Source organism: Littorina saxatilis, linkage group LG14 (assembly GCF_037325665.1).
Source record: "Littorina saxatilis isolate snail1 linkage group LG14, US_GU_Lsax_2.0, whole genome shotgun sequence".
In the NCBI taxonomy this organism is placed as follows: domain Eukaryota; kingdom Metazoa; phylum Mollusca; class Gastropoda; order Littorinimorpha; family Littorinidae; genus Littorina; species Littorina saxatilis.
This window is the reverse complement of record NC_090258.1, coordinates 32,364,813-32,433,181: the sequence shown is the minus strand read 5'-3', so window position 1 is coordinate 32,433,181 and position 68,369 is coordinate 32,364,813. Positions and strand designations below refer to the sequence as shown.

The window sequence follows — 68,369 nt, the reverse complement described above, 5'->3', positions numbered from 1 at the left end:
ACCCCTGCACTTGCGCAGGGTTAGAATTCCAACCTGGACCCGGTCCATTCTAGAATGAAACCGGATTCTAAGTTCGCGCAGAACAAGACACTATAAAGTCAAACATTCATTCGATGCAGTCAAACAAGAAATCAGTTCAATTAATGGCAATGACTGACAGAGGAGCGAGACATGTACTTGACCATCACAACACAGGACATCACATTCTCAACAGCCTACCTCTGGCTCAGGAACACTTCAGCGCCCAAACATTCGTCACACTCAACGACATGTTACAATACAGCTGAAGGACAAGAAAATCTTAAAGAGCGCAGTCACACCAAGACTAAGTTTATTTCCAAGGAATCAACCAAGGGGACTGGGGAATGCGAGAGGAGTTTCACTCAAACAGCATAGCAAAGAAATAAGATCAGTCATAACGAAACAGACAAGGAATGACAGAGACTAACATAGAACACCAATTGCGTAGTAATGCCAATACAACATCATTATGAAATTATGACTGATAGTTAACATAGTAAAACATCATCAAAGAAAAGTAAAATTTGTCAAGAAAATAATGGTTATGCCCCTTGCCACGTCAGTAGACAACAATAATTCATGTAATTTGCCACCAGAATAACTAAATTGAAATATCAAAGTAAATAATATTGATTACATTGGTTACATTTAGCACATCTAGGTTAGAAGATTGAACATAATTGCCACCATCAAATAAAGTAATATTCAAGGCAATTTAAGACATTGACGGTCTGAATTGTGCCGTAAAATACAAAGGGGGAGGGGAACGCCAAAGTGAGATGGTAATCTTATGTTACTGAAACTAGAAACTGGGGTGATGGCGCTAACATTCCAACTGACAACAGTGAATGGGTCACTAGTTTGCCTTTAGAAAACAGCATAATTCTTAGATTATCCCTGACAACTTAATCCAACTGGTAGAGTATTCATGGAGAACAACATCTACAAATTAGCAACCAATAGTCCATGAATCCAAATCCTATCATGTCTATTATTGTACAAGAACATCCATCGAATGACAAAACCAACTAATCCAGCATTAGACGACCAAGCACAGGTACCTGTATCTACAATACATTACTCCACCAAGGCGTACATTCTGACGTACAATAATCTATTCACTGGTAGTGATGGACACTAAAACCACAGCAAAAGATTGCCAGAACTATCTTTCCCAAATAGTCATAGTACAGAACTATCTCAACTACATGGAAACATAACCTTCTCATAAATCTCTGGTCCCAACCCTGGAACATCCCATTATGACCACAACAACACTTCATGGGCCAACTGCAAGTCTCATTAATTAACCAAGTCATAGGCTTCTGAGGGGGATGGTAGGCACAATCCAGACAATCAAAATGGCATAAAATCATAATAAAAGCATAGTAAAACATGACAAAGTATGTTACACAACATGGGAAAATGCACAAACCTCCTGCGCTGCCGCTATCTGTGCATTACTGCACCCTCACATTCGGTCAGCTCAGACAATCATGGGTATGGAATCTGTGAAATCCCAAATATTCTCAATATAATTTCCCATTATACTAGAATACAATGTGCAACATTATAAAATAGAAGAGCAATATTACAATAACCCAATAGCTCTTCAATAAAAATCCTTACAAAACACAATCTGCAAGATATTTTCTAAGTCAGAATTGAACTGAAAACTGAGAGAAAATTATAGGAAATCCTTGATTATTTACAAAAAAGTAATGTAGGAAACTAGAATAAGTTGTTGCAGGGTCTTTTCTGATAAAATAATAAAGTTATAAAGTCCTAACAAACTTTGTCCAAAATGTGTGATTGCTGTTTCACTACTGTTTACAACGGAAGTTGGCTGGGGGAATCCTGGGGGAAATACTTCCGGTGCGCTAAAATAGCCTACCGCGTCAGGGAAACCTTATTAGCATATGACCTTGACGTCACAACCCACGCTACGTTTCCGCGCCAAAGCTGGCTGGGGAGGGAGGAGAATGGAGAGAGAGAGGGGAAAACACAGCAATCACGAAAACTAGTGAACCTGACTAGAGGCAAATAAATCCTAGAATGCATTTCTGGTTAGAGATTCTCTCAGTTCTCAGCAACTTTCCATAAAGCAATGAAACATAATTTGACAAGAACAATCCAACCAATGCTATGAACATGATGCTGACTGAAGCACAAGAAATAGAGTTTTACAAGCCACTCAGGCAAAGTTCTGACAATGTTCCAGAATTAATGACACAGCAATTTCTGTCACCAATTAGTTGTAGTGAGCAAAGTAATGATAAAACAGCTTCTGTCACAAAAAATGTCTGTACAGGGCAAAGGAATCTTCTTTCCTTTTCTCTGCCTCAAAATCCCGTCCCAACATGGCAGACAACAGTGAATTTTCTACAGGTCAACATCATTCTCATAAAATGGAAATAAAACAGAAAAATACAGAATAATAGTCTTCCAACGTACCTCCTTCCAACTTTACATTGTTCAGTCACAAATTCACAGTTGAACACAGTCACAGGTGAACTCAAAAAAGATAATTACTGTAGATTAATTTACAGGCACATGAGATCACGTCACTCTTGAAGAAGGTGGTTTTGGAAGTGGTTCTAGAACAGTCCCAGAATTCAAACTGGGACTTCGCGCTCAGAGAATAGTCCGCGGTGAGAAAATAGTCCCTTGGAGAACTAACCTTCTCCCAACAACAGTGACCATTTAGAATACAAATAAAAACATAACTAAAGAATAACAATGCACTAGAAATGTAGAAGTACAAAATAGATGGACAAACAAATAAAACATTTTGAGTAGCATATTCATACGCAGGAGGCTGATTCACACTGAGACTGCTTGACCGGTCCAGCTAAGTAGGTCAGTCAAACACAGGGCGCTAGCATAAGGCGGGTACAGCCGAGTAGGCCTACTTGTCTTGCCTGAAGCTGTTAATCAGCCCTACTGCATAGTCTGGAGCACACATTGGGCGGGGGGAAGATGGGTGAATGAAGAGCAAAGGGGAGGGGGAGTTGAAGAGAAGGAGAGTGGGGGGGGGGGGGGGGTACTGGTGACGCAATCGTGACAAAAGTGCACCTTGTCACATATAATAACACAAGAATTATTTTGCACGAGAATTATATTCATTTTAATTATAAATTTCGATTTTGATCACTTTGGAATAACGTCTTTGCTCAAACCTGTTTGAGCCCTAAAAAACGATTTCAGTTAACCGGTCATCAGAATCACTCAATAGCTGAGACGCTGTCTTTTCAAAACTCGCACATTGGTGACGATACTTCACAAATCTTGGCATTTTGAGTTGGTGCATGCAGCATGGTCACCATCTTTTTGGTTAGATAGACAGATTTCCTCCCCCAAACTTATCCCACTAAATAACTCACTTTGCCCAGTTAAATTGTCATCTCGGAAGCTGCAACCTTCTAATTTGTTGTAATTTATTGACCAGTAGCAAGTCTTTACATACGTACACAGGCCCATTTGACCAATTTTCAACTTTGCTCACCGCAGCGACACGCAGCAAAAATTTTACACGCGTGTCTGATAGGAGGATTTTCAGAAATTACTGCTACAGAGTTCTCCAAATTAATTCAGGCACAGATCGCTAGAAGATTGACCGCTGGTCACGCCAATATAAATATCAAGCCATTTTGCAGAAATGCCGGTGCACAATCTGTGTTTTCGTGCGGCGTGTGGTCAGTTCGTGACGACATTTCTCTGTTTCATGGAGAGGCGTGCAAAGTTCGCTGTGAAAATGCGTGTCAGTGTTGTGACAGTGAGAAACAAACTGGATGTGCTACTGTTTGTTTTTGTCGCTCATTACCTCTTGTGCTGTGGCGATGTGGAGAGTAACCCTGGGCCTCTCACAAGTGACACCTTGCAACAGGAGAAAAACGACGAACTTCATGGCAGTTCTACAGAAACAAACAACAGTGACAAAGACTGTAAGTACCCAAACACTTTCCCAAACTGTTGCGGATAGGCCTACCGACAGTGGCGTAACGCCAGAAATGTCAACTCAGATTCTGAACGCTATTAAACAGCAAGGGGACAGATTCCAGTCACTTGAAGCCAGTATAAACCTGATGAGGAGTGATCTTGGTTCCATCAAAAAAGACATAGGACTGGTCAAAGGCAGATGCGAGGAGATTGACAGACGGTGTGACAGGATAGAGAATAACAGCCAAAAGCTATCGTCTTCGGTGCAAGCCAACAAAGACGACATCAAGGACCTCTTTACGGCCGAGCACAGACAAAGTGACGAAAGGGCGAACGTATTATCAGAGGTTCAAAGTGTGAAGGAGGATATTGAAACACTTGACACAGAAATGGACAGATTAGAGGAGTTGTCCAGACGAGACAACTATCGAATGTATGGCATACCGCACAGGGGAGATCGAGAGTGGGAGAGTTATGACACATGTGCCAGTGCTGTGGTTGAAGTACTGAATAGCATTGAAGGACAACAGGGACGGAGAGAGGAGGACATTGCTCGAGCCCACAGAGTCGGACAAAGCAGGAATGGAGCACCCAAGCCAATGATCATTCAGTTTAATCGCTGGAGGGACAAGATGTCTATCATTACAGACCGCAGTTTTAGAGATGCTCTTGAGGGGAGAGGGGTGCGCGTCGCAAATGACCTGACGAAGAACCAGGCAAGGATTGTTGCCGAGGCAAAGATGGAGGGGAAGGCAGCGTTCTTCAAGAAGGGCAAGATGACAGTTGGACCGAGACGGCCTGACAGCAGGACTTACTCGGAGGTGGCCGCAGCAGACGACACAAGGGACGCAACTTCTCCTGATCGCACAGCTGACCATGCAAACAACGGGGTCAACGAGGGTCGAGGGAAACGAACGGAGTGGGGAGATAGACGGCAGGGGAATTCCCCTACTCGGCATGTCAACAACAACAAGGGCAGTCACAACTCTCAACGCACAGGCAACTCACAACACTCGGCACGTGCGGAGCGTGACAGTGGTGGCAGTGGCCCTAAACAGACGGGTATACGGGACTTTTGGAGCAAACCAGCGCAGCCACGGCAGTCTGATCGTCACCGACACACTGACACGGACACTGACAGTAATAGCAACTCCCAACCACGCAGGTCAGAAAGAATTCATAGATAGGATACGAACGACCACCCAGGTGAAACAACCTTTCTCGTTTACAATGTAGAAAACCTTTTTAAAAAACTGACTGACGTTTCTTTTATACAGTACGTCGAATCTTTCGACATTGCTTGTTCGACAGAAACTTTTATTGGTGAATCGTTTGACTTTAATGGAGTGTTCCCAGATTATTCCAAATTCATTGCTCCAACATACAAACTGTCGCGACAGGGTAGACATTCTGGTGGCGTACTGCTTCTGATTCGCAAAGCTCTGTCAAAATTTGTGAAAGAGGTAAAAAAAGGATTGACGTAATACTGTGTGTGTTAGGATTGATAAGTCTGTGTTTAATGTTGACAAAGATGTATGGCATTCTGTTAGGAAACGCTGTCGTTGCTGAACTTTGGTTCAGTTTTGTGTGTTGCATGTAGTTGACTTATTTGTACTTTGTGGGAAAGTACCGATATTATATTTTGTAAACACAATATTTATGTTTGGACGAGAATGCAGGTGAACTTTCTAGTCCTGTCAAAACAAGTTGTTTACCACGTTGTTTTGAGCCGTGGGTTCGTAGCGTTCGCTCGGATTAAGTGCGTCGGCGCTTTTGATGTACGTCACAGAGAACGTCACTGTTCTAGTCCATAGACGGCTGGTATAATGTAGTTGTATCATGTTCGGTCTGGAATATTCTCGAGATTGAGTATTTACTATATATGCCAGCGCGATTTGAATGTAAAAAAGCTTCTATTTGAGTTCTGCTACGATGTGCAGTTGTATGTATGGAATGCTAAATAAATCCTCGAACTCAATTTGACGAGTTGTTTTCTGCTGCTGCGAAGACGGGCGACGTAGAATAAAAGAACACAACTATACGACATTTGAGAACTTGTGGCAATCTCAAGTGTCGTGTAACAATTGGGGGCCAAGCCGGGATCTACGTTTAACGCCAAGGGTTTTCCAGCAACAAGGACCAGTGTCAAGACAGTCACAGGAGGTAGCCATCAATCGGGTGTATCCTGAGGGATCAGTATTGAGACTACGGAACCGTGGATTCGGTGTGACTGGTGAAGAGTTTGGTAATCGCCGCAGCTCGGTACGGTGAACGACGCCGGAGTGTATCGGGATTACAGAGGTTAGCTGCCGTTTGGACGAGACGGACTTCGTCGCGGAGCTAGTGCATTAATACTACGAAATACGACTGAGGTACGTCGTGTACGTATCGTGAGCGAGTGCGCCGTCACGTTAGACGAGGAGGGTGGCTGCCTGCGTCTACGAAGGTGAACAGCGACGAGAGAAGCATCGGAGGTGCAGTAGAGACTGTGTTCTTTTAGAAGACTACATTCGTCTACGTTCGGGGCTGTGAAAGAATACAGACGAACGCACCGGAAAAGACCAGAATGGCTGAGTTCTGGGCAAAAGGAATTGAACTGGGACTAAAAGGCAAGCAGTTGACGGAGTTCGTCGAGTCCCAGACACGACTGCTGGCGCAGCGTGAAGAAAGACAAGCGCAGCGTGAGCGAGAAGAAAAAGAAAGACAAGCGCAGCGTGAAGAAAGACAAGTGCAGCGTGAAGAAAGACAAGCGCAGCGTGAGCGTGAAGAACGACAAGCGCAGCGTGAGCGTGAAGAAAGAGAAAGAGAAGCACAGCGTGAAGAAAGGCAAATGGAGCTGAAACGCTTAGAGCTCCAGATAGAAATGGAGACGAAGCGCTTAGAGCTCCAGACAGAAATGGTGCGTATTCAAAATGAGCACGAGGCACCACACCAAAGAGATAACCAGCAGCAAATGCTACACAGGGCACCGAAACTTCCAGCATTCGCTGACGGGAAGGACCAGATCGACTGCTACCTTGCAAGATTCGAGAGGTTCGCTGAGAGTGCTAGATAGCAGCGCGACGACTGGGCGATTCAACTCAGCGCACATTTGACTGGGGCAGCACTTGAGGTCTACACTAGACTCTCAAATGATGACGCCAGAGACTATGATGTACTGAAGGAAGCTCTGTTGCGTTGCTACAACTTCACTGAAAGGGGCTACCGTCAACGCTTCCGCGAATGCCAGCCATTGTCTGGAGAGACACCGAGCCAGTTTGTGGAGCGCCTGTCGTCATACCTGCAGAAGTGGGTGGAGTTATCAGGTGAAGAGCAGTCATACGAGAGTCTGCGGGACTTGATCGTGAAGGAGCAATTCCTTAATGCCTGCCCGAAGGACCTGGCGACCCGCTTGGAAGAGCAAAAACTGCGGGGTTTGAAGGACATTACTGATGCTGCTGAGCGTTATCTCATTGCTCATGGAAGGACCCTGGGGACGTCAAAGTCAACGAAACCTTTCCAGAAGAGCGGAAACCAGGCAAACCAACCTGCCAAGGGACAAACTGAGTCCGCACCATCATCCAATGAAGGGCAGAACATAACGTGTTTCCATTGCAATGCCAAGGGCCACCGAGTCGCCAACTGTCCCCAAAAGAAAAATAACGGACATGTCCCCAATAAACATGCCAGAACTGGGCCACTGCTGGCTTTTTGCTGGCACGTTTGGTAAAGCTGGCCATAAAAAAACCAACACTGGGCCAATTATGGTTTGCCAACAAAGGCCCAGTTATGGCTTGCCATCACTGGCCCATCTCTGGCATTCCAGTAATATTGTCGGCCAGTAAAATGCCTTAATTGGCCCACTGTTGGCACGCCATTGATGGCCCAGTGCTTGTTTGCCAGCATTGGGCCATAGGTGGCGATTTGCTGGCAATTATAGGTGGGTTTTTGCTGGCACGCCAGCAGTGGGCCAATGCTGGATTATTGCTGGCAAGAAGATCTGCGACAGCACAGCGGTATGACTTTCTCACTTGGAGTGACGTAATGTACAAACAAATGTCGAAATATCTTGACGTCACTCGTGATGATGACGCATTGTCAACTAAATCCGGCCCGCGGTGGTTCTGCAGATGTCCGGTTATTTGTTTTGCATTCAACTTCAAGGAATTTCCAAAGCACCTTCTTCGATTTCAGTACGCGTCCGATCTCCTCCGGCTAGAAGCAAGCGTGGTGAGTTTCACAAACAGTTGTGTGAGCAGGTCGTCGCAACGGCGTTAGATCTAGTATCTTCTTGTTCTTTTCCTCCGTTGTCGGTCTTTTTTTCAACTTTCTTCTGCTAGACGTTTGAGTCAGTTCGCAAAATATAATAGACTTTAAGAAGTCGTCCTCTCTGTAAGAAAGAATCTGCGCGCGAGCGCGCGTGCGCGCGCGCGCGCGTGTGTGTGTGTGTGTGTGTGTGTGTGTGTGTGTGCCCGCGTGCGCGGTTGTGTGTGTGTGTGTGTGTGTGCGCCCGCGCGCGCGGTTGTGTGTGTGTGTGTGTGTGTGTGTGTGTGTGTGTGTGTGTGTGTGTGTGCCTTTTTCCTTTCTTTGTGTGATTGAGTTTGTTTTGTCTCTGTCATAAGAAAAGCACCATAGGCATTACCATAAGCTTACTTGTAACCAAACAAATTGCATCTTGTGAATGTTGACATTGAGTATGTGTCTATTCACTCCAGGACAAAGATTTGTGCAAGTGTCTGACTGCCCAACTGGATAAGATGCAGCTCGCCTGGGTCTCAGTTCCTGAGAGAAACGCAAGAGAGCTGTCCGAGACAACGTAAGCTTCGCAGGTTAGATCAAAATACATATTCCTGTTGACCCCTTACTTCTGCTTGGCATTTTAGTCAGTTCAGAAAATATGATAGATTACAAGAAGTCGTCCTCTCTGTGAGAATGCCTCTGTGTGTGTATGTGTGTGTGTGTGTGTGTGTTTGTGTGCGCGCGTGTGTGTGTGCGTGTGTGTGTGTGAGCGCGCGCGCGTGCGTGCGTGCGTGTGCTGTTTGCTTGCATGCCTGCGTGTATGCTTGCGTTTGTTTGGTTGTTTGGTTGTGTGTGTGTGTGTGTGTGTGTGTGTGTGTGTGTGTGTGTGTGTGTGTGTGTGTGTGTGTGTGTGTGTGTGTGTGTGTGTGTGTGTGTGTGTGTGTGATATGGAATAATGAATTAAAACCAACAAAACTCGTTTGCTTTCATGTTTCAAGAGGTGAACGGCAGGAGGACTTGAGAGTTTCAATGGCTTACCGTAGGCTACGACGTCAGGACAAAGAAAAGAAGCGTTATCTCAACGTTGCGGATGCGAACAGAGAAATGACAGAATCAAGACAATCCTACGGAGGTTTACTGGGAAGTGAACAAGAAACATTCCTGCCTTTGGTCATCATGTCTCGAGTGTGAAATTTAGAACGCTGTACAAATAAAATAAAACAGTGAGCAACTGAAAACAAAGCGTACGTTTCTGTAATGTTTCGGTAATGAGTCGTTGCTGTTTGGAAGCTTTACATTTGTTTTGTTTTTAATATATATTACTGTATTGTTGTTGTGCCCGCTATAACTGCGTTGATGACGATATTCTGTCAAAACCACTGCCTTTACTTGCCAGATAAGTTACACGACAAATGTGATTAGCATTTCAATTGCATTTTACTGATGAATTTGATAATTACGCATATGCATATTGCTAATGTACAGCTTGACAGCATTGCCCTTTGCTTTATTTGCGCACGTCTTGCCGCCAGCATGGGTTGAAAAGTCCATTGATGTGCTGTGTTTTGTTATTGTTATTACATTCACAGTAAAAAATGACAAAACAAAGCATATTTATAGACTTCTAACAACCATCTATGGGCTAACAAGACTGTGCAGATCGAGTACATGAATAGAGCCGTCATTCTATCCGAATCAGTGGTATTGGTATATTTCCTGCAACTTATTGGCATTTTGCTGGCAATGGTAAAGACAGAAATATGGCATTTTGCCGGGCCACAACTGGCCCGGTAATTTCAGCAGGTAAAGGGCCATTAACAGAAAATATATGGAAAAAAGTTTTTTTTATATGGAACTAAAAACCTGCAAAATGCTGGCAAAATGCTGGCGAAATGCTGGCAAAATGCTGGGTTTTTGATGGCAAGCCATCAATAAGCCATCAAATAAATGATGGGTTTTTGCTGGCAAAATTCTGGCAAAATGATGGCAAGCCATCAAAAAGCCATCAAATAAATGATGGGTTTTTGCTGGCAAAATGATGGCAAAATGATGGCAAAATGATGGCAAGCCATCAAAAAGCCATCAAATAAATGATGGGTTTTTGCTGGCAAATTGCTGGCAAATTGCTGGCAAAATGATGGCAAGCCATCAAAAAGCCAGCAAATAAATGATGGGTTTTTGCTGGCAAAGTGCTGGCTTGCCAGTGATGGCCCATCAATTTGCCAATGTGCATACGGGTAATATGCCAGCATTGGGCCATAAGTGGGCCTTTGATGGCAGTAGTTCTGGCAACTGGCATTGCCATCAAAACGCCAGCAATGGCCCAGTTCTGGCATGTTTATTGGGTCAATGACAAAGCGCAAGAACATCGACGGAGATATTACGACAACAAGAGGCAAATGAGTGGCTCGAACCAACAAGTATGTGCGAGCAGCGTCATACTTCCAAGGGCTGCCGAGCAAGTGGCTACACCATCGGACGTGGAAGAATGTCTATCTGATGGCCAGCTTCTGCTCGCCAATGGCAAGTCAATCTCTGTCGTCGCCAGCGCAGCTGTGTCAGTGTCGAACATGCCCGTGTCGAAGGGATTTGTTGAGAAGCAGGAAGTGACTGTTCTCAGAGATTCGGGCTGCAATGGAGTCATTGTCAAAGAGGATCTGGTGCCGACAGAGAAGTTCACTGGTGACTTCAAGTGGACGCTCATGGCTGACAGCAAATGCGTGAAGGCACCAGTGGTAAAAATCCAGATCGATACTCCATACTTCACCGGAGAAGTTGAGGCCGTCTGCCTGAAGAAGCCCTTATACGATCTATTAATTGGGAACATTGGGGGTGCGAGACGTCCTGATGACCCTGATTTTGAATGGAGAATGGGCTCAGCTCAGCCTGCTGCTGAGGAGGAAGACCCACTGCCATTCGCGAATGAAGATATCAGCGAACTGCTACGAGATGACAGAGCTACTGTGCATCGCCGCGACCAGCCGCAGGTTGTAAGCGCTGTGACGACCAGAGCCCAGGCGAAGAAGGACAAAACAACTACGCCAATCAGGGTCACCAACAGTTCTGCAACTGCTGTCGTGGACAGGGATCAGCTGATTCAGCTACAAGAAGCTGATTCGACCTTAACAAAGTACAGGAGTCGTCCTGTCAAGGAGATGACTAAGGGCGAAGGCACTGTGCAATTTGAAGTGAAGGCCAAGATTCTGTACAGAGTGTTCCAGCACGCGAGAGTCAACGGTGGGAAGCCATTACGTCAAGTTATGGTGCCTCAACCACTTAGGCGCCAGGTGATGGAGGTGGCCCACGACTCTATTATGGGAGGTCACCTGGGTGTCAAGAAGACATCGGACAGAATCCAGGCTGCGTTTTACTGGCCAGGACTGCATGCAGATGTGACTCGATTCTGCCGATCGTGCGATATTTGCCAGAAAACCATACCTCGAGGAAGGGTCCCGAAAGTGCCGTTGCAGAAGATGCCTTTGATCGACCAACCTTTCAAGAGGGTGGCCATTGACCTCATCGGCGAGATCAAACCGCCAAGTGAAGAGGGTCATCGTTGGGTACTGACCCTGGTAGACTATGCAACCAGGTACCCAGAAGCCGTGCCTCTGAAGAAAATTGACACCGAGACTGTTGCCGAGGCACTTGTGGACATTTTCAGCAGAATTTGGGTTCCTGAAGAGATCCTCACAGACCTGGGGACACAGTTTGTCTCTGAATGCATGGAAGAGGTCAACAGGCTGCTGAGCATTCGTCACTTGACTACGACAGCCTATCACCCGATGTGCAATGGGCTGGTAGAAAAATTCAATGCGACGCTGAAGTCCACGCTGAAGAAACTATGCAGTGAGCAGCCAAGGCAGTGGCATCGCTACATCAATGCCTTGCTATTTGCATACAGGGAGGTGCCACAAGAGTCCACTGGATTCTCCCCGTTCGAGCTGATGTACGGGCGGACCGTGAGAGGCCCGATGCAAATACTAAAGGAATTGTGGACGAAAGATGTGGACACACCTGAAGTGAAGAACAGTTACCAGTACGTGTTCGAGTTGCGAGAGAAACTGGAGGAGACTCTCGAGATTGCGAGAGAAAACTTGAGAAAGTCTCAGGATAGCGGAAAGCACTACTACGACCGCAAAGCCGTAAACAGGAAGTTTACACCAGGTAACAAAGTGCTGATACTGCTTCCCACTGATCACAACAAACTACTGATGCAGTGGAAAGGCCCATACAAGGTTGAGGCCGTGGTAGGGATCAACGACTACAAGGTGAATGTCGGCAAGAAGTCCAAGATCTACCACGCTAACCTCCTGAAACTGTATGTGGAGAGACCTCCGGAAGCAGTACAGGTCGCGGCAAGTGTGGAAGAACCAGCCGAACTAGACGAGTTTGACGGTGAGGAACTACTGGAGTTGGGAGACCTCCACAAGAAAGAGGGAGTGGATGACGTCAAGCTAGGACCTGACTTGACAGAAGATCAGCAGAAGGAGCTGCATGATTTTATGGGCGACTTCACCCATAGGTTCTGTGATGTTCCAGGCTCTACGTCCTTGGTCGAACATGAAGTCCACCTTACATCTGACGTTCCTGTTCGCTCAAAACAATACCCTATCCCGTTTCAGGCTCGGGAATCCTTGAAGAAGGACATCGACAACATGTTGAAGATGGGGGTCATCCGTGAGTCATCATCCCCTTACTCATCTCCCGTTGTTGTTGTCAAGAAGAAAGACGGCACAAACAGGGTATGCATTGACTTCAGGAAAGTCAATAAGATCACCGTGTTTGACCCTGAACCGATGCCGACGGCAACTGATCTATTCCGACAGTTAACTGGCAGTAAGATCTTCTCAAAGATCGATCTCAGCAAGGGATATTGGCAAATTCCTGTGCGCGAAGAGGACATACCAAAGACCGCCTTTGCAACTCCAGACGGAACGTATGAGTGCCTGCGGATGCCTTTTGGCATGGTGAACAGTGGTGCTACCCTTACGAGAGGAATGCGAAAAATGCTCAAAGGAATTAAGAATGTTGTGTACTACTGGGATGATCTGCTAGTCCACACGGAGACCTTTGCGGAGCATCTGGAGACTTTGAGGGAACTGTTTTCCCGCCTGACAAAAGCTAATCTGACCGTGAGACCCAGCAAGTGCATTTTGGGGACCGACAACGTTGACTTCATAGGTCATTCACTGAAGGAAGGTGAAAAGGGGCTTTTGTTGGAAAACGTCACCAAGATCCTCAATGCGCCACGTCTTGAAACCAAGAAGCAGGTGCGATCCTTCCTTGGATTGGCTGGGTACTACAGAGAGTTCATTCCAAACTTCGCCGCCATAACGGCGCCTTTGTTGGACATGACCCGAAAAGGATGCCCCAACCGAATACTCTGGGGACCAGCTCAGGAGAAGGCATACCAGACCGTGCGCGACCTGATGTCACGAGACCCGGTGCTACGCCTTCCTGATACTGCCAAAGAGTTCATCTTGCGTACAGACGCATCGGACGAAGGGATCGGCGCCATGCTGATGCAAGAGCATGGAGGTAAACCGTTTCCGGTCAGCTATGCCAGCAAGAAGCTGTCAGGAGCCGAGAAGAACTACTCGACCATGGAGAAAGAGTGTTTAGCCATCGTGTGGGGAATCAAGAAATTTGAACTCTACCTCCAAGGGGTGAAATTCGTGCTTCAGACTGATCACAAACCCCTCACCTACCTGAACTCTGCAAAGTTTGTAAATAATCGTATCATGAGGTGGGTGATGTACTTGCAGAACTTTGATATGCGAGTAGAATCGATTAAGGGTTCAGACAATGTTGGAGCGGATTTTCTCAGCCGAGTATGTGAGTAAATCTGTGTTCATTCTCCAACAGACTAATGTACAAACCTGGATTCTAATCTTTTATGTATACATAATATGTGTACAGGTAGCGTTTCAATGATTGAAAGAAATTGGGTAAATTTCTTCTTGTGTTGGGGGTAATGTTAGGAAACGCTGTCGTTGCTGAACTTTGGTTCAGTTTTGTGTGTTGCATGTAGTTGACTTATTTGTACTTTGTGGGAAAGTACCGATATTATATTTTGTAAACACAATATTTATGTTTGGACGAGAATGCAGGTGAACTTTCTAGTCCTGTCAAAACAAGTTGTTTACCACGTTGTTTTGAGCCGTGGGTTCGTAGCGTTCGCTCGGATTAAGTGCGTCGGCGCTTTTGATGTACGTCACAGAGAACGTCACTGTTTTAGTCCATAGACGGCTGGTATAATGTAGTTGTATCATGTTCGGTCTGGAATATTCTCGAGATTGAGTATTTACTATATATATGCCAGCGCGATTTGAATGTAAAAAAGCTTCTATTTGAGTTCTGGTACGATGTGCAGTTGTATGTATGGAATGCTAAATAAATCCTCGAACTCAATTTGACGAGTTGTTTTCTGCTGCTGCGAAGACGGGCGACGTAGAATAAAAGAACACAACTATACGACATTTGAGAACTTGTGGCAATCTCAAGTGTCGTGTAACACATTCCATTTGTCAAATAAATATTTGGATACTTTTTCATGTTTTTTCCACCAGTTTTAGCTAAATAATCATTATTTAGAAGCTCATGTGCTAAATAAGTAATTGTTTATAAACAATGTAAAACAATTCTAAATAATTTTTTGTTTACGTAAACCATTCATTATTTACCTAAACAATTCATTGTTTACGTAAATAATTCATTGTTTACGTAAATAATGATTTATTTAGCAACATTGCTGATTGTTTACAAACAATGTAAAATACGTCTAAATAATGTATTGTTTACGTAAACAATATATTATTTAGACTTATATTACATTGTTTATAAACAATCAGCAATGTTGCTAAATAAATCATTATTCACGTAAACAATGAATTATTTACGTAAACAATGAATTGTTTAGCCAACACATTTTCCATTATTTAGGGGTTTCTAGGATTCGCTTCTGAACTAAGTTTTATGTCTTTCGGTGATTTCTATAATTGAATACAAGGTCTTATTTAGCTAAAACTTGTGAAACAAACATGAAAAAGTATCCAAATAATTATTTGACAAACGGAATGCCTTAAATTTCAGCTTGTAAAATAAACAAATTTACGAACATTTTCTGATAAATAATGTTTGGAGATACCTTGTATTGAATTATAGTATATACACAAAGAAAAAAAATGAAGCTTAGAAGTCAATTCTTGATTCCCCTAAATAATGAAAACTGCTTTCCCCAAACAATTCAACGAATTTTAATGCATTATTGTATGATGATTATGCAACTGGGAGGAATAATCCGTGTGTGAGCGCGAGCGTACGTTTGTGTGTGTGGCAGAGAGAGAGAGAGAAAGAGAGAGAGAGAATTGAATTGAATTGAACTTTATTTAACAAGGATTCTACGCCTTTTCTTACAATCTGTCCTTGGGACGCATAGACACACAATTATATAATTAAAAATTTAAAAAGTTAACCGTTAAAACGAGGTCGGAAAACTTCAGCACGTGATAATAAAGATGACGATGACGATGATGATGATGATGATGATGATGATGATGATGATGATGATGATGATGAGGCATGAAGAGCATACATATGTGGTTATTCATAAAATCAAATGCATACTATGCAGGTAATTATAAATACAAGCTGGTGGCAATCGAACATGTAGCAATAGAGTAACAAAAATATGTTCAGAATATACAATGCACAGCATATTTTTGACGTAATACTAAGTTTGGTAAGTCAAAAGGCGTTAAACTACTCAGACATTAAGTGGTTTTTAACACATTTTTTAAAACTTTTTTATGACTTTAAGTGCTTAAAGGATGCTTAAAGGATGATGGAAGCGAATTCCAAACTGAAGTACCCGAAAAAGCAAGACTGGTCTTATACAGGTCAATTCGTGGAATCGGTGGGATCAAGTTGACCGACCCATATCTGTGGGTAGCTTTATTAAATAATGATGTAATGTAAATCGGCACTTTACCGTAATACAATTTATGCATGAAAATGGCTTTGTTTAACTTGAGATGCTTTTCCAGTGGAAGAAAGTTGAGCATTTTTAATTTCATATCTGTTGATGCATTATCCTTTACGATGAGTTTGGCCGAGCGACGATAGAGAGAGTCTAACTTTTTCAAGTGGACATCACTGCTGCCATCCCAGAGCGTCGAAACATAATTAATGTGAGGCATTACATGAGCATGGTGGAACATTTCCAGAGTCCTTCTGTCCGTAAATTGCTTTAACTTGGATAAGAGGAAAACGTTCTTGGCTACTTTCTTGCAAATATGCTGTAATTGTGCCTGCCACTTGAATTGGGAGAGAGAGAGAGAGAGAGAGAGAGAGAGAGAGAGAGAGAGAGAGAGAGAGAGAGAGAGAGAGAGGAGTGTGTGTGTGGATGTGTTTGCAGAGATGGTTATGTTTATTTCTTCTGTAAATTATATCCCCTTGTCTAAAGAGCTTTTAAAGCTGAGGACAATAAACTCTCAAAGCGTCAAAGCGTCACTTTGCCCAGTTAAATTGTCATCTCGGAAGCTGCAACCTTCCAATTTGTTGTAATTTATTGACCAGTAGCAAGTCTGTACATACGTACACAGGTCCATTATTTTGACCAATTTCATTCTGATCCCAAAAGACAATTTTGGAAAATAACTCTATCAGGATTATCAGCAGTCTAGAAGAGTAGGAGCCCCTGTACCGCAGTCAGATTTTTCACAACATCCGGAGCACGTTCCACGCCTCCGACAGGCTGTATCCCACAATCGGGACTAACAACCAACTCCGAGACATGTGCTTAGCGAACACTTCCAGTGATCCGTGGCTGTTCGTGGCTCCGATGATTTTATTTTCGAAAGAAAATGTATCTAGCGCACGCCGCATACACATCACACCAAGTCGCTCGTCCCGATTACATACAGCCTGTTCGGAGGCGTAGAACGTGTTCCGGATGTTGTGAAAAATCTGACTGCGGTACAAGGGGCTCCTACTACTCCATCTTGGCGTTACGGCTAAAAAAAAAAACTCAGAAAAAATCAATTCTGCGTTCTTGATAGCATTTTCGTCCAGACTGGACTCCAGCTTTTGCTTTTCTTATTTTTCTCTATCGTCCAAGCCCATAAAATCGAACAAAGCGGATTGCGTTTGGATTTCCCTCTTTGAGATGACTGAGATTGCCCCCCTTGGATCGTTCCGTGCCAAGGCCAGTTACAGTACTGGCCGTGTGTCCAAGATGCTACTACTCCAGACCGCCGAAAATCCTGACAGAGTTATTTCCGGGAAACGTCTGTTTAAAAACATGATATGATAGAGAATGTTTTTTTGCGTTAAAATAATTATATCATCTGGCTTGCATTCCAGATACTAAATAAATGTGCAAGTTTTTTTTTTCAAGAATGACATCCATGGAAGTACAGATAAATCATTCCTGTTTGCTGCAAAACAATCTTGAATTATAAGTCTACCAGAAATAGATCAATTTGATATCTATTGTCGTGCGGTTACCGTCCTTGAAAATCACATTCTGAGAAACTCACATTTGAAAGTTTGTGAAGTGTTTTATTGCACACATTGAAAACAAGCCGGAAAAATGGTGGGTACGTGTGTCAGTGTGTGTGTGTGTTTGTGTGTGTATGTGTGTGTGTGTGTCTGTGTGTTTGTGTGTGTGTGTGTTTGTGTGTGTGTGTGTGTTTGTTCTGTTATTGTTCATAAACTTCTTCCAACAATTCAACTGCTGTCTGCCATCCCCGATCAGGCCAGCATCGTAGGCCCCCTACATATCAACATCAGAGAGATGCCACACATACTTCTAACATTATCCTGTTAAAGCCGGAAGAACTTTGTTAAATGATTGAATAAAACAGCATAAAACACAAGGTAAAACAATAAGACCGAATCTGAGAAAATGGCCTCCATCCAGGGGAGACAATAATCTTGCTGCACCTCAAAGGGCAATATATAGCGGTTGCTTCCCATGTCAGTGTAAGTTTCATTGACCTTCTTGCAAGGAGTCGAAAAGTGCAGTTGTTTTACGAATTAATTTGAATGATTGTCCGGGCAAGATAGCGTAAGCATCGACCAGATTCACATCAGGTCCTACATGCAAGTCTTTTAGTCTTGACGAGAGGGAGAAATAGAGAGTATCACAAGGCAGGGCCGGACTACGGCGGGGGGGGGGGGGGGGGGGGGGGGGGGGTACGGGGGTTGCGCATCCCCCCCCCCCCCTTGCCTAAACATGTACCTCACTTATTTAATTTTTTTTTTTTTTAGTAGTGGTGGGGGGTTACGAATATCCCCCTGGACCACCACTGGCAACCGCCCCCCCCCCCCCCCCCCCCCCCCCCCCCCCCCCCCCCCCCCTCCTATTTGCCTAGTCCGGCCCTGCAAGGCTTGCTGTGTCCAACAAGATATTCACGAGTTGCTCTTGTAAATATTGAAATGCGAGCGAAAGTGAGCTTTTCAGTATTTGAACAAGTAACGAGTAGTGTTGATCTGCTTCGACACAGCAATCCATGTAGTAAATTCTGTTTATCCTACATACGTGAGAGAGACACCCGTGAGATAATAATCGTTCAAATCACACGTGTGTATATCATGTAAATGAGGTCATGTCAAGCAAGTCTGGCAGGGACCTGTTTTTCCACTGCTTATGATGCCAAAGTCACCGAGACAAACGTCATTATAGAAACACAAATTGCGCTCGCTAATTACCCTCGATGAATCTTTAGAACTAACACGTCACGCCACACTTTCAGAGTGACGTTTCTTTGCTTTGACGTAATAGATTGCACGAGGCTTTAGAAGAGATCGAGGTTCTAAAACAAGCGTCTTCAATTTAGCTGCCTCGAATGCAGGACATTTTCAGTAAAATACACGTAAGTACAGTATGTAGGATAAACAGAATACTACATGGCTTGCTGTTCCGTACCAGATTTACACTCGTTGCTTTTTCAAATAGTGAACAGCTCGCTTTCGCTCGCAGTTCAATATTTAAAAAAACAACTCGTGTAAATCTCGTACGACACAGCAAGCCATGTAGTATTCTCTATTTATCCTATATACTGTACTTCCGTGTCTTTTGCTCCAAACATCCCGAAGACGACGCGTCCAAATTGAAGACGCTTAATTGGAATGGAACCTCAATCACTTCCAAAGGGTCGTGCAATATTTGACGTCAAAGCAAAGAAACGTCACTTTAGAAACTAAAGACGTGGTAGTTCTAAAAAATATTTCAGGGGAAACAGCAGGCGCAAAATTGTTTCCAGCTTGACGTTTGTCTTGGTGACTTAGGCATCATGAGCAGGGAAAAATCATATCCATGCCAGACTAGTTTGACACGACCTCATTTACATGAAATGTATACCCACGTGTAAGTTGAACGACTAATATATCATGAGTAGTCTCTCTCTCGTACGTAGGATGATTCTCTTTTTTTTCTATCTTGGGTAATTAAGCCGACTTTAAAGACAGTGTGTTCAATAACGCAAGAAAATTGTTAATAATGGTTTGAGGTTCCATTTTGGCATGCCGCACACAGCCTTTAGCCCCTGGTAATTTCTCACATTGAGATAATAAAGTTAATTTGACTTGATTTCATTTGGGGGTTAAATGTGAAGTTAAAAAACAAAGGATTACTGTACTCACCGATACAAGAACGACACAAGACGATACGAATTTTCGCTTATGAAAGCTTCATCAGGAAAAACAAGAACACAAAAGACAACAACAAGTCGCGTAAGGCGAAAATACAATATTTAGTCAAGTAGCTGTCGAACTCACAGAATGAAACTGAACGCAATGCCATTTTACTCGTAGCATCGTCAGGCCACCGCTCATGGCAAAGGCAGTGAAATTGACAAGAAGAGCGGGGTAGTAGTTGCGCTAAGAAGGATAGCACGCTTTTCTGTACCTCTCTTTGTTTTAACTTTCTGAGCGTGTTTTTAATCCAAACATATCATATCTATATGTTTTTGGAATCAAGAACCGACAAGGAATAAGATGAAAGTGTTTTTAAATTGATTTGGACAATTTAATTTTGATAATAATTTTTATATATTTAATTTTCAGAGCTTGTTTTTAATCCGAATATAACATATTTATATGTTTTTGGAATCAGCAAATGATGGAGAATAAGATAAACGTAAATTTGGATCGTTTTATAAATTTTTATTTTTTTTTACAATTTTCCGATTTTTAATGACCAAAGTCATTAATTAATTTTTAAGCCACCACGCTGAAATGCAATACCGAAGTCCGGGCTTCGTCGAAGATTACTTGACCAAAATTTGAACCAATTTGGTTGAAAAATGAGGGCGTGACAGTGCCGCCTCAACTTTCACGAAAAGCCGGATATGACGTCATCAAAGACATTTATCAAAAAAATGAAAAAAACGTTCGGGGATTTCATACCCAGGAACTCTCATGTCAAATTTCATAAAGATCGGTCCAGTAGTTTAGTCTGAATCGCTCTACACACACACACACACGCACACACGCACGCACGCACACACGCACGCACACACGCACATACACCACGACCCTCGTTTCGATTCCCCCTCGATGTTAAAATATTTAGTCAAAACTTGACTAAATATAACAAGTCGCGTAAGGCGAAAATACAATATTTAGTCAAGTAGCTGTCGAACTCACAGAATGAAACTGAACGCAATGCAACGCAGCAAGACCGTATACTCGTGGTCCACCGCTCACGGCATAGGCAGTGAAATTGACAAGAAGAGCGGGGTAGTGGTTACGCTATGCTGCATAGCACGCTTTTCTGTACCTCTCTTCGTTTTAACTTTCTGAGCGTGTTTTTAATCCAAACATATCATATCTATATATTTTTTGAATCAGGAACCGACAAGGAATAAGATGAAAGTGTTTTTAAATTGATTTCGAAAAAAAAATTTTGATAATAATTTTTATATATTTAATTTTCAGAGCTTGTTTTTAATCCGAATATAACATATTTATATGTTTTTGGAATCAGCAAATGATGGAGAATAAGATAAACGTAAATTGGGATCGTTTTATAAATTTTAATTTTTTTTAACAATTTTCCGATTTTTAATGACCAAAGTCATTAATTAATTTTTAAGCCACCAAGCTGAAATGCAATACCGAACCCCGGGCTTCGTCGAAGAGTACTTGACCAAAATTTGAACCAATTTGGTTGAAAAATGAGGGCGTGACAGTGCCGCCTCAACTTTCACGAAAAGCCGGATATGACGTCATCAAAGACATTTATCAAAAAAATGAAAAAAACGTTCGGGGATTTCATACCCAGGAACTCTCATGTCAAATTTCATAAAGATCGGTCCAGTAGTTTAGTCTGAATCGCTCTACACACACACACAGACAGACACACACACACACACACACACACACACACACATACACCACGACCCTCGTCTCGATTCCCCCCTCTACGTTAAAATATTTAGTCAAAACTTGACTAAATATAAAAAGCAGACGCAACACGGAACGAACAAGGTTTGAAAAAAAATGGAGGGGAAACACGTTAAATGTAAACAAAAACTTGTGTGTGCAGGGGCTGTCCGACCGACAACCAGGTGGTGAGAGGGGACCACTTTCAGCTGACACGGAGAATACAGGATACAATACCAGGGGAAATGGTCGTAATTCCTCTCTACGCCTTCATGTTCGTCAAGGGAAGCTCCGGCAACAAGAACACGCTCTACTTCTCCTGCTCCGTCCAGTTGTGTGATGATGCTGCCGTGACTGCTGGTACCTGCGACGCTCCGGTAGGTCGTCTGTGTGTTGTTTTTGTGGTGGTGGTTGGTTGTGTTGTTAGTGATGTTGTTGTATTTCTTGTGTTGCTCACACACGCACACACACACACACACACACGCACACACACGCACACACACATACACACTAACACAGACACACAGACACACAGACCCACTAACACACGCACACACATACACATACACACACACACAAACAAACTAACACACACACACAAACTAACACACACACACACACTAACACAAACTAACACACACACACACACAAACTAACACACTAACACACACTCTTACACAGATGGTTTTTCTTCAACAGGACCCCGCCACCTGTACGGGTGATTTCACCGCAGGCCTGGGCAAGAGACGTCGTCGCGCCGCTGATGGGGACATGAGGGTCATGGGCCAAGCTCTGACCGTTCGCTTCGGCAACGCCACTCTGGAAGAGGAGTTCAGTAAGTGTGCTGTGCACGTCTTAGAGTTGACCCGGTTTTTTCGTGGAATAAGACACATCCCTCCGCTTGTGTGTGTGTGTGTGTGTGTGTGTGTGTGTGTGTGTGTGAGTGTGTGTTTGTGTGTGTGTGTGTGTGTGTGTGTGTGTGTGCGCAGTCTGTGTGTGTGCGCGCGCGCGTGTTTGCGTACGCTCATGTGTGCAAGTCTGTACGGTCTGTGTGCATGTGCATCCTCTGATCACCACCCTATCTCCGTCTACAGGGGAAAGCTCAGGCAGCGAGCAGACAGGGGTGGAAACGGACACAGCCAAATGTCTGAAGAACCCAGAACTGCAGACAGTTATCTCAGTCCTCGGCATTTTCCTCCTCGTCCTTCTCATCGCTCTCATCGTCGTCACCTTCCTCTTCTGTCGTCGCTCGCGTCACACCCAGGGGAAATACGTGGACGATGGTCACACCATGGGGTCTTCCACTCAGACCCTCAACATGCACATTCCCCGACCCCGTGTGTAAACATGCATAGGTCGCAGGCTGGTAGCTACAGTGCATTTGCTGAGCAGTGGACACAGTTTTATCTTGATGTGTTTTTCTCTCGATTTTTAAATAAACTTCAGGCGTATTGATACGTGCTTCGCCGTGAGAGAACAAATTTGATAACAAAAGGGTGCATTGATTTTTATCAAAATATGGTGTGTACATTTTGTTGTTGTTGCAAATTTAAAATTGTGTTGTCCACTGCTTACAAAATTCACTGCAAAACCTTAGCGCTGTTATTAGGTGTCTCATTCTCAGCCACTGAAAATTACCTACAGGTACTGAGTTCAGGTTGTACTTTGACAAACTTGTGAAATAGTATTTGCCTGCTACAGGGTCAAAATATTGACTCATCCACAGAAACCAAACGTACCTTTCCTCCACAAACGTACAGCTTCTCTGCCAGAAATGGACACGAAAATAAACACAACAATGGACTTAATGCGTTTCTTAAGTTTACATCATTCCAGGTGTGGTTTTTCCGTTGACCACATTTTATTTTTTTTTATTATTATTATTTTTTTTTTTTTAAATATTCGCACCCAAAAATATACAATCTTTCGGCAATATTGTATCAGTAACAATAACAACTTCTGAATGTAGAAAATAAATCAGGACAAATACAACACATTCTACATAAGATCTAGGACAACGTTGACTGATGGAGATCTATAACAATCGTAAATGACAAATGTAATGTGAACCGATTTGATATGTTGACATTGAACTTGTATAATGCATAATGTGAGTAAATAATAAAGCTGAAATTGCAATGCGATTTAATTGAGATTCAAAAGCTACATGCTTGTGGCCACCCTCTTAGGTAAACTGTTCCTTTTTCTCTGCTTTTCTGGTTGTTTGAAGTGAAATAATAAGTTGTAAAGTTCGTCAACAATAATGTACAATGTATCCGGCAAAATCTCACCCACCCTTAAGAAGAATGCTCATTTTGGAATAATACTGTTCATTTTTGTCATTTGTGTTGTATTTTATGCAAAGTCCGCTTGCGAACTTAATTACACACTTTCCGTTGTGCAAGAAATGCCTTTTGCTAATTTTGTAATAAAATAAATGTTCTTTTTCCAAAAGGTTTTAGTGTTTATGTACAGTATTATCTGTTTGTGGATCTTTTTGTTTCTTTGCCTGCCCGTCTGGCGGGCTGGCGGGCTGGCTGGCTGGCTGGCTGGCTGGCTGGCTGGCTGGCTGGCTGGCTGAGTGACCGCCCCCCCCCCCCCCTCACCCAGCAAACAAAGACACTCACAAAATAAAATACCTGAATATGATCACATCACAAACACACACACGAACGCAAGCAGGCACACACGCACACATGCGCGCACACACACACACACACACACACACACACACACAAACACACACACACACAGACAACACACACACACACACATTAGAATCCACCTTCCCGAATCCCCTCTCCCCCGAAAGGGTATCTCGGCTGCCTACTTGAGTGAGTAACGGAAGAGACATTAAACATCTCTCTACTAGGATATGTTCCCCAGGGGGGAGCTGAACATGTTCGACAATAATATGAACAAGGTCGACAAAAGACAGTCAAGTATGTAATGAGCCAATTAGTCAGATGACATCAATGTGTCAGGTTCTGAATCTTCTCATACCACTGTCTGCTGAGCAGATTCACATGAACTTGAAGCAGCTTGTCTGGATACATCGTCCTCCCTCAAGATCGTAAAATGCCCAATTAAGTACTTGAGATATCAATGGCCGCCCTCGCTCTCTATACTCAGTCTCATCAGGGACCTATATTATTATTCAACAGCCCTGGCCGAAAAGTTTCAAAGTCCGATGTGCAAAAGTTGCATTTTGTGTCAAGAAAAATACATAAAAAGAAGCATTTGATTTTAAAGCTGCCCTGTGTGTGTTGTAATTTGTTTATGATAGTAATGCATGGCGGCGAACTTTTTAAACATGAAGTCCACGATTTATACTAAAAAGTCTCCTCAAGTCTCAGAATTAGAATGTTTTCAGCAGGGAAGCCTTGAAAATGCGTCTTTTTTGGCTAATTTCCAAAAGTTTTGCAATCAATATCTTCAACAGAAAATTCAGAAAATGTCAGAAAAAATGTAAAGGTGTTAATGATTATGTTTTTTAAAGCAAGGTGCATCCATGTTTCCTTTTTTTTCTTACTTTGATTAAATCATTGCATTAAAGTTGGACTATTTGGACATATTTGCAGATGATAACAGAATTTCAGTCCTGGTCTAAGAGCTATTGCTGCATGACTCTGCCGACAATCAAAGAGTCAAATAAATCATAAAATATGTCATGTCATATATATGAAAAGAAAGGGTTTTCCTGCACAATTCATCTCCCAGCAAACAATTTTACGTTGTATTCACGTTATATTCACGTTGGGATACGTTGGGTTTACGTTGCGTTTCAACGTTGTTTTACGTAGATTTGTATGGACGAAATCACGTGGGAATAACGTTGGAAAACAACGTTGCATTTTACGTGACACCAACGTGAATGCAACGTGAATTATTGGTGGAGGTGGATTGTTCGTAAAAACATTACGTGAATTCTACGTTGTCACAACGTGAATTTTTGGTTGTGGTTGTGGTTTGGTTGAAATTGCGTTGCATTTTTACGTAATGTCCACGTGAATGGAACGTAAATTTTAGGCCAAATTATTTGTAGGTCAGGAATTACGTGAATTCTACGTTGACACAATGTGAAAGTTGAGTTTTGGTGCATTGTTCGTGATAAAATTGACGTGAATTACACGTCGACACAACGTGAATTTTTGGTTGTGGTTGTGGTTTGGTTTGATTTCGACGTGAATGCAACGTTGAGAGTGACTGTAGGTTTTGGTAAATTTATTCACACACACACACGCACACACACACACACACACACACACACACACACACACACACACACACACACACACTTTCACACTCAGACACAGATCATAAGGACTATACATGTAACACCATAAACTCAAGATACGATCAACAATTTTATTTCATAACAAAAAAATGCATATTGTGTTGCGGAGAAATTAAAAATGCACGCAGCTTAGCAGGGCAACAGCACAGCATATTCAATCGATTCTTTGTCCTGGTGGTCCTCTTCTCCCAGGCAGTCCTCTGTGCGCCTCTTTGATGCTGGTCGCTAAACAAAGCAAAGACAGCACATTGATATTATATGTCTGGAGTAGAAATAAACATCTTTTCAACTCAGGTCACTTTTTAGTAACTTTCCACTGCCTACTATGTCTCTGGCCTACTGCCAACTGAGTGTTAACACAATTTCTTTTTAATAATGAAATAAAGCATTATGTCCCTTCTTCGAGCCTTGTTGTGTCAGATTTAGGCCGCAAGCCAAGACAACAAAAGACTGTGTGCCAGTGTGTATTCCTTCCATAAGAAATGAAGTATTTCAAACGAAAATTGATCGTTTCAGAACAGTTTGGGGGTATTTTATTTGTATTTGCATCATTAGGACATTTGACCTGGAACAGTCTGGAATGGAAACTGTCTTTAATCTGTGTACAAGAATTAAATGTTTGTAATTGTCCAAACACAAATAACAAACAAACACACACACACACACACACAAACACACACAAACACATACACACAAACACACGCACGCACACACAGTGTACACACATACACACACACACACACACACATACACACTAGCGCGTCACCTTATTCCCATTACTATGATTTATACACAACAACTTCAATAAGCGATACACGTTTCATATGCTGATCAGGATGCTATGAACTTTGACACGCTCCAAAGCCCATTATATGGGCCGGTGTCCGTCTCTCACCTTGAGGATAAAAGGGCTCACAGCCTTTTCAACATTGTTATCAAAAACAGAAAATGGAAGCAATCATTACAATCAAACTTTTTTGTTAATTACACTACACCTTGTCATCGGAAACTAAAAGTTATTTGGTTTTGGCCTTTTTTCACAGATTATACATTGGATTATACGGTTGAAAAAAAAGAGAACTTTAAAGTTGCCATCAAGCAAGAGAGGGATGGGTGGTTTCAACTTGCAAGGGTAACAAGAAAGCAGTGAGAGAGACAATTAAGGGCGACATGTGCGATCAAGTTGAATTTGAAAGTCCAGCACCTATAATTACAAGTTTTCTACTTATATTTCCAGTGTTATCCATGCCAAGAAGGTTCTTTTTTTCTAACTTGCATCTGTCCGACACGTGCGATCTCACTTTTTCAGTGAGTTATTTTTTCCCTCTAACATCTGGTTGCCAGACTTGGGTCAACCTCTTGTCAAATTTCATACTGTGATTCTCACGTGTCCGACTGATCGCTTCTTTGAGAGCGTGACTTGACAATGTTCCGTCAATCACTTATTTGAGACGGGTCATACAATTACAAAGGCTCCTAATTGCCCCGCTCCTGTACGCTTCGTTGGGACAAGTCGAAGAGCCTAGCGGAAAACTTTGGGGGGAGGGTCTACGGGGATTGGGGGGCGGGGGCGGGGGGGGGGGGGGGGGATCTTAGATTGAGAGGAGACGGAATGCATGGAACGGAACTTTTATGAATCGTTTTGTAGTTTTTTGTGTCTGGAGCATGTAAACAAAACAAAAATGAGCAAAATTCTGAGAGAAAAACGGGAGCTTTATCAAAGCAAATTTGTTTTACAGTTGTTGTGATTATTCAACGACAAAAAGAGACACAATACAATCTGTTATACTTTTGATTTCTAAGAGTTGAAATCAATTACGCAGATATATTATAAGTCTACAAAGTCACGACAGTGCCAAAATAGCATGATCGCATTTTTGAATATTTCACTAATCAAGTCAAGTCAAGTCAAGTCAAGTATTTTATTGTTTTGGGCCCAGAGGGCTTTGAAACAAAGATATAACTTTAACAAAAAAAGGTAACAAATCAGACAGTTAATATATGTATACAAATTGAGCGGACAAATACAACAATACTATACAACCAAAATAAATTGGCAATATACACTTCCATACATACAAACAAAAAGAAAATAGGTTTAACAAAATCAGGTAAGAAATCAGACAGATAATATATTAAGCGGACAACGATAATATACAGCCGAAATAAATTGGCAATACCATTATGCCATGCATCTTTTGTAAAAACACATTTTTTTCTTTCTTTATTTGGTGTTTAACGTCGTTTTCAACCATTCAAGGTTATATCGCGACGGGGAAAGGGGGGAGATGGGATAGGGGAAAGGGGGGAGATGGGATAGAGCCACTTGTTAAGTGTTTCTTGTTCACAAAAGCACTAATAAAAAAAATTGCTCCAGGGGCTTGCAACGTAGTACAATATATGACCTTACTGGGAGAATGCAAGTTTCCAGTACAAAGGACTAAACATTTCTTACATACTGCTTGACTAAAATCTTTACAAACATTGACTATATTCTATACAAGAACCACTTAACAAGGGTAAAAGGAGAAACAGAATCCGTTAGTCGCCTCTTACGACATGCGGGGTGCAGAGAAATAAGGATGTGGAAAAGAAGACTTTTGGTAAGTGAAATAAAGGTGATGGATCCAGTCAGGTAGAAATAAGACAACAAGAAAAGAATTGGAAAACTGCAGGGAATAGTAGGGAGAGTTTTCTTGGAAGGAAATATAGGTGAAAGGACTGGTAAGGCAGAAATAAGACAAAAGAAGAGAAGTAAAGGGGTGGGGTAGCTTGGTGAAAACACTCCCGCCGCGTGAAGGCGACCCCATGGGAGCTTGTAAAAACACAAAACAAAAGCATGTATTACATATATATACATAATAATAATAATAATAATAATAATAATAATAACGGGCATTTATAAAGCGCCTTATCAGAAGTTCAAAGCGCGTGACAACAATACATGTATACAAAAATCATACAATCACTGTCAGATTCAAACAACACATCATGCACATCTCACATCCCCAGACTCTATACTAAGGAACTATCCGTAGTGTTGTTGGAACAAGTGAGTTTTCAAATTGGACTTAAAAGATGAAATGGATGGAGAGTGACGTAATTGAAAGGGGAGTGAATTCCATAACTGAGGTCCATAATACGAAAACGTGCGGAAGCCATGAGCCTTGCGTTTAAAGCGACCTTGACGGAGAAGTCGAGCATCATCAGAAGAACGAAGGGTGCGAGAGGGAGTGTAGAGAGAGACCAGTTCAGAAAGATAGGCAGGTGCCGATTCAGAGATGATATTGTAGCAGAAGCAGGCAGCTTTATACCTAATACGTTCAGATACAGGAAGCCAGTGAAGTTCTTTCATGAGAGGAGTGCAGGGTTGTCGATGCTGTGCTCTGAAAATGAGACGTGCAGCAGAGTGTTGTACTTTTTGCAAGGGTTGGAGAGTGGAGTCAGGGCAGCCTATGAGAAGGGAGTTGCAGTAATCTAATCTGGACAGAATGCAGGATGTAACGAGAGTTTTAGTGGCATCAACAGTGAGAAATTTTCTTATGGAACCTATTCTTCTGATCTCAAAGTAACATGTCTGACAGACTTTTTTGATGTGTTGTTTCATTGAGAGGTGGGAGTCCATGATGAACCCAAGATTCCTAGCACTATCAGAGAGAGAAATGTCACTAGAACCTACTGTGATGGAGGCTGGAATGGAAGTGGTCGAAGAGGAAGCTCCAGAGAAAAGAAGAAATTCAGTCTTGTCATCATTTAACTTGAGCATATTGTTTGTCATCCATGATTTAATATCTGAAGTGCAGTTTTGGAGAGTGTGCGTCACCGCTTGGATTTCTGTAGGCGTGCATGCTTGTTGGAGTTGTGTGTCGTCTGCAAAGAGGTAGTGATTGACTGCGTGTTGCTTGATGACGGCAGAGAGAGGAGTGGTGTATAGTACAAATAAAACTGGGCCTAGAACTGATCCCTGGGGAACGCCGAAACAGAGAGGAGATGGAGGAGATGAGAGATTATTGACAGACACATACTGACTACGGCCCTGTAGATATACCATACCAATAAAGAAACTAGATGTAACGCTAACATACTAAAATCATAACATGGGCTACAAATCTTGCTAGCTTCATTAGTTTTATTTTAGATTTACAATTCATTAACTGTTCATATTTTAAACAATTTGGGTGAGATCAGTAATAAGGACTAATTAATTTTCTTCTTTCAGACACTATACTTTCGTCGGTACAAATGAACAAATAGTGAAACTCATCACCTAATTCATTTTTATTGCACATATCACACAATCTTTCATTTCTAGGAACATTAAAAAATTTGTGCTGATGTATTGGCAACTTATGATTGCTTGTTCTAAATTTTGCTAATTAAAATTTTAACTTGGAATTTCCTAGGCAACCAAAGCAAATACCTTTCCAGACAAAAATCCTTTTTATATATTCTGTAATTAAAGCACAAGCTGTTGGCATTTACGTCAGTGTTCCATTCCTGCAGGAATTGATCTCTTAGCCTTTGTTTTACAACGTTTTTAAAACCTGAGACGGCAAGACTCTGAGTTGTCCATAGATATGATAGACCCAACTTATTTAACATAGTATTGACATGCGACAACCAGGGCAATTTAACGTTTTGTACGTGGTACAACTTCAAATGTAGTTTTAACATTAAACAAGACATCTTATTCGCACCATCGTTCATTTCTTTCATCAGTTTATACCAATAAACCAGTAACTGACATTGTACCTCAATTCTAATTGGATAACGACCAAGCTCTCCGTAAACCATACAAGTGGGTGTAGTTTTATATACATCAAGAAGCATTTTTAAAAATCGCAATTGAAACCTTGACAATATGTCTAATGAATCATATCCCCACACCTCACAACCATACAACAAAATTGGATGTACACACTTCTCAAAAAGATCCAATTGCACATCAATTGGTAAATTTAGTTTTCTACATTTTCGAATTAACGAGAACATTGCACGGTTACCAATCAAACAATGACGTTTCATGGCATTATGAAATTTGTTATTATAGTTAAATAGTACACCTAAGTACACATAGTCCCAAACTACTTGGACAGGTACTCCATTCAAGACAAAATTTGGAATATTCCGTATTTTCCCCCGCGAAAAAGCAACTATTTTTGTCTTTTCAATATTTGAAGTCGGCGTGTACTTTCGACGCCACTCATACATAACACCCCAGTGATATGGCCCTTCGTGGTCGGCTGGGCGTTAAGCAAACAAACAAACAAAATTAAAAAATTACAAAACACCATGAAAAATCATTATCGACGATCGCAAATCTGCTTAGCCTATCAATAAATACATTACAAAAAGCTCTATTAAATATGTAAAAAGGCATCGGAGGAAACTCAGTCAAGGCATCCAGTCAGGGAGAGAATGAGCCGAACTCATCAGTTTTGACCTGAGTCAAAGAAACTACAATGGGATCCTTATGTACAGTGTTTGCCTGAGTTCAGGATGACATACATACATAAGCACGCACGCACAGACAGACAGACAAAGTCAAGTTGACGATCGCATAGGCTACACTTACGTGAGTCAAAAAACACACCTGGAAACGAAACCAAAACCGTGACAACGAAAACCAAACACATCGACCTAAAAAAGCAAAACAAAACATACACGAGCTTCTAACAAAAAACAAACAAACGACCGGTGGTGGTTTTTTTTCATGTATACCTACTCTGGTCTCATAATTATGTATGTTTGTTTACCTCAGCAAACCGGCAGACACTGAAACAAACAAACGCACAAACGTGACAAAACACGGCTCAGCCACTCAAGGTGAAGGACTATTTAATTGCAGGCTCCATACATTGTGTATAAGTATTCAGCTTTCCTGGTGGTCAAGATAACTATGTGGACAAATGCCAGGAAAGGACGGGGTAGTAGTAGGCACAGAAAGTACTGTTTCTAGTTGGACAAAAAAGCAAAAGTCACAAATCCAATTGCATTATGTACGGATGAACGGCACAAACACAATATGTAAAAAGGAGAAAAAAGGAAAGTACGCGAGGTAGAAAAAAATCGATTAAAAGTTTACTGTTTTTGAAAGTTTGCTGACTTTTGGCATATTCCGCCTGCCGTACGTTACGCTTTGCTGCCAGCCACACATTTTATCTGCGCGAGCTGATAACACACAATGGCGGCACCCAGTGCACGTGCGGACGCTGCAGATCTCGGTGAGTGAAAATCCTGTGTTACAGTCTCTTTATGATATAAAATTGCACTGTTATGAGTTGTGTTCTGTCTAGCGAGTTATAAAAGTACGTTGCAGGCAAGCTATGTGTCATTTTATGAGTAATTTCACTCAATTTCTGTGAAAAACGAGTCAAAATGTATGGTTGGCTAACGGAGTCAAATCCACCGGCAACCTATTCAGAGAATCATTCCATTTGTGACTCATGTCGAACTTAGTGTGTGTGACGCGTGCGCGCGCGTGAGTGTTAGTTGGTGTGTGTCTGTGTGTGTGTCTGTGTGTTCAGTATATGTGCACCTGTCCCACTAAATGTTTTTAACATAGAGGGGGAATCGAGACGAGGGTCATGGTGTATGTGTGTCTGTGTGTGTGTGTGTGTAGAGCGATTCAGAGTAAAATACTTGACCGATCTTTATGAAATTTGACATGAGAGTTTCTGGGTATGATATCCCCGGACGTTTTTTTCAATTTTTCGATAAATGTCTTTGATGACGTCATATCCGGCTTTTTGTAAAAGTTGAGGCGGCACTGTCACACCCTCATTTTTCAATCAAATTGATTGACATTTTGGCCAAGCAATCTTCGACAAAGGCCGGACTTCGGTATTGCATTTCAGCTTGGTGGCTTAAAAATTAATTAATGACTTTGGTCATTAAAAATCAGAAAATTGTAATTAATTTTGTTTTTTATAAAACGATCCAAATTTACGTTCATCTTATTTTTCATCATTTTCTGATTCCAAAAACATATAAATATATTATAATCGGATTGAAAACAATATCTCAAAATTAAAAATATTAAAATTATGATCAAAATCAAATTTCCGAAATCGATTTAAAAACAATTTCATCTTATTCCTTGTCGGTTCCTGATTCCAAAAACATATAGATATGATATGTTTGGATTAAAAACACGCTCAGAAAGTTAAAACGAAGAGAGGTACAGAAAAGCGTGCTATGCAGCACAGCGAAACCACTTCCGCGCTAAACAGTCTCTTCAGTTTCACTGCGTTTTGCACGAGCGGCGGAGGCTACGGTCATTGTGAAAAAATGCAGTGCGTTCAGTTTCATTCTGTGAGTTCCACAGCTTGACTAAATGTAGTAATTTCGCCTTACGCGACTTGTTTATCGTTGTCATCGTTGTTGTTCTCAGCACAGATCTAGATGCTTTTGTTTAGAAGGGGAGTACGAGTAGATGATCCCGCTTTAATAGTAAATTTCCGCATTTTTCAGATGAACCTGAGCCAACATGCGTCATCTGTAATAAGCCAATCCAGAACGGACAACAAGCTGTGCACCAGACTGAAAAGGGGGTAAAAGGCCTAAAAAAAGCCAGTCAGTTACGTAATGTTTCACTGACGTTCCAAGTAGGCCAGAGACTACATAAGGAGTGTAGGCAAGAGTTCTGCAACGCCAACTCGATAAACCGTGATAATAGAAAACGCACAACAGAGGAATCAGCGAATGTGGCTACCCTACGTTCGAAGCAGAAACAATTTGACTTTGCGCATGACTGCTTGTTTTGTGGCCAGCCTGCTCTTGAAGATGACGAAAAGAAAGTATGTCCAGATGTGTATTTTGTACGTTCGTTTAGTTTTCAGCTTAAACTTCTTCAAGCATGCCAAGAACGAGGTGTAGGGGACAAGTGGGCAGAAATCGTTCGAGGTCGCCTTGAATTTGCACCAGATCTGCATGCAGCTGATGCAGTATATCATAATCAATGTAATGTACATTTCAGAACAAAGAAAAATGTGCCAATTTCATTTAACTCTCATCCCAATACCCTGGCGAAAGAAACGACGAAAGGACGACCAGAAGATCCAACTCGAACAGAAGCCTTTCTCCGAGTGATTTCCTATCTTGAGGACAATGAAACTGAACAGGTGACTGTAGGCGACCTTTGCAAAAAGATGGGACAATATTGTGATGAACCCTTTTCTGAAAAACACATGAAAAGGAAGCTGGATCAGCATTTCGGTAAAACCATCATCATTACCAGCACCAACAACAAGTCCAACATCATACTTTCCGTGTTACTGCAGCGGACATTTTATACTCATTTTCAAGAACTCCAAAAGATGAGGATGCAACGACTGAGAAGCTGCGAATTGTAGAAGCTGCTGCAAAACTAATCATGTCTGACATCCGGGAGATGAAATCAAACAAAGACAAGTATCCCACAAGAGATGAAATCGGAAACCTTGAACACAATCTTGAGTATCTGCCCGAGTCTGTCAAGCTCTTTCTCCAGACACTTATGCACAGGAAGAAGGAACCACAGCTGAAAATTGCATCGCTGGGACAAGCTTTGGTGCAAGCAACATGTCCAAGGATTGTGATGGCACCTCTTCAGATAGGGCTTGCTGTCCAGCTTCACCATCTGTTTGGTTCAAGGTATTTAGTTGATCACTTGAACAAGCTGATCGACTGGAGCCCTGCACTACTGATCTACCACCCGCACCAGAGTCATTACTGAAAGTCATCAGATGTAACTGTAAGGGAGACTGCTTGTCCAGGAGGTGCACCTGCAGGAAGCATGGATTGGAGTGTTCACTCGCTTGTGGGGAATGCAAGGGGATTGGCTGTGCCAACTCAGCTTCTCTGCAGGAAATTGAAGGCCTTGAACTTGAGGAAGTATAAACTGACACTGTATGCGTTTGAGTTCTGGACAGAGAAACTAGCACTTTTCAGAAGCGCTACCATTGGCAGACTTAACTGATGTAAATGTCCCTGAGACACTGAGATTAGGTCATTTAAGATTTCCCCAAAACTCTATAGACTATTGATTTCCATTGGGTCATTCCCTAACCCCCACTCCACATACGACGCCCTCCTTGTTCATTATCATTATTCGCCAGCCTTCGACAGTACCGGACATTGAGGGGTACGGTGAGTAAGCCTACACGCTTAATTATTGTCTTGTATATATGGTACTTTTTGTTATTCGCGCAAGCAGCTTGCTGTCTTTTTGCTGTGTTACATTATGCATATTGTATGACAATGTTAGATGTTTTTGTTTTTCATGTTCTTTTCTTTTTAATGATAAAGTCCGCAAGATGATGTGCTACTAAGAATATGCTTAAAGTTCGTGTGCTGAGTCGGTCATTAGAGTTACACAGCTTAACTGTATTATCTGTTCACGGCATTCAGGACTTGCGTGAGCAAATGCTGTGAACGCATCTATTATTATTGCAAATCGGTTTGTTCCATGTGAAATATCTCACAAAACCCTACAAAATAACATGTTACATGACCATATTTGGGTTTTTTACAAGAATTTTAACTTTTCCGGTAATGTTGTGACGTCATAACCGTCCAAATGACCCACTTGCGCAACCCGCAGCAACCTCCTTTTTAACTATAATGTTTATGTGCCTATTTTCGACCTTTTCATAAAGAAAACAAGACTTTTGCAATTTTGTCCAACCTTCCCTTTTTTCATACATAACTTTATGTGCCTATAGGCTACATGTCATTCAGTGTACAGTGAACAAGAGGTAACTGGATGGTTTACCCAGTGGAATCCTATTCTCAAACAGTTCAGTTCTCACCTTGCTTGCTTCGATCCGAAGATGTCAAGGAAGCGCAGACGCAGGAAATGAGGTAATGTGATGCATTTTCATTTGAGTTTTTCTGCGGTGCTCGGTCACTATCAGTGATATTATCAATTGAAAAATGCTTCTTGCTATGACTGCTAACTGGAAGCACCTTCTAAATTTGGAAGGGATATGTTTTAGGTAAATTTCAAATGTGTGTGCGGAGGAGAGGTGAGAAGCACTGGTTCATCCGATCAAAAACACAATCACAATGCTCGTCTGCGGCAACAGTTCGTGACTTGAACACTAACGACGAGACAGTAGTGTTGCGACACGCAGATCGATGAAAGGAACTGCATGAATTTATTTTATTATTTTGTTGTTGTTTTTATAACTACTCAAGCTGCTTATCTTCTGTTGATATCTGCGTGAGTTTTGACGGCCATATCACGTGCGTCCCCGGTGTCACGATTTCATCTTTCGCCTGTGTACATATTTCCCCCTCGACATATACTCAAGACTGAAATGTTGTTTTCTGGTAAAATTATGAGGTGAAATTATTTATGGACGAAAAGCATGTCAGTTTCTTGCATGTGAAGAAAATTAGTGGTAAAATTTAGGCCGCTGCTAACGGCACGATATCGTTTGGCTTGGTCTTCAACAAGCAAATATGCTAGCGGCACGATATCGTTTGGTTAGGCTGCTAGCGGCACGATATCGTTTGGTTAGGCTGCCGCTAACGGCACGATATCGTTTCGCTTGGTCTTCAACCAGCAAATATGCTAACGACACGAAAACACTTGGCTACAGGAAGGCTAAAGTTTTAACAAAACTGAATGATGAGACTGAATAAGTTTGAACTTGTATCCTACGATCGATAACCAGGCAAGAGTGTAGTATAGTGTACGTCATACATCCTCAGCGGTCACGTCACTTTAGTAATGTATGTCGTACTTCACATGGTGTCTTGGTGAATCCCGCGATATGTGTATGTTTGATTTTTATATCTCTTATATGTATATATTTTATTTATTTATTATTTTGTGTGCGTGTGGATTTGTAAAGCTGGCTGAGACCGTAGCCTTAAAACTCTGGTTTATCCCACTATAAGATAACATTATTATTATTATTATTATACCCCCAGTAAAAAGTGGGCTCTAACTACTCGTACAGCACTGACGGCCGAGCAGGGGGGACCATAGCCCCCAAACAAATGTATTGCCGTATTGTTTAGAGGTCAATTATTGTTTTTGCTGGTGTTATTATTATTATTATTATTATTATTATTATGGTGAGCTTATATAGCGCGAACCACAATTAACTGTGCTCTCCGCGCTTTACATATTAATTTCTGCCGTGTGAAATGGAATTTTTTTACAGACAGACAGACAAACAAACATTTTTTACACACAATATATAACGCATTCACATCGACCAGCAAACCTCAAGCCTGTTAGGCGAGCATTCACCTTTCGCGGCCTTTATTCCAAGTCACACGGGTATTTGATGGACATTTTTATCTATGCCCCAGATCTTACACACACACACACACACACACACACACACACACACAAACACACACACACACAAATAAACAGGTTAAAAGAAGTATAAAATGAATTAAGATTTAATCTGAAGATCCGAACAATAATAGTAAAGTCGAAATCACAGAATTAGCAACATCAAAGTGTTGATCACAATGTGTAGAGCCGAACAATAATACTATGACGCAAGATGTTTAAATTGATGTGTCCATGTTGCAACAATGTGCAAGCTGCCCCTTTAAGAGTAAACATATAATTTGGAAATAACAAATAAACAGGTTAAAAGAAGTATAAAAGGAATTAAGATTTAATCTGAAGAGCCGAACAATAATAGTAAAGTCGAAATCACAGAATTAGCAACATCAAAGTGTTGATCACAATGTGTAGAGCCGAACAATAATACTATGACGCAAGATGTTTAAATTGATGTGTCCATGTTGCAACAATGTGCAAGCTTTGTTTCAATGAACATTAACACTTGCAGCACTTCAGTGTACTTTGTAATTGATGCATCAAGAAACAAGAAATCTAGCCAGGAACCCTGTTAACAGTTTATAAATCAAATTGAGGTATGGCATGTGAAACAAATTTGAGGATGGCTGGTGGCATGTATGCATGCTTCATGGTACCAAGTGTTGCATTTTCTCAAACATTCATTCCACTGCACAATCGGATTTCTATCAAGATGTTTATCCGGATCTTCGCGCCAACATATTCTGCAAACATCCTCAGCAGGCTCCATGTTTGAAGAACGTTTCACTTCCAACAGCTGTTGAAGAGCTACCCAAGCGTCATCCGTAAGCCACTGTTTCAGCAAATTGACATCAATCCCCAAAATTTCCATTGACACCTTTTCTGGCACCATCTCCAGCATTTCTTCTGATAGAGAGAGACGGACGTACATACACCCACATCCATGACACTAACACACACACACACGCGACCAAGAGAGAAAGAGAGGGAGTCCTATGACTTCAACCTCACTGTCAAGGAGGCAGAGAAACTCAATGTGAGGAGAGGGAGGGGTGGAAGGAGGTGGGAGAGAGAGAGAGAGAGAGAGAGAGAGAGAGAGAGAGCCGCGCTGGGATCGGAACATTTTTCTCATAAACCGGAAGTGACGGAAAAAAATGCTCAACTCAACAACAACAAAAAATGCCTATGCCTATGAAAATGTTGATTGTGAGAACAACAACAATGAGAATAAGAAAGGATCGTTTCGTTAGCATCTGGGCCACGAATTTGCTTCACATCCGATATCGTTTCGCTAGCATCCAAGCTCTCACAGTTGCTTCGCGTACGATATCGTTTCGCTAGTATCTAAGCCCTCGAATTTGCTTTATATCCGATATCGTGCCGTTAGCCACTCCGTAAAATTTAATAGATTTCACCCCCAAAATCGAATTCTTCGAAAACGTGTACTGAGTGGTTACGTCCCTTGAGTAAGAAGCAAAACATTTTAGGATGAATCAAATTTCTAAGTTAAATAAAACAAATTGGTTGGACAAATTTGGCCCCATGAATGTAAGGTACACAAGGTCGCTCATCAGTACTATCGAAGGGTGTTTTTTTGTTCAGTGTAGAGTTTATACTAGATCAACGAGGCCGAGAATCGAAATATCAACACGGCGAAAGATGAAAACGTCAGACCGGCCCCGTGTGTATACCAAGTCGGCAAGTGAAAGTGGCTGAGGAGGGGAGTGGGCGTAAGCGGGAAAGTTTGTTTGTTTGTTTGTTTGTTTGCTTAACGCCCAGCCGACCACGAAGGGCCATATCAGGGCGGTGCTGCTTTGACATTTAACGAGCGCCACACACAAGACAGAAGTCGCAGCACAGGCTTATTGTCTTACCCAGTCACATTATTCTGACACCGGACCAACCAGTCCTAGCACTAACCCCATAATGCCAGACGCCAGGCGGAGCAGCCACTACTCTGATTGCCAATTGTAAAGTCTTAGGTATGACCCGGCCGGGGTTCGAACCCACGACCTCTCGATCACGGGGCGGACGCCTTACCACTAGGCCAACCGTGCCGGTCAAGCGGAAAAGGAATAGCTAGGGTAAGGGGAGGGATGAAGAAGATGGGGGGGGGGGCAGGTCAGTCTGGGGACTTTATAAAAAAAAACGGTAAGACTAAGAGCATAATGTATCATTCTTACTGTACTTATAAATTTGTGTTGACAATAACTGAATGAGATGAATGTAGGTAGAATCTGTGTAGCAGTTTGGAATTGAGCTTGTTGATCTTTTGCTTATTTTTAGGTATTGAGGTCTAACGAATGACGTCTCACAACGTGCGTGGCCGTCCTTGGCGGTCAGGAAAGCCACCGCGATCATTGCGCAGACGACACTTCTAGACCGCCAATATTTTTTGTGCGCATCACGTGCTCCACATAAATCGGCCGGAAACGAAGCAATCGGAAAACCTGGATAGGCTAATGAGCAGACCTGATATTTGGACATTGTTGAGAGCTGTGCGATAACTATACTCACCAAGTGATTGCCGGCAGAAGCTCGATCTTCTTCAGACTTCTGTAAGCTGACCATGTATGCAGCTTGGGGCCTATAGTTGTTCCTGAAAAACAGATCATGCTTGTTGTAATGAGTTATTAGCTATATGTGATGGAGTGAAGTAGAGAAAAAGAAGGGGTGCTCAGGCAGGAAGCATTCACATAGAGACGCCAAGTCAGGGGTTGTAGTAACGTGACTTTATTTCAACGATACCAGAAGTCAGTTAGTGGAGCACACAACAAAATACGTCCACTCTCTCTCGCGTCTTTCAGAGTTCTCCCAGTTCTCTCTCACACCCTAGCATGTACTGTAATCAAACTTTAGCTAGAGTCACAAACATCCAATCAAAATCCTAGTAACTATTAGCAACACAACATTCTAAGATAATAAGCCATTCCATTGGTTAAAGACAAGAAGAAGGGGGGGTAAGGGATTACGACCTTCCAACCGCAGCTGATTTGCTTCTCTGTATCAAATTCAAAGGGATTCACACCCTCTTAACGAGACTTTGATCTGAGCGCATCAAACATTACCACACCCACGTGTTATCGGCGGCTACCCCGGGTCTGTCATAACAGTTACACATCTGACCCACCTGCCAGCTCCCCCCCCCCCCCCTGCGGGTTAGGGGGAAGAATTTACCCGATGCTCCCCAGCATGTCGTAAGAGGCGACTAACGGATTTTGTTTCTCCTTTTACCCTTGTTAAGTGTTTCTTGTATAGAATATAGTCAATGTTTGTAAAGATTTTAGTCAAGCAGTATGTAAGAAATGTTAAGTCCTTTGTACTGGAAACTTGCATTCTCCCAGTAAGGTCATATATTGTACTACGTTGCAAGCCCCTGGAGCAAATTTTTGATTAGTGCTTTTGTGAACAAGAAACAATTGACAAGTGGCTCTATCCCATCTCCCCCCTTTCCCCGTCGCGATATAACCTTCATGGTTGAAAACGACGTTAAACACCAAATAAAGAAACCTGCCAGCTGAGCTGGTATTCGGTCCACCCGATCCGACAAAGGAATTAACACCTACTTGAAAACCACTGCTACATGTAGCTAGTCGAGGAATACAGAGACAGACAGGCCGCCATATGACGTAACAACACCTGCAGGCTCCCCTCTCTTTCTAGGAGAGCGGCTTAAGTTCAAAGGATCTACCGGTGACTGGACATGTGCATCTCAACATTTAACTTAGAACAAATAATGGCATTACACAAAACATAAAGCGATCGGCAACATGAACTACAAACACTAGACTGGAAAATAACAAAACTTTACTCTATAATTGGTGACTGGTCACCCTGTCACATATATATATTATAATAGATCCTATCGGTGTTCCAAGCTCTCGCAAACTTCAAAGCATAGCAAACCATGCATGTGGTACAGCTATCTCGCATGAGCTGCGAAAGCTGAGGTTCGAAGTTCTCGCAAAAGAAAGAGCATGTCTTGCTCAGTTGCTGATCAGATACCGAAAAGGTCTATGTAATTACCGCTTTACTCATTATCTCCACTGCAGTTAATCGTCGTTTGAAATATAAATGTAATAGCGCAATAAATTGATTATGTTTCCAAAAACGGCAAAGCTAAGAGGACAAAATGAGTATTTCTGATTCGTCTGACTTTTTTAAGATCAGGTTTCCTCTGATTTTTGAAGGTTTTTACAACGAGAATCCCTGAATATTAAAAAATATGAACTTATGACAATTCAATTTCTCTCTCATCACTTTCTCTCTTTTTCTTTTCACAGGTACTGAGGTAGCTGCATGACAATACCTAACAACCATGGCCACCGACCCAGAGCCCAGAAAGAAAACGCCATCATTGGTGGAACTGCGCACAGATTCCATGGAGTCCCACTGCAGTCCTAGCCGGCCCCGTCGCCTGGAAAGCATCATCAGCGGAGGGGAGGACTGCTACGATTTTCAGCAGGAGATTCAGCTGCTCCTGACAAGACTAGGGGACGTGGAATTCAACCAAGAAAAGGAGCTGACATCGGCAATCTCAGACCTTCAAACTCTGTGGAAAATCTCGCGTCAGGGTGTGCTGGGGAACCTTCGAGTCGTTCTGGCGGATTTGATCACAGAGGAAGAAAATGTGCGCATTTTTCGAAACACGGTGGAATGCATTGCAGGGCTCAATGGATGTTTTGACGGCCAGGACGAGCTGTGGCGATGTGTGAAGCATGTACTGTGCGTCATGTGGAACTGCTCGGACGTCTCCCAAAAACTCTGTCGGAAAATCTGCGAGTGTGGGATTCTACAAATCTGCGTTGCACTCTTGGCTGACGTTTCCAAATCGGGAGACTTTTTCATGGACGACAGGAAGCATTTTCTGGTCAAAGCCTTTCTCGGGCTGCTCCATAATTGCGTCAGAAACTGTTCCGAGTGCAAAGACGCCTTGCAGAAGGCTAACTGCTTGTCCTTCCTCCCCAAGCTTTTCGCCATCCCCAGTCCCATGGTGAAGGCCAAGTCACTCATGGTCACGTCTTACCTTGTCACCGAGCAAGAGAACAACGTCTTGAACTCTTCGGATGACACCATATCTTTCATCGTGCAAGCTCTGGCAGAGAGTTCTAAGTCCAAACACCACGTCTCGGCCAAATACGGAATGAGCTGTTTGGAGATAATGAAGGGTCTCAACAACATTGCCATGAACGACTCGAACAAAGTGAGAATCGTGAACGCGGGTGGTTTGAAGTTGTGTGCCATGTTGGTGGTGTCGGAGGATGAGGATGAAAGAGAGGCTGCGGCCCTGGGAGTTTGGACCTTGGCTTTCGCCGCTGAGAATAAATCCAGGATCATTCAGGAACCTGGCTTGGTTGAAGGTTTGTAATAACAAATTTTCTTGCTCAGTGTGGATTTTATTGCGTGGGTTAAGTGCTGACTTTAAGTGATTTGCATAGGATAACACAAAACAAGACCTATTTTGGACAGCGATGTGGCTAAAATGTGTGTATGGCACTTTAAATGCAATATTTACATAAATCTTTGCGCAATGAGCAAAATAAACTGTAAGTGTAATTGAATTTAAAAAAAAGTTACTGACTGCCACCTATTCCTAGTCTATTTAATTGTCCCCTCTCCCCAAAAAAATCAAGTAAATGGACATAAGGCACACAAAAAAAAGTTGTATGTTTCTGGTAAGGCCAAAAATAAAAAATCTGTTTACGGTATCCCGACCGACCCTATTTTTTCGCGCGACCCTAGACTTTTTTTTGACATTTGGGGAAAAAATTAAAAAAAAGTCTTTGTTTTTTGTCAAAATAACTTAAAAATATGGTTTTTTTGTGGAAAAAAAAAATCCCGACCTACCGACCCTATTTTTTTGGCCTATGTTACGTAAACAGACTTTTTTTTTTTTGCCTATACAAAGAGAAAGACAACACATTACAAAACAAATGAGACAAAAGGGATGCGGGGTTATCCCCCTTGTATCGTCTGCCGTCTGTTACTTTCGTTTTGACGCTTTTTTTAAATTTTTTTTTACAAATGCAATAAAAAAAAGTCTAGGGTCGGCGGGAAAAAACTAGGTAGGGTCGGGTGACCAGAAACATACAACTTTTTGTGTGTGGCCTAAGCGATCAGAACGCAATAAGGCAGTTAGAGGGAGAGAGTTATTGAATTCAGAACCAGTCTTGGTTTAAACAATGTTTTATTTTACATTTACTTATGCATGAAATTTACATACATTTATATAATGAAAACAATTTATGGTGGTGTCATCAAACACATTTTAAACCATACAGTCTTCTGGCACTTCAGACATTCAAAAGCACCAACAAGTGCACACACATTCACACATCGACACACATAGAAGCTCACACACGGCTCTGAAAGCCATGGATCTGCAACATGTACAACGTGTAGAAAACTTTGTATTTTTATCTCAAACACACCTATGTACTTTTTGTTTTACTGGGAGTCTGTCACTTTTTAATAGATCATTGATGATTGAGTATAATGTCAAAGTTACCTCAGTTTGTTGTTTAGGATGGTTTTGTTTCCTTTCGAACTATAGGTCTGAGAATCCTGATAAAAGCAGGCAACAACACGAGCAGCGCCCACCACGCCAGAGGGGCATTGTGGGAGCTTTTTCATGGCCAAGAGAAAGTGGAAATGTCAGGTATAGCATGCATAATGTAGTGTGTATTTTCTTCTTCTTCAGCGTTCCAGAATTTTCTGGTTACATGTGAGCTCGTTTGCCCATTTGGGTTCCCCAAACTATACTCTGAGAGCATTATCGAGTCAGCTAGCTTCACTCCGCTTTCGTTGAGTAGGCATGCTGGGTATTTTCGTGTTTCCATAACCCACCGAACTCTGACATGGATTACAGGATCTTTTCTGTGCGCACTTGGTCTTGTGCTTGCGTGCACACATGAAGGGGGTTAAGTCACTAGCAGGTCTGCACATAAGTTGACCTGGGAGATCGGAAAAATCTCCACTCTTAACCCACCAGGTGGCAGCGACCGGGATTCGAACTCACGACCTCCTGATTAGGAGGCCGACGTCTTACCACCACGCCACTGCGTCCGTCGGTGTGTGTTTGAATGTGTGCTTGGATACAGTGGATCGCCCCTTATAGGACCTGTGTCTGTCTTTTTGTCTTTCTCTCTGTCTGTCTTCTTCCTCACCTTGTCACTGTTTCTGTGTATAGATTTTCGTGGTTATTTTTCACCAATGCTAAGTAAAGTTATTCACAGTCCAAAGAGTACGTATTATAATTACAGTATTATACTCTGGGGACTATACATATATTGCATCAATTTGAAGACTTTGCTTTTTGTTCATTTTTTTCACAACTAAGGTTTCGTGTGAACTATTGAAGTGACTGCTTGTTCGTATGTTTGTAACTACTGTTTTGTATGTTTATGAATGCGTGTTGTGTGTGTGTGTGTGTGTGTGTGTGTGTGTGTGTGTGTGTGTGTGTGTGCATACATGAAATATGTTTGTGTGTGTGTGAGTGTGTGTGTGCATGAGTGTGTGTGTGTGCGGTATGTGTGCAAGCATGCATTATAAGTGTGTGTGTGTGAGTCTATGTGTAATCCTCAGTCTTGTCTAGGAAAATAGTGAGAGGACCAGACAAAAGTTTGTTGTCATAAATTGTATACGGACACTTTAAATTACTTTTTTTTTTATCTTGTTTTTACATTTAGTCAAGTTTTGACTTAATGTTTCAACATTGACTGGGAATCGAGACAAGGGTGGTGTACTGTGTGTATGTACGTGCGTGCGTGCATATTTGCGAGTGTGTGTAGAGTGATTCCGAGAAAACACTGGACCGATCTTTATGAAACTTTACATGAGAGTTCCTGCGAATGATATGTCTCCAGACGTTGTTTTTTTTGTTTTGATAAATGTCTTTGATGACTTTTTTTTTTTTCCAGTGGTGGACAGCAGTGTGCCCCATGTAATGATCAGCTACCAGTGGGAAGCTCAGAAGGTCATGGGCAAGGTCAAGGACACGCTGACACAAGCCGGCTTCAAAGTATGGATGGATGTCGAACACATGAGTGAGTGCAGAAAAAGCTTGGCTGATCTTCAGGGACACAATGCATCAGCGGGGATATGTAACTGAAAAAATTGCAAAGAATGTCAATGCCCATAGCCAACATCAGTGTTGTTCTTAGGCCATGGTCTTTGGTCATTGACCCACATCTGTCTGATCTTATGCTATTGTTCTGACTCCTGGTCAGTTCACTGTCCGATAATTTTGACCTTTAGGTCTTAGACAGAACAATGTTGAATGGCAGACAAATCATTTGAACCTACATATATTTTCAATCCAGGTCCAGTTAGCCAATAATTGTCCTTTGGGATATGAGAAACAGTTAAAGGGAAGTAAGCGCTCTAAATACAGACTACTGTGCAATAGAGTAAGCTAGAGTTAGTTAGGCCACACACACAAAAAGTCTGTTTACGGTAACATAGGAAAAAAAAAATAGGGTCGGTAGGTCGGGAATTTTTATTTTTTTTTATTATTTTTTTTCCTAAATGCCAAATAAAAGTCTAGGGTCGTGCGAAAAAATAGGGTTGGTCGAGATACCGTAAACAGACTATTTTTTTGTTGTTGCCTTATACATGTACTCCTGGCATTTGCATTTAGAGTGGTTACTTCCCTTTATTTCTCAGATCTTAAAATATCGCTCTGCCTCATTTGTTTGAGATTTGTTTATAATAATCATTGTCCTCTGACACTGGCAGGATATTTGGACTTTAACTTTAATCCCTGGGTCTAACGTATTGTTCTCTTGAGTCTGGGAACGACACTGACAATGATGAAAACGTTTTCTGTTTCATTCCAGCTGGCTCAACACTGGAAGCCATGGCACTAGCAGTGGAGAGAGCAAGTGTGGTCCTCATCTGTATGTCCGACAAGTACAAAGCATCTCCCAGTTGTAGAACAGGTCTGTTTGCCTTTTGTTGTTGTATACACTAAGAGACAGAACTAAGGTGATCGACAAGAAGAAGAAGACTAGTACAGTAGAACCCCCTGTTTACGACTTTGGAAAAACCTTGAAAATTAGGTCGTAAAAAGGGGGGATCTTAAAATGGGGGTTTGAGTTTTTGGCCGGTCGGTCATGAATTTGGTTGCAGTGTATGTACTGTCATGTTTACACACAAACACACAGTTGCAGTTTACTGTCATATCAAAACACACACACACACACACACACCCAAACACATTACAGCAGAACAACTTGAACTCAAATTTCAAAGAAAATTTACTCATGGCGTAATGCTCGCTCCCCGCTGAGTGAAGTACATTTGACATTGTGGCGCAACCAGTAAAATCCGAATGTCCTAACTCGATAGAAAGCATAACGACTTTTCTCCCGAATCATCTTTCCGCTCATATGAATGATTCGTCGCCTTGCATCGCTAAACTTGACCACGATCGTTGAGGTCTTCGTACAGGCTCCTCTCTTTGCGTACTTTCGCTTCGCTATCCTTCTCACCATCTAGATAACACCGAGTCATTATCCTTGACAACACACATGATTTTCGTATTCCCGACTCCCAAGGAAGTCGCCGCGGATTGCCACTTCGCTCGATTAGCGATTACTTTATTAGCTCTCTACTCAAGAGTCGGCGCTTTTCTTTTTCTTTCGCGAATCTTCGTTTGTCAACAAGACAGTCGTCGTGACAAGATAGCGTGCAGAAAAAACCCAGATGTATCAGGATCTCGCGCGCGCGAGATTTCATTTTTATTTCTTCTCGCGATAGTTGGAGGAGCGAGAGCCGCCATGTTGTGTTTTCGTCTGCTCGAAATATGCGCAAAAGTCGTAAATCATCCCAAAAAGCTCGGTCGTAAGTCGCGTTTTGGGTCATTATACTTGACGATACACAGGATTTGCGTCTTCCCGACTCCCAAGGAAGTCGCCACGGATTCTATCGTGCGCGAGATTTAGTGTTTTTTTCGTCTCGCGATAGTTCGAGGAGCAAGAGCCGCCATGTATTGTTTTTGTCTGCTCGACTACAAATGCGCGAATGTCGTAATTCATCCCCAAAAGCTCGGTCGTAAGTCGCGTTTTGGGGTGAGTCGTTCACTGGGGGTTCATTATATAGTAGAATGCATCCGTGGTAGCAAAATCGGTCGTAAAAAGGGGGTGGTCGTAAACAGGGGGGTCGCTAAGGGGGAGTTCTTTTGTACAATATTCATCAGATTGCACAATTTTGCTTTATTTTTTTCACAATTCTTCGCCAACCAAAAAAAAAAAAAAAAAAGAGAGATTTTGCAACTCAGTGAACGTCATATGAAAATGGATACACAAACCACAGGATTTCTTTCTTTTTCAGAATCAGAGTACATTTTCCGTCTGAGAAAAGACATCATTCCTCTTAGACTCCAGCGAGGCTATCGGCCCGACGGCTGGCTCGGCATTCTGGTTGGTTCGCGGCTTTACTTCGACTTCAGTAACGATGAGCTGGCCCAGTCCAATCTTCCCAAACTCATCAAGGAGCTGGGAAATCGTGGGAAGATTCACGTTGCTGCTGCACGATCTGCTAATGGTGATTTACCAGAAGGTAAGATCAGTCCCCTTTGGCCCGGGTAGCTCAGGTGGTAGAGCACTGAACTAAATGTGATCCTAGGTCACGGGTTCGAATCCAGGCCACAGGTCAACTTTATGTGCAGATCAACTCAGAGACGGTATCCATGTCCCACCCCCGTGTCGCCACTGTGGCACGTAAAAGACCTCGGTCATTGGAATAAACAGTACTTTATTCAGATATATATAAATACAAAGCCATAGAGTGTAGGATGTAGTAAAGGAGCACAACAAGATGAACCTCAGTCATTCTGCCATAAGTGCAGGTGGCTGGTTACACCTAAACACGCATACAACTGGGTATCTCATCTAAAGTCAAGGTAGCACCCCAGAACATGCCCTTATTGGCTTAATTTGTCGTGATCTAAGATCAGCCCCCTGTTTCTTTGCGGCGACATTAATTTGGCGAGTAAATTGAGTGGATCAAGTATGTAGTGTTTCTTTGGGAACTCTCGCCGTCATAATGGCTAGGATTTGGCGAGAGTTGGCGAGCATGCCTTGGAGGTGCTTTTTATTCAATTAAAAAATAGCGGCTGCACAGCTGCCAAGCCGATTTGCTCTTCTTTTTCGGTATCGACCAATCATGTTTAATTCTTGCAGAGCTAGCCCCCTACTCTTTCATATAAACCCTCGCATTCTTGCATAGCGAGAAGCTAGCTGCAAGCTGCAGTACTTTTTATGTATATTCGCTTATTGATGTATATTTTTTCCATGTTTTTAAAGCGTCATTTCCTGCTAAGTTTACTGATTTTTATATATATATATAAATATATATCTCCCCCCTTCTGAGCACTATATAAATGTTCTATTATTATTATTGTTTAACCCTATTTGGACTACATTGCCTCACATGCAAAAAAACATATGTGGTCAAGACACGTACCAGAAACCGGCATGCAACAGTAATGGCCTAGGCATAACAAAAATGGATCTGGTTTAGACAGGAGCAGAGTAACCGTAAAATCCTCGTAATAGGCACTAAATGACGCATTTCGCTACTGGAAAAATCCAGGATCCGTCCAGAAAGAGTTAAATATTTATACCCTGAACACACTGTTGTCTTGCAGCCCCAGCCACAGCCCCAGCTCCAGAGAAACGGGAGAGCCACCATCGCATATCGTCCCGGCTGTCGCAGCAGATGTCTCGGGATTCGTCACGAGATTCTGGCAGAGAGGCGGTAGTGGAGCTGTGGACGTACACTGAGGTGGTCAAGTGGCTGACTGACCACAAGCTGGGTCACCTTGCTGACAAGTGAGATTGGGGGGGGGGGGGGGGGGTAGGGGTGTGGAGCAGTGGACGTACACTGAGGTGGTCAAGTGGCTGACTGACCACAAGCTGGGTCACCTTGCTGACAAGTGAGACATTGGGGGGGGGGGGGGGGGGGGGGGGGGGTGTGGAGCAGTGGACGTACACTGAGGTGGTCAAGTGGCTGACCAACCCCTGGCTGGGTCACTTTGCCGACAAGTGAGACATGGAGGGGGGGGGGGGGGGTGTGTGTGGAGTTAGAGACCATATCTATGTTCCACCCCTGTGTCACCACAGTGGCACGTAAAAGACCTCGGCCATTCTGCCATAAGTGGCAGGTGGCTGAGTAGCGCGACTCTGTTGCTTCTAGCTACCCACTGGGAGGAATGGACACGAATTTCCCAGCAATAATGTTATGAAAATTAAATGGAAAAAAATTCATGTGTTCTTCCAATCGTTTGTTTATTCATCCGTGGTTTTTTTATTTTATTGGGTCCTTCTTTTATTCCTTTTATTCGTTCATAAATCATTCATTCATTCATTCATTCATTCATTCATTCATTCCAGGTTTTGCTCTATCGATGGCCCACTACTGCTAGAGATGCGGAGAGTGAGAAAAGCGGCGCCAGAGTTTTTCTACCGCACCTTGCAGCAAGATCTTCACCTGGACCTAGCCACCGGCCTGCGCTTCTCTCAACTGTTGGGCAGGCTGATCTGATGACCCCGTGTGGTCAGTTTATTTCAAACTTTTTGAAATATGAAAAATAGTGTACCCCCCCCCCCCCCCCCCCCCCCCCCCCCTTTATGACATAGAAAGATCTAAGAAAATCAGGTGTTGAAAGAGAGGGAGGCCCTAAAACGGAGGTAAATTTACAGAGGCTATGAACAAAAAGTCTGAAAAAGTAAGGTCCTGAGAAAGTAAGGTCCTGAGAAAGTAAGGTCCTGAGAAAGTAAGGTCCTGAAAAAGTAAGGTCCTGAGAAAGTAAGGTCCTGAGAAAGTAAGGTCCTGAAAAAGTAAGGTCCTGAGAAAGTAAGGTCCTGAGAAAGTAAGGTAAGGTCCTGAGAAAGTAAGGTCCTGAGAAAGTAAGGTCCTGAGAAAATAAGGTCCTGAGAAAGTAAGGTCCTGAGAAAGTAAGGTCCTGAGAAAGTAAGGTCCTGAGAAAGTAAGGTAAGGTCCTGAGAAAGTAAGGTCCTGAGAAAGTAAGGTCCTGAGAAAATAAGGTCCTGAGAAAGTAAGGTCCTGAGAAAGTAAGGTCCTGAGAAAGTAAGGTCCTGAGAAAGTAAAGTCCTGAAAAAGTAAGGTCCTGAGAAAGTAAGGTCCTGAGAAAGTAAGGTCCTGAGAAAGTAAAGTCCTGAGAAAGTAAGGTCCTGAGAAAGTAAGGTCCTGAGAAAATAAGGTCCTGAGAAAGGAGGAAGTCTCACAAGGGGGGTTGCACTGTACTTCATGTTAGATATCTTTTTCAAGTCTTAAAAATAGTCATTAGCCCAGCTCCAGATTGCTCAGATTTAGAATGATGGAGAAAATATTTTTTGGGGGGCCTATATACTGCCCAAAGATTTAAGTTTCCTTGCCTGACAGTGTGTCTATCTGGTTTAGTCATTTTGCCATTGCCTTGATTTCTTCTCTGTATTAATTATTCCTCTGTGGTGTTTTTTTTACCAGCAGTGTCTTCTGAATATTCTTTGGAAGAACATTCTGAGGCGAACATCTGTGAGTGTATGTGTGTTTCCTCTAGCTTCATAGAAAATTGACAGCTGTGTACATGTCTGTAGAAGTTTGACTATCTTTTCCTCAACTATATGAGTTTTCTCTCAGAAAAATTGTTCGAACAAGATTCTTATTTTTGTGTGAGCAAAATAACACAATCAGGTCTTCTTACTGATCCTTTGTGACTGTTTAGTTGTGTCCATTTGGGTGCAAAATGATCTGATGTAATTCATATATATTTTATCCCAGCATTGTGGCGATTCTGGCCCGAGGGTTGTGCAATTCTTGTTTTCTTCTTGAACTTTTTCTAGATCTGATCTGTTATTTCTTTAGGGCATAGTAACTTAGTTAGTTGGTAGAGCTCTGGACATGTGATTTTCAGTTTGGAATCCAGACCAGGACGGACAGAGGTCAACGTTATATGCAGAAAGTATTCAAGTTCCACCCCTTTGTCAACTTAAAGTACTGCGGTCATTCAGCTTGAAGAGGCTGATTATGCCTAAACACACATGAGATTTGACGAGGGAAGCAAGTGGGCTTTGAAACAGCGTTTCTAAGGCAATTCTCGCCGCAAGGAACGCTAGGCTTTTCTGACAGTAGGCGAGCATGCCTTGCAGGTTCCCGCTACGCGTGAAAAAAAATGGAGGCTGCACAACTGCCAATCTGATTTGCTGCCCATGGCTGTTTACCGACCAGTGCAGATGACCTTTCTGGTACATGGTATAAACCAATGGTGTTTAATTCTTGCTCATGGGCTTGTGATGCAAGTTCAGTTGTGTCCTATACTTGATATATTAGGATAGGTGATTGGATAATGTAAAAACTTGGTAGTACAGGTATGATGGAAAGTCCTTTTGATAACCTCTGATAGAAGAAAATAGGTTATTTGCTTTTTTATGGTTACACTTTTTTCTCCTTTTATTTTAATGATTTATACTTTAAAATCATTCGTAACACCTTTAGTATCTATTTACCTGATCCTGATTATGAACAATTTGGTTGTGATAAAAACAAATACACACGTTTTGTCTGGGATCAATTTTACGGAACCTTATGATTGGCCAGCGTTTGAATGTTTTCAATTTGAAGGTTGTAACATGTAACTTCTGTTTTGAAGTTTGTAACATGATCTACCTTGAATTTATAATGTTACAATAAAGTAATCCTTTATAATCATGGCTGTGACAGTAATGTGCAATTTGGTTTTTCGTTTTGTCAGCTGTTTCTTACTAATGAGTTTAGTGCCGCATTGTGAAGATATTTTAAGCATTACGATAAAACATTTTACATTTATGTACGTACCATTTTTGAACATGTTTTTGCTGTTCATTTTCTTCCTTTTCTTTTTCTTCTTCTTTTTACGTAGAGGGGGGAATCGAGACGAGGGTCGTGGTGTATGTGTGTGTGTGTGTGTGTAGAGCGATTCAGAGAAAACTACTGGACCGATCTTCATGAAACTTGACATGAGAGATCCTGAGTATGGTATCTCCAGGCGGTTTTTTTCCATTTTTTTGATGATTGTCTTTGATGACGTCATATCCGGCTTTTCGTGAAAGTTGAGGCGGCACTGTCACGCTCTCATTTTTCAACCAAATTGGTTGAAATTTTGGTCAAGTAATCTTCGACGAAGCCCGGACTTTGGTATTGCATTTCAGCTTGGAGGCTTAAAAATTAATTAATGAGTTTGCTCATTAAAGTTGTCATTAAAATCGATTTTTCGCAAACAGATTTAAAATTGATTGCATCGTATTCTTCATCACATTTTGAATCTAAAAATATATACATATGTTATGTTTACTCTTAAAATGTGATCACAATTAACGAAAATAGATTAATTAGTCTTACGATTAAAATTTAAGAAATCGATCCAAAAATGATTTCATCTTATTCTTTATCATTTCCTGATTCCAAAAACATATAGATATGATAGGTTGTATTCAAAACAAGCTCAGAAAGTTAACAAGAATACAGAAAAGCGCGCTTTCCTGCTTAGCACAATACGCTACCGCGCTAATCTGGCGTGTCAATATCACTACATTTTGCACGTGGGAGGTGAGCGATTTCCTTCACGCGGGGATTGACGAAGCTGTACTGTCTTGGTGAAAAAATACAGTGCGTTCAGTTTCATCCCGTGAGTTCGACAGCTTGACTAAATGTAATTTCGCATTACGCGACTTTGTTTGTTTTCACCTTCTCCGTCTTCTTCTTGTTGCTGTTTAGAGGTATATTTTTTGTACCAACCATTTGTCGAGGATAGCGTAGGCACCCGGTCTGCTCCCCGCCTAAAAAAGGCCAGTGCCGTTCCGTCTTCGAGGGACTGCGTGGGTTTCATTTCGGAGTTTTCCTTCTCCTAGACGAGTTTCCTTCCATGGATGATGAGCCTCCTCTACCCTCGTTTTGAATTCAGAGTGGTCTTCTCTTAGGATAGCTGCCTGCCAGGGTTGACGAGCCTATCCTGCCCGGCTATTTGACCCATAGCTGGAGGTTGGTTCGTGGGCACCTGGGCGTTTCCACACACCGGTGGGCCCGCATGCCGCACGTCTAGGGGCCAACCTCCTCCGAGTCCTTGTAGTCTAGCCTGGGGCCTTGCGGTACCCAGTTTACGCCTGTCGCCGCGATGGAGGCACTACATAGGGCTTGTTGTGGAGAGGTTATTGTACTGGCAGGAGAGACTGACGCATTCTGCTCTCTTTTCGCATTGTCCTAAAAAGGACAGACGGTGCTAGCCAGCGGTGAGGGCTGAAAGCGAGAAGTGACAAGCACAAGACACTTCGCCAACACACTAGACACGTCACACAACCATTTGGCAGGCATTTTTTGTACCAATACTCAACCTCAACTGATCTCAAGTGCAATAGTTTACACACATGTACATGTTTGGTTGTGCTGAATTTGCTCAATGTGAATGTTCTTTAATTATTCTCCTGTATCATCAGAGAGTCTTTTATGATTTTGTGTGTGATGGTTGTTGTTTCGTGATATTGTCAAAAAAACTGTTGCTTCATTTGGTATTATGCACTACATTTTACTGTTACATGTACTTACTTTACTTTTGGATATACATGAAGCCATTTTTGAAGTTTTGCTTGGTCTGGTGTCTTGTCTCTGTTTTTGCGGCCATGTTGAAGTTTCTAGTCTCTGTTTTTAACAGTTTACTTGTTATGGATATTTTTTGGGTAGAATTGTGGAATTTTTTCATTGTCTTTAGAAGAGTTGTATTTTTGAAAGGTGAGGCCAGCTAACTAAATAAATATCAGTGGGAATTACCAGCTGCGTGGAGACATATGCTGTTCCCACTTCAGAAATAGAGAATACTACGTCATGGCTTGCTGTGTCGTACCAGATTTACACGGTTTTTTTTTTAATATTGAATTGCGAGGGAAAGTGAGTTCCATGTTCCAAAATATGTTCCACTGTATTTATAGTTAAGTTGCCTCTTCTTCAAGAAATACAACTCTTCCACTGCCAATACGAGCCTGACAGAGTTATTTCAGGAATCTGTCTATTGTGAGAATGATCAGTGATTATTGAGATTATAAGCTATGGTGCTTTTGTTAAGAGCTAGAGCATTAAAACAACATCTTTTTTGAAACATGTTATAATGTTTGTTAAGATTAAATATTACAGATGTTCAAATTGGTGTGTAAATGTGTATTTTTGATGAGTCAATATTTTTCTATGGATGTCTTATAAGCTGCTTACTTAGTACACATGTACTGATGCAACCGCGGAAGTGCTGTGTTAATTAAATGTGAGGTTTTTCTTCTGAGTAAAAAATTAGAAAAATGAATCCAATGATCTTGTTAAGTTGTGTGAATTTTTTTTATTTTTTTTAACCATTTGTGACCCTCCACCACGGAATGAGTCGCATGTCACCTCAGGCAGTTCTGCGCTAGGCCTAATATATGTCCGGGTTGTGTGAGGTATCAGTGTGAGGTCCACCTTAGTCACAGGCTTATAACTCGAAAGTTTTCGCTCTGTTCTAAAACAATTTTCACCACTGGATACAGCTTAAAAAACTCTTGAAGAAAATGTAAAAATATAAAAATCATTCAGAGGTGACATGCGACTCATTCCATGGTGGAGGGTCACATTTAGTATTTCTAAGGTATAAGAATTTTAATGACAACTTCTTGGATCAGATAAAAGCTAAACAAGGCAATTTACTTCACAAATCATGTCGGGTGCATTCCCTGCAGGTATACAGGATAAACGCCCACAGGGAATGCACCCCCTTTTGGTCAACATAGATCCCTTCTGCATAAGTAAAGGGATCAATCTTACTATATAGAGTCTTAAAACAGAGGTTCCACAGTGTGCACAAAAGGCAGTCATGGAAATAGGAAGGGGCATGGTATTTTAATTTTTTTATTTTTTGTTCATTTACATGGGTGGGATTCTTCCGGTATATATATTCCGGAAATCCGTATTCGTAATAGTGACGTTTTTTTGGGTGTTGATTATACAAATCCTTCAGTGTCTGGGGGGGGGGGGGGGGGGGCCAGACCCCCACCCCCCCCCCCCCCCCCCCCCCCCTTAAAATTCTTTAGGATTCATGACATTTTTCAGTCCCACCCATGTATTTAGGTAAGCCAATAGTTCATTTTATAAAATCATTTGTACTTAATGAAAGTGGATTTATTGATTGTTTTACATCAATAAAACCCCAGACCGTCCTGTTTATGTTTTCACAGTTTAAAATAACATATACACAATTTAAATAATAGGATTTTTGTGCGAAATTAGCGGTTACTGTACGTATTCCTGTTTGCATCAGTAAAATAAATATTCGTGGAAGAAAAGAGATATTGTTATCTACTCATTATCTGCGTGTCTGTTTGATTTTGTCTGTCTGTATGTCTGACTGACTGTTTCGGTCTACATGTATCTCTCTTTTTCTGTGTGTGTGTGTGTGTGTGGTTTTTTTACTCTCTCTGTGTGTGTGTACCCCCCGCGGGTTAGGGGGAGTCCCATATTGGTTGGGACGAGAAAGAATTTACCCGATGCTACCCAGCATGTCGTAAGAGGCGACTAACGGTTCTGTTTCTCCTTTTACCCTTGTTAAGTGTTTCTTGTATAGAATATAGTCAATGTTTGTAAAGATTTTAGTCAAGCAGTATGTAAGAAATGTTAAGTCCTTTGTACTGGAAACTTGCATTCTCCCAGTAAGGTCATATATTGTACTAAGTTGCAAGCCCCTGGAGCAATTTTTTGATTAGTGCTTTTGTGAACAAGAAACAATTAACAAGTGGCTCTATTCCATCTCCCCCCTTTCCCCTATCCCATCTCCCCCCTTTCCCCGTGGCGATATAACCTTGAATGGTTGAAAACGACGTTAAATACATTTCGGCTTCTGCCATAAATGATTTTATGACGAGCTACAACCATCTTTTAGCCTAACATTCGATGGAGGCTAAAGAACACACTTATCCATAAACGGTTCAGTTGTATGCAGACTCAGTGTCACGTGGGAAGAGTCTAGCTTTAGCCTCTTCGGATCCTGAGTCTACACAGAGAACAACGCTAAACGAATTTGCTACAAGGAAAAAGGACGCACAAGCTTCAACGCCAGAATACGGTTTCAAATTTGTTTTTTAATATTTGTTGTTAGTTAAAGCTGGGATTATATGTAACTTTGCATGATTTAATTCCACGAGAAATGGCAGTTGTTGATAAATTTGGCATCGCGTGGGTTCGGCAGCTGCAGGCCCAGGGGCCTTTCCTTTGTTCTCGCTCACAGAAAGAGCAGGTCTGGGACTGGGAGTCCCCCCCATAACATCTTATTGGCACCAGGATACGAGGAAATAAAGTAAAAAATACGGAGCGCAGGAGTGGGGCAGTGGTGCAAATCTAATAATTTAGTGCACCCACCGATTGTTTGATTTAGACGTTGGTCTGGAATGGCCACTTAAAAAATTACTGACGGGGCCTTAGGGACGAGACGATAGCGTGTGACCTAATTAGCAGTCGGCTGTAACCGAGCCTGCTGCGATTGGCGGCACCACTACGGACTTAGGCTGAAAAGCACGAGTGTCTCGTTCTGACTACCACTGGTACTTGTCATTGTTTTAGTCCACCTTTTGCAAATAAACTAAGGTATTATAATATACCTGAAGCCTTATGAGTTAGTTGCTGTCTAGCAGTATTTAGTAAATAAAAAAAAAATAAAAAAAAAATAATAATAATAATAAATAAATAAATAAATAAAATAAAAATAATAATAATAATAATAAATAAATAATTAAAAAATAAATAAATAAATAAAAAAATAAAAAAAGTTGCAGTATTTGCCAGCAATGAGGATGATAATTTAGGGACATCTGTAGCAAGTAACTGCCATCTGACGGTTAAGTATTTTTTAGGGGCCAGTCAATATTAGTAATAAAGGCTGGGGTGGTAAAGTAATTCTATAGAATTAAACTGATGGTATTAGTTTGTCCAGATCAAGATGTCAGCTCGTGGTCGACCGAAGCGACGGAACCAGGGAAGACGACCTGCCTGGCACGACGAAGAACCCCCCAGGGGATCGGGCGGTGCAAGTAGGCAGCAACAAGCAAAGAAACGGCGTGTAGCCGTGGAGGAGCCCTCCAGCCCTGGAGAAGACGACAGCCAGGATGCCTGGTACGAGAACGCTGGGACGTCAGCCGCAAGAGACGCACGACCGGAAGGTATGGAAGAGGCATTACTGAATAGACTGAGGGTGCTAGAGGAGGCGTTAGGATGCCAGGCAGCGCGCCAGAAAGGCCAAGCGCTGGATTCTCTGGCCATCACTGTGCCACCTGAGGTAAAAGAAAAAATTTTGCTGGGGAAATTTGTGGAGATGCATGTGCTCCTGGCAAAATCCTTCCTTGACAGGCCAGAGGAAAAGGCTGTGATGTTTGTTCAGAACGAGCAAGGCAATCTGGTCCCTAGGCTAGAGAGAAAGAACAAAACGGAGCTGACCATCAACCAGTGGACCACAGCGTTCCATGTCCTGATGAGCGTGTATTTGCAGCAGCACCCCGATAGGCTGCAAGACATGCTGGCCTATGTGGAACTCATAAGGGGGGCTGCCCGGGACAACCCTGGGAATGCATGGCTGCTGTATGATCAGCAGTTCCGGTCCAGACTAGAGGCCGATCCTACTCGCCCATGGGGCATGATAGATAGCCAGCTGTGGCTGCAGTTATTCTGCAAACCAGTAGTGGCTGCCCCGGCAGGCAAGGTGAGCCCTGCTGTCGACCAAAAGGGGGGTGCTTATGCAGGGAAAGGCCAGCGAGGGGTGTGTCGGTTTTTTAATCGACCCAAAGGTTGTCAGCGAGACAACTGCGCCTATGCGCACAAGTGTGCACAATGCAGCTCCAGTTCCCATGGCCAGAGCACCTGTGCAAAGAAGGGTACACAAGATAAGGGGGAGACCAGTAGTGGGCGCCCCTTTCAGTCAACAACAGGACAGAAGGCTCAGTGAGGTGGTTCACATCCCTCCTGGCCTAGACTTAACAGGGCTAGCCAACACGCCCATCTGTATGTATAGCTTAGTTAAGTGGTTAGAGCATTACCCGAATAGAGAAGATGCACAGCTCATAGAGGAAGGCTTTAGTCAGGGATTTAGGATACCATTTCAGGGGGAAAGAAAACAACAGTTACCAAAAAATCACGGATCTGCTCGTAGACAGCCACTATTAGTGTTACAGAAATTGTTAGAGGAGGTCAGGTTAGGAAGAGTGGCTGGGCCATTTTTGGATTGGCCCATTGATGACCTGATTGTCTCCCCGGTGGGGCTGGTAGAAAAATCAACACCAGGGGAATACAGGCTTATATTTGATCTTTCGTACCCGCATGGGCAGTCTGTTAATGACGGGATACCAGCGGAGTTATGCACTGTGCAATACACCAGTTTTGATGCGGTAACCACCATGGTTAAGAAACTTGGGCGGGGGTCCCATTTAGTGAAGGTTGATATCAAGTCTGCATTTAGGTTGCTTCCCATACACCCGGATGATTTCAGTCTGTTGGGCATGTCAGTGGACGGCTACTTGTTTGTGGATAAGTCTCTACCATTCGGCTGTGCCATCTCCTGTTCCTTGTTTGAAAAGTTCAGTACCTTTCTTGAGTGGTGTGTACAACAAGCTTCCATGTCCAGTGATGTGATTCATTATTTGGATGATTTTTGTGGGGGCGGTGTGTCAGAGGACAAGGCTAAAAGGATGTTAGACAGCCTGCTCGACACATTTAACGAGCTAGGCGTACCCGTAGCTCCTGAAAAAGTAGAAGGTCCTACTACATGTCTCAAGTTTCTCGGACTAGAAGTTGATACTGTTGCCCTGCAGGTGCGCATCCCAGAAGATAAGCTAAATGACCTCAAAGAGCTTGTCGCGAGCTTTTTGAACGGCAGGAAGAAGATCACTCTTCGTCAGTTACAGTCCTTGATTGGAAAGTTGAACTTTGCCTGTAGGGCAATCGTACCCGGGAGAGCTTTTTGCAGGAGACTGATTGATGCCACAAGAGGGGTCCAGAAGCCACATCACCACATACGGGTTACTGAGGACATGCGTCAGGATTTGCTAGTGTGGAGCTCCTTTTTGGAGATGCACAATGGGATCAGCATCATGCTGGAAGAAAGATGGGTTGACACCTCTCACCTTAACCTCTACACGGACGCGGCAGGAGGTGTAGGCTTTGGGGCTTTTTTCTGTGGGCATTGGGCATGTGGGGCCTGGCCAGTTGAGTGGCGTAGCAATGACCCAGACATAACGTTCAAGGAACTTTTTCCCATTGTCCTTGCAATTCACCTGTGGGGAAAAGAGCTGAGTAACCAGAAAGTATTATTTCATTGTGATAACATGGCAGTTGTTTGTATAATCAACCGCCAAACTACCCGCTCAAGGCCAACCATGGGACTTGTGAGAACGTTGGTCAGTGTTTGCCTTGAGCATAACATCCTATTCAGGGCAAAGCACATACCAGGCATCAGAAATGAAGTTGCTGATTCTCTTTCCCGGTTGCAGCTCAAGCGGTTCAGGGCCCTTGTTCCGGGTGCCGACACCCAACCGACAGAAGTCCCGCACGCCTTACTGCGGCAACTACAGCAGAAGTGAAGCGGCTTGTTTCAGCGGCCTTTGCTCCAGCAACGCAGGCAGCATACAAGCAAGGGATTGAAAGCTTTGAGGTTTTTAGAGGGGAACATGGTTTGGGGCATGAGTGGCCTGTACCGTCACAGCATGTTATTCATTTTGCTGCCCATCTCTCACTAACGGGAAGGGCCCATACAACGGCTCGCACCTATTTGGCTGGGATTGGTGCAAAACACAAGCTGAATGGATGGGATGACCCCACAGAGCATTTCCTGTTGAAGAAGTTATTGCAGGGCATGGCTAAGCTAGATAGACGACAGGATCAAAGGAAACCTATCACTTTTCAGAGACTCAAGGATTTAATTGGTGTCCTCCCGGGGGTGTGTGCTAATACTTTTGAACAGGCACTGTTTACAGCAGCCTTTTGCTTTGCCTTTTTTGGTTTCTTTCGGGTCAGTGAAATAGTGGGCCAAGGGAACGCAGTAAAGGGAGGGCGAACTGGGATCAGTTATGCTGATGTGGTACTAGGAGAAGACCTGACCGTCCATATTGCGGGGTCGAAAACAGACCAAGCAAACAAGGGCGAAAAGGTTGTGATGCGTAGAGTCGAGAGGCATCCCCAAGTTTGCCCAGTGAGAGCGATGGAGGCTTACCTTAGGGTTAGACCATGTGGACCGGGCCCGCTGTGGAAGCACTTTGATGGGTCATCACTGACCCGATACCAATTTCAGGCGGTTCTAAAGAAAGGGGCTAGCGTTCTGGGTTGGAAAGTAAACAGGTTCACTTCCCACTCATTCCGTATTGGGGCAGCAACCACAGCTGCGGTCAATGGCACGCCCATGAGAGACATTATGGCTTTGGGAAGGTGGGGATCACAAGCAGTGACAAAGTATGTCAGGCCCGACTTGGAGTGATAGTATGGGTCTTGTGTAAATAGAATAGTGGTCAGGTTTTCACCGCCAAAAAATTTTGTGTGTTTGTATGAGGCTGGTTCACACCGCTGCAGCGTTTGTTTTTACTTTGTGTTTTTCTTTAATATTTCAGAGTTACTGCTTTGGAAGGTTGTCACCTCCAAGTAGTGACGACAAAAGGTACATGTATAGAAATGAGTTCATGTTTTAGTCCTAATCCACCTTTTCTATAGTAGTTCCAGGAGTCCTTATCCTGGGATCAAGTCTGGTGGTCAGGCTGCAGCAGTTCTGCAGTACAAAAGGCACTGGGCTTCAGCTACCGCTGCCGGTGGTGTGGGCTGGGAAGTCCGGCCTTGGGTTTCCCCGGGCTCGGGCCAAGCTGATTGAAGCACTGGAGGACGCCCCCTCACCGAGCTATGTGGTACTCCACGTCGGAGGGAACGACGTGTGCCGGGTTGACCAGAAGCACTGGCGTGAGGAACTCGATGAACTGGTATGCTTTGTTAGGGCTTTTTGCCCGAAGGCGACCGTTGTCTGGTCGGACATGCTCCCGCGAAATTCGTGGAGACATGAAAGCTTTTCCAACGGGGGAGAAAATTCCCGCAAAAAATTAAACCGAAAGGCGAGAGGCCGCATTATGCAAGAGAAAGAAAAGGGACGGATTGTTTACCACCCAAATTTTGACCACAGCCACCTTGCCGAAGATGGGGTGCATTTGAGCACCAAGGGGCTGGACCAGTTCAAAGCTGACTTTGAACTGCAATTAACAGCTATGATTTTAGGCTAAAAGGGGGCTGGAATGGGTACGGATTGGCGAAAAACATCTATAGAATAGCTGTTAGGTGGCGGAAGATAGGCATGGAAAAGGGGAACACTTTACATGTCTGTCTATTTCAGTTTGTTAAAGTTTTAAAACATGTAATTTCTAGTGAAAATGAAACCTTTTAGAGCTTTTCGTAGCTGTACTGCAGGACCCCAGTGTGAGCCCTAACAAGCCACGGGATGTGGTGCGGTTCGGGGTCCTGTCACCTCCAGATAGCCTGAAAGCCTAGAATTCCTCTGTGAGGAGCTGGGAGCAGCGCACTTACAAAAACAGCAGCATGTATGCCTAAAGAAAGCACTGGGTTGGTTTACATCACCCACATGCTAGCTGAGGTAGTGCTAGGATGGTCAGAAAGACCTGTTGCTGGTCAGTCAATCTGGGGCCAGCTAACTGGGGGGGAAGGGGTTGCTAATAGTGTTCACTTTAACCATGTCTATCTGCTACCTATCCGTGCCCATTCATATGCCAAATATGTATAATACAAAGATTGCAACATGTGGAAAAACATGAATAAATGTGTATTGAACTGTTCATACCTCTTGTGTCTTCAACTTACCTCCCTTGGCATAGTAGAGCGAATTGCTGATCATCACTTTTGTAAGTGCATTGACAAAGTATAATTGGCCCAGCATAACTGTAACGGTTATTTGGATTGGTATCCTAACTGCGATCGCCCAGTTGAAAAAAGGTTATGTGTGATACCACAACTGGAGGATCAGTGGTAGGATAGTGATTGGGATAGAATGTCATTTGTGATGCCAAGGGTGGTTTTTGTGTTGCATGGTTGTTGTCTCGTAATAAACACCAAATAAAGAAAGAAAGAATGTGTGTGTGTACCCAGCCATTCTGAAGGTGGTTAACATGTGACACAGATATTCCAATGGCACTGTATTTAAAACTGTCTATGGGGAGTGATTATAGATTACCTCAACATCATTTGTTCTTTTACTTTGTTGTCTCTTTCAATTCAGCGGTTTTCTAGGGAACGGGGGGGGGGGGGGGGGGTGTATCATCAAGAGTTTAATGTGGACATTTGTTCACCGACTTTCGATACAGAGGAACCCCTCCTTTTTACGACCTCCAAAAATTTGAGTAAATCGGGTCAAAACGGAGGTATATTGACAGAGGTTATAAGAGGGGTGATCGCAGAGGGTCCCGGGGTCGAGGGGTCTCACGAGGAGTTTACTGTGGGCAGTTAGTCCGTTGTTTCACCAAATGTCAGTATTGTGGCATTCCATAGAGGGCAGCGTGAATCGGTGTTGTCGGTGTGACTAGGAGGGGGAGAGGGCGGAACTGGAGAAGGGGAAACAGAAAGGTCAGTGAAAGCACAGGCACAAGTCATTGACACATGCCCGCGCCGCGCACACACCCTCACCCACGTACACACACGTAGCCTACACACACACTGGCACACACACACTGACACACCCTCTATTACATTTCAACTCCCCCTCCTGTTATTGTTTGACGGTTTGCTTGTTTCAGTCAGCGTTCGTGCGGCGCAAAGTTGAAGAATGAATTCGTAAAAAAGAGGCTAACAGCCGGTTCATTTGATTAGTGCTTTTGTGAACAATAAACACTTAACAAGTGGCTCTATCCCATCTCCCCCCTTTCCCCTATCCCATCTCCCCCCCTTTCCCTCGATCGTCGCGATATAACCGTCGTGGTTGAAAACGACGTTAAACACCAAATAAAGAAAGAAAGAAAGCCGGTTCATAGATGCTATGTACAACTCGTATCTGAGAAATCATGTAGAAGGGGACGGGATAGATTCTGCTCCGTTTAGTCAAAGCTGCCGTTCTGCCGGTAAATTAATTAGAATGTAAAATTATTTTCATTTGGCCCGAACAGACGCCGGGACTGACGAGTTAATTGTCATGATTTATGCGGCAGAACCATGCAGTTGGTGGACGATTTGTTTTGTTTTCAGTGTTAGTTGATTTTTACATTTAGTCAAGTTTTGACTAAATGTTTTAACGTAGAGGGGGGAATCGAGACGAGGGTCGTGGTGTATGTGCGTGTGTGTGTGTGTGTCTGTCTGTGTGTGTGTGTAGAGCGATTCAGACTAAACTACTGGACCGATCTTTATGAAATTTGACATGAGAGTTCCTGGGTATGAAATCCCCGAACGTTTTTTTCATTTTTTTTTATAAATGTCTTTGATGACGTCATATCCGGCTTTTCGTGAAAGTTGAGGCGGCACTGTCACGCCCTCATTTTTCAACCAAATTGGTTCAAATTTTGGTCAAGTAATCTTCGACGAAGCCCGGACTTCGGTATTGCATTTCAGCTTGGTGGCTTAAAAATTAATTAATGACTTTGGTCATTAAAAATCTGAAAATTGTAAAAAAAAATACAAATTTATAAAACGATCCAAATTTACGTTCATCTTATTCTCCATCATTTTCTGATTCCAAAAACATATAAATATGTTATATTTGGATTAAAAACAAGCTCTGAAAATTAAATATATAAAAATTATTATCAAAATTAAATTGTCGAAATCAATTTAAAAACACTTTCTTCTTATTCCTTGTCGGTTCCTGATTCCAAAAACATATAGATATGATATGTTTGGATTAAAAACACGCTCAGAAAGTTAAAACAAAGAGAGGTACAGAAAAGCGTGCTATCCTTCTTACTCTTAGCGCAACTACTACCCCGCTCTTCTTGTCAATTTCACTGCCTTTGCCATGAGCGGTGGACTGACGATGCTACGAGTATACGGTCTTGCTGAAAAATGGCATTGCGTTCAGTTTCATTCTGTGAGTTCGACAGCTACTTGACTACATGTTGTATTTTCGCCTTACGCGACTTGTTGTTTTTTATCACACAACTGTCACTGACAGACATTGCAAAGGGCAACAGTCTTATGCTAGACCGCCGGGCCCGCTTTAGATAAAATGAAACTATATACATGTATCTCCATTGTCGCGAAAGTTTAACTAGTACTCTGATTTTTTTATTGACAAAACAATACATTCACAAATATGTCGACCCAACGGTCTTCTAAATGCACAGACAAACAATTAATAACGACAACGTATCTGGCTGATTTTTGGTCTTTTTGTTATTAATTGTTTGTCTGTTCACTTAAAAGACCGTTGGGTCGATATATTTGTGAATGTATTGTTTTGTCAATAACAAACGTTCCAACAATCTACCTTTCTTGTTTTTTTATTCTGAATTTTGGAACGTTGGCAGTCTATTTGTTTTTGGATTTAGTACTGTGATTGTTTCCCCTGGTCCCGACCGTCTTGGGTTGCAACACTTTTCCGTTTTTGTGGAGGCTTCGATCGTTTGCACTAGGCTTAGGGAAATCAAACATCAGCAACAATAAGAACCAAAAACTGACTCAAAAACATAATAACAACAACAACAATAACAATTTCAAGTGACAACACTCAACAACAACAAAAGACAACACAAACTGAACGCGGCGCGCGCGCGCGGCACGGCACCGCACACTAGCACATACAGACACTATAAACCACACACACACACACACACACGCGCGCACACAGGCACACACACACACACACACACTTCCCACACACACACGCAACTTCAACCGTACGTCGCTTCTAATCCTACACAGCTCCCCGAACTCTAATGACGACGGCGCACATGTACAATTTCAATTTCTGGCGCCTGTGTCCATGAACCCGCTATCGACTTTTACACACAAACCGGCAGCGCACGCTGCGTCGCGACTCATTCCGACTCGCTTTGCCCTGACCTATTTCTCCGCCTTTCGACCATACACCATACAACTGACAACACACAGCCTGGCTCGCTCGGCTTTTGTCGACAGATTAGCTACACAGTTGCCGTGTCTCTACTGCGCCCGACGGCCATTGCTATTCATTGGTGAAAAGGTCACTCGAAATATCAGTGCCGATGTGTGTGAGTGGAGGAATAGAAGCTGGCTGCTGAATTTGTGTGAAGGTAAGGGGTTGTTTTGGGCAGACACATGCGATGTATTTAGCTATGCTTGACTGATCTGGCAATGTGGGAGACATTTATTGACACAATTCAAGTAGTGCTTATAGCACAAGACTGTTGTGGCTCGATCAGTTACTGTCTTGATTGAAAGACCCGAGAATCGATAGATTATTGTTTATTGTCTTAGCCCATGAAGATCCATGAAGTCTTGTCGAATCTTGACAGCCGGCTCACTGCGATCAGCGCTTATCATCAGTAAAACGAGGCACCTTGCCTTGAGAGTGAAGTCTAACTGATGCACGACTGATGATGCGACTTTTTGTCTCCTCATTAAGTTTCTCTCCGCTATCGTCCAGTGAATCACTGAATGTGGATGTTGCACTGACAGTCTCTGTGTTCCAAGCGGCCTGAGCGGCCGAGATCATCCATTCATCGGACTCATTTTACAATATTGCAGTAAGATCTTTTCTTGGCTGCGGTTGTGCTGACCCCGAGCCGACAGAGTTGTGCCAAAGATATTCTGCTGATATGCGTAGCGCAGTAGAAGATCTTTTGTTGTGCCGGTGTATGATGTGAGACTGGCCCCTCGGTCACCTTACCCCCTCGATATATAGGCCTACTCGAGACTGAAATGTTGTTTCCTGGTCAAATTAAAGAAGTGAAATTATTTAAGGACGAAAATTGGTTGTGAAATTTAATAGATTTCACCCCAAAATTCGATTTCTTCGAAAACGTGTACCGAGTGGTTACGTCCCTTGAATGAGAAGGGGAACATTTTTAGAATGAATCAAATTTCTTAGTATAAATTTAAAAAAATAGGTTGGACAAATTTGACTCCATGAACTGATGTAACTTGTAAGGTACCCAAAGTCGCTCGTCAGTACTATCGAAGGTTTTTTTGTGTGTTCAGTGTGGAGTTTATACTTCTTTCTTCTTGTCGTTCGCTTGAGTTTATACAAGATCAACGAGGCCGAGGGCGAAAGGTGACAGAGGGGCCAATATCACATCGCTACACCGGCTGGAAAAGGCGAAGTAGAGTACGGCAAGCCGTTAGTTCCAACTATTCAAGCCGTTCGTACAATTTACCCGTGGGTGCTGTATTACATTGACAACACACTGATTAGCACCAAAAGTCATAATTACAAAAATACAAGGTCACTGCTAAAACACACACCTTATTCAAATCAAGATAAACCAACATGGCACTAGTACGCTGCCACCAAAGTCAAAATTACACAGAATTACAGTGATCTGCAGGTTATTGATCACGGATAGTTAGCCACCCTTGCTGAGTCAACCATTGACAACCAAATTTCTTAAAACATATAACCACAAATAAGACTTTTGAAGATATTTCGACTGATATGCAATAGGGATACCAACCATGCAGGGCCAACACGTACGCTCTCATTTTGAGGCAAAGTGTAAATTGATACACAGAAAAGAGCATAATTATTGTCCAGTCTAAGTTTTGATAGACTGCGTCGATATTCCAATCTCTCACCGTACATTCGAAGCACAACTTGTGACACAGATGAGACGGAACGAATATAATCGCGAGAGCTGCTCAGACTCTGAAGCGGTTTACTGCCAACCTGGTGACTGACACAGTCCAACCGCGGGTGACATTCAAAGGTCACCCTGAGAGAGAGAGAGAGAGAGAGAGACCGAGAGAGAGAGTGAGAGAGAGAGAGGGAGCGAGAGAGGGCCGCGAGAGAGGGAGCGAGAGAGAGAGAGGGAGCGAGAGAGAGCGGGAGCGAGAGAGAGAGAGAGAGAGTGAGAGAGAGAGAGAGGGAGAGAGGGAGGGAGAGTGAGAGAGAGAGAGCTCGAGAGAGTGAGAAAGACTGAGAGAGGGATAGAGAGAGAGAGATGGTGTAGACATACATACATGTATAAACAGCGGCCGCAGAGCAGTACAACACGACAATGTGTAATCGTGGCGCGAGACAACGTTAACCAGAAAACCGACATACGCTCTGCAGGACAATGCAATACAATTCAATATAATAAAATACAGTGAGCCCATGGTGCAATTAGGCTTTGCCAGCAAACTGCAACAGAACAATACAATACAATACAATACAACACAATACAATGCAACACAATGCAATACAATACAATACCATTTGGCCATTTTACACACAAAAAAACTTCCCCGTGAAAGGGATTACACAACAACAGAATACTAAGTAGAATTTGTTGCTTAATTGGTTTTGCAGAACGACATAGCTAGGTGTACCGTACAAAATTGATGTAGCAACAAAAATCGTTGCCAATGCCATGCCGCACTGAAGTCACGTTAGACTGTTGAATTTTGGTATGTGTTCAAGTTGGAGGATTTTTGTTGTTGTTGGTGTTGGTTTTGGTGTTGGTGTTGTTGGTGGTGGTGGTGGGTTTTTTTCTGTCCTTTTTATCGATGTAAAGGCTATATAGCGTTGTAACTATTTTCAGTGACCTGCATTGTATACTAGTGCAATTCGAAGGACGTTTAGCCACGGCAGGCAAGAGATCATGAATTGAAAACAACAAATACTGAAAGCAAACAATACATTGAATACACACCGGCCAATGGACTTCTGAAAGTCCGTCGGCGTTTTGCTTAACTTACTTTATTTTTTAATGTATCCATCACAGTCACTGAGAGTGCTGGAAAAAAGCCGTCTGTGGTATTGACACTGTAAGTGTAACAGCGTTTTCCTTGTCAGTTTGGGATTTATCTATATGTTTATTTGCTCATTTATTTATTTATCGATATATTCGTTTATCTATTTTGCAGGCGACCCGATCTCATGGTAAGTGCATTGTTTTGCAGTGTCAGTCTCTCCCCCTTGTCAGTTGAAAGTTTGAGCCCCGGTCAGAATAGGAAGAGTAACACTATTTTAAAAATTGGAAAAAAAAGGAACAGACTTCGTCTAGCCGCCTTTCCTACCTGGTGTACAAAGTA

The 68,369-nt window shown here is 42.6% G+C and overlaps 5 protein-coding genes across 7 annotated transcripts in view; all 5 read left to right on the top strand.

The window, feature by feature from the left end:
- The window catches only part of LOC138947600 (uncharacterized), a 326,843-nt gene extending 302,822 nt beyond the window's left edge, over positions 1-24,021 (top strand). The window contains exons 9-11 of the mRNA XM_070319107.1: positions 21,731-21,944; positions 22,267-22,402; positions 22,662-24,021. Coding sequence (XP_070175208.1) covers positions 21,731-21,944; positions 22,267-22,402; positions 22,662-22,912 — 601 coding nt within the window. The 3' untranslated portion in view covers positions 22,913-24,021. The remainder of the gene's footprint in view (positions 1-21,730; positions 21,945-22,266; positions 22,403-22,661) is intronic.
- Positions 8,064-14,545, top strand: LOC138947590 (uncharacterized). 2 transcript variants are annotated; one of them, XM_070319096.1, is made up of 3 exons: positions 8,064-8,169; positions 8,655-8,755; positions 9,177-14,545. In XM_070319096.1, the coding sequence occupies exon 3, from the start codon at positions 10,404-10,406 to the stop codon at positions 14,019-14,021; it is 3,618 nt and encodes a 1,205-aa protein (XP_070175197.1). In that variant the 5' UTR covers positions 8,064-8,169; positions 8,655-8,755; positions 9,177-10,403; the 3' UTR covers positions 14,022-14,545. The 2 variants fall into 2 exon arrangements, with proteins under 2 accessions (XP_070175197.1, XP_070175196.1); XM_070319095.1 differs by having other exon boundaries at positions 8,655-8,768.
- Positions 24,022-41,444: 17,423 nt separating the features above from the next.
- On the top strand, positions 41,445-49,753 carry LOC138946583 (uncharacterized). Its single transcript, XM_070318029.1, has 8 exons — positions 41,445-42,517; positions 43,711-43,815; positions 45,077-45,202; positions 45,995-46,096; positions 47,490-47,717; positions 48,808-48,991; positions 49,024-49,095; positions 49,553-49,753. Exons 1-8 carry the CDS (start codon positions 41,476-41,478, stop codon positions 49,701-49,703), a joined length of 2,010 nt encoding a protein of 669 aa, XP_070174130.1. The 5' UTR covers positions 41,445-41,475; the 3' UTR covers positions 49,704-49,753.
- Positions 49,754-56,998: 7,245 nt separating this feature from the next.
- On the top strand, positions 56,999-60,884 carry LOC138947589 (uncharacterized). Of its 2 annotated transcripts, XM_070319093.1 has the most exons (2): positions 56,999-57,361; positions 59,681-60,884. In XM_070319093.1, exons 1-2 carry the CDS (start codon positions 57,142-57,144, stop codon positions 60,658-60,660), a joined length of 1,200 nt encoding a protein of 399 aa, XP_070175194.1. In that variant the 5' UTR covers positions 56,999-57,141; the 3' UTR covers positions 60,661-60,884. The 2 variants fall into 2 exon arrangements, with proteins under 2 accessions (XP_070175194.1, XP_070175195.1); XM_070319094.1 differs by lacking the exon at positions 59,681-60,884 and having other exon boundaries at positions 57,034-59,156.
- A 7,318-nt stretch (positions 60,885-68,202) lies between these two features.
- LOC138946688 (uncharacterized) overlaps positions 68,203-68,369 on the top strand; it is a 5,584-nt gene continuing 5,417 nt past the window's right edge. Inside the window, exon 1 of the mRNA XM_070318103.1 lies at positions 68,203-68,217. Within this exon, the coding sequence (XP_070174204.1) occupies positions 68,215-68,217 (3 nt within the window). The 5' untranslated portion in view covers positions 68,203-68,214. The remainder of the gene's footprint in view (positions 68,218-68,369) is intronic.

Excerpts from the sequence above, each read along its gene's own strand:
- LOC138946583 (XM_070318029.1), top strand. The coding sequence starts at position 41,476 with ATGGCCACCGACCCAGAGCCCAGAAAGAAAACGCCATCATTGGTGGAA. Across the intron at positions 46,097-47,489 it reads ATCTCCCAGTTGTAGAACAG|AATCAGAGTACATTTTCCGT; the intron begins GTCTGTTTGCCT and ends TTTCTTTTTCAG. Across the intron at positions 47,718-48,807 it reads TAATGGTGATTTACCAGAAG|CCCCAGCCACAGCCCCAGCT; the intron begins GTAAGATCAGTC and ends GTTGTCTTGCAG.
- LOC138947590 (XM_070319096.1), top strand. The coding sequence starts at position 10,404 with ATGTGCATACGGGTAATATGCCAGCATTGGGCCATAAGTGGGCCTTTG.
- LOC138947589 (XM_070319093.1), top strand. The coding sequence starts at position 57,142 with ATGTCAGCTCGTGGTCGACCGAAGCGACGGAACCAGGGAAGACGACCT. Across the intron at positions 57,362-59,680 it reads AAGAGACGCACGACCGGAAG|CTCAAGCGGTTCAGGGCCCT; the intron begins GTATGGAAGAGG and ends TCCCGGTTGCAG.